The following is a 72,089-nucleotide window of genomic DNA, read 5'->3' as shown; positions in this document are numbered from 1 at the left end:
ACTTTAGCAAAATGTTTTCAAGGTTTATCTAGGTTGTAGTATGTATCAGTACTTAATTCTTTTTTATGGTCAAAATATTCCATTGTATGGATAGAACACATGTGTTTATCTGTTCATCAGCTGATGGACATTTGTGTTGTTCCCACTTGGGACTGTGATGAATGATGTTACTATGAACACTCATTTGAAAGTTTTTGTCTGAACACCTGTTTCCATTTCTTTTGGGAATTGAATTGCTGGGTCAATGCTAACTCTGTGTTTAATTTTTTGAGAAAGTGCCGAAATAAAGAGAATTTTCCTTTTCCTTAACTGTGTGTTCCAGAAGGAACAATAAAAGAGTTTTAAGAGAGTGAAAGGTAGGAGAAGGGGCAGAAGAAATGGTTAGCCATGCAAGGGATGAGAGGTGACCTTGGCATCTGGAGCTTCTTGGGCGGCTGACCTAAAAAGAGTATGAAGGAATTAGTGCCAGTGCTGGCCAGGCTGTGATTTGGGTGGTGTGAGTAGGTGAATAAAATGGGTGATGTTATGTGGTTCCCTTTTGATTCCTCCTGATGGGGGTGAGGAGATTGGGGAAGATGGGTTTAATTAGTCTCAGTGCAGGTGGGCTCACTCTTGATTGATGGTGATGCAAGTAGGACGTCTGGAGAGGAGTGCATGACTTCACTTTTGGTCTCCATTGGGGTTGGGGACAAGTTTACTGACATGATACTGACTGCTGCTCGGTCAGTGGGTGTGCACTTCTCTTGAGCAGTGAAAACCAGTTGTTATTCACAGCATGTGTACTTTGTCTTTCCCATTGAAAATGAGTAATGGGAATCTTGGTGGATGCTTGGTCTTAGCTCCAATGTGCTGGTTATTCTTGCCCTCCTTTTATAGTTAAATAAGTGAGTTACAAAATGACTTTTTAACAATCTGGTAATTTTCAAGGTATCCATGGTACAGAAAATGCTATTGTATTTTGCATGGAGGAGTCACAAGGGACAGGGAAAGACTTAGGAAGGCTTGCATCTTGGTGCAGCTTCTTTCTTCCCATGCTAGGGTGGGATGTTACAGGAATGCTGAACTGAGTTCATGGGCAAAGACGGTTCAATGTTCATGAACATTTTTTCCAGTGGAAACATAGATGGTGTGTACACATTTTCCTAGGAACTAAGAGAATATTTCCCCATAAAAAAAATGCTAGTTGCAAAGAAGAAATATGGTTTCCTGGCTTTTTCCTCTAATAGGTCCCTATCTAAGCATAGAGTATCACCCAGACCATGTATTCTGTAGGGAACAAGGGTTAGGGAAAACTCATGGGAAAATATATTGCTTCTGCTCCTGCTCTGTGTTTTCACCTCTATTCTGTTTTTTAAAACTCCTTTCTTAAATAAAGAATTGTTTATTACATGTGCTTGTATCACCTTTATCCCCATTCTGTAGCCACCTGAAATGCTGCATAGTGCCAAGGTGTTATTAACTTTTATTTCTTATAGTGTATTCAATAAGGCTTTCCTTATAGACAGATTCTACTGCATCCAATTATGAGCCATGCAAAATATTTCAGATATTAAAAACAAATTAGTAACTTCCTGTTTTATATTTGATTTTTATTTCTTAATGTAACAGTACTTTTCCAAAATATTTCTAAATACTGCTGTATTGAGTACAGGCTTCATGTACTAACAACTGCTGCTTCTTAATTGTCTTTGGACAAAACTACAAAATAGTTATCAAATGGACATTTATGTACTTAGATTTAATAAGAATTTTCTAAATTTGAGTGATTTATATATGATATCCCTCATGGCTTTTAGAAATAATAATTTTGTGACCAAAACACCTTTTATGGTTTTCACATTTATTCCTACATTCCTCTAAAATTGAGTTATATTGTTTATCTCAGTTTATGAAGGAAGGAAATGAGAGATTACATGATTAAATAATTCAGCCTAGTAATATAACTCCCAGGGGTGTAAATCTGCCTGGCAACATGGGATGTGACTCCAGGGGATGAGCCTGGACCTGGCATCATAGGATTGAGAAAGCCTTCTTGACCAAAAGGCGAAAGAGAAATGTAACAAAATAAAATTTCAGTGACTGAGAGTTTTCAAATAGGGTAAAGAGGTCATTCTGGAGGTAACTCTTATGCATTATATAGATATCCCTTTTTAGTTTTTAGTTTATTAGAATAGCTGTAAGGAAATATCTGAAACTGTTGAACTGCAATCCAGTATCCTTTATTCTTGAAGATGGTCATATAACTATATAGCTTATATGGTGTGATGTGTGACTGTGAAAACCTTGTGGCTCACACTCCCTTTACCCAGTGTATGGACAAATGAGTATAAAAATCGGGACAAAAGCAAATGAATAATAGAGAATGTGGAGAGGTATGGGATATTTTGGGTGTTCTTTTTTACTTTTATTTTTATTGTTATTTTTATTTTTTGGAGTAATGAAGATGTTCAAAAATTGATTGTGGTAATGAATGCACAACTATATGATGATGTGGTGAACAGTTGTACAGTTTGGATGGTTGTATGGTATGTGAATATATTTCAATAAAGTTGCATTAAAAAAATAACAAATTCACCCTAATATACATAACAAGGAAGTTGTAGAACAGAAATTTGAACCTAATGGTCAAATTCAGGAGCCTGAGATTTCACCAACACCATATGACTACTCCAGTCCCAATTAAAGATTATAAGTAGCTTGTAACCTATATTTTAACTTAACTCTGTTCATGTATATTCCTTACCATGGTAATGCTAATTAATAGTTATTGGGCACATTTTATATGTCAGGTCCCATGATAAATGGATTATCATATCTAAGTCTCCCTGAAGTCTCAGCACACTATAATGTGGGACTCACCCCCATTTTACAAGAAGCAAAAAAAATGTTATTGATCCAAAGTCACATTCTTATAAACTAGGATAAATGGGAGTCAAAGGCAGTCTTACTACAGAACCCTGCAATGCTAGTGAGAATTTAGTTCAAATGTTTGAGCAAATATTCAGGCTATAATAGGCAAATCTTGTTCAGGTATAATATATGAAATTTAATATCTCTGTAGACAATTATGTAATTCAGGCAAAACAGGTTAGAGCAACTGGATTGGTCAACTGTCAGTTTCTTAAATTTAAAAGAAATTTTTTAGTGTTTTTTTTAACAAAATTCTGAAGTTAAAGTAAAATACATAATTTTCACAAAAGCACTAGACCATTCTGTTTTCTCCATTAGTTTTATCCCCTGTGAACATTGTACTATCCATAACAATTTGATGAGGGTGATGAAGTGAACTAGTCCTCCAGATTTGGAAGGTTTGTGGAGTTATGCCTTTTGGAAGCATTTTTGTTCTAGGAATGTCAAAGTTGGCAATTTTTCGGTGGTAATTCATTTCTCTGTCTGTCCCATATATTTCGGATAGTTGTGAAGAATGGATTTCATACTATGCAAGTTGCCAGTCTGATTTTTCTAAGAAGTCATTTGTGTGTTAGGATTCCATGATACTAAGGTGGCATTGTCATATTCTTTCACAAATATTAAGGAAGTTTACGAGTGATAGACAACAAACAAACCCCTAGAATCTGGTGTTTCTGAGTCAGAGTAGGTTAAGCTAGACCTGGTGAAAAATACACCTTAGACACTTAGTGGCTTGATGCATAAAAGAATATTTCTTGTCCATGCAAAGTCCACAGCTTGGACATACTAAGGCAGCTTCCTTCCAGACACTGACTCAGGGATCCAGAATGACAGTGCACAGCTTCCAATGCAAGTGAGAACTGGAGGGATAAGCAGGGGCTTTTCACCACCATAGCCCGGAAGTGACATAGGCCACTTCTCCTCACAGTCCTTTAGTGATTACTAGCCCCAAGACCCCACCCAATACATGAAAGCAAGAAAGTAAGGAGTGAAAGAGGATTAGATATGGGTGAGCTCTAGGAATCTCTATCACAGCTGTCGAACATCCTTCATTTCAAAAATTTATCTTGCAATATTCCAGCCTTTTGGATACTGTAGATTGATACTGTGATTTATCTTCAAGATGAGTAATGTAGATTTGGGTAGTTTACTAATTTAGTTTGAACAACAAAAGTTGAAGCAGTTTAGGTATTAATTTGCCTGGATTTCTGCCTGTTAAGCTTAGAAAGTTTATTATAATAATGAAATCTAAAAAATTAAGGTTTCATAAAATTTGCAATCAAGCAATGGCTAGAAGAGGTATACATTGCCAGTTTTCTCTAAAATAGCATAATCTCTAACATCTGCAACATTTTAAGAGTTGTGAGTGCTTATGAATAAGCTGTGTCCTGGGTGAGTTATCTAACTTCCCCAAAATATATTTCTTTAATTTAGGTGGGATGGAGGGCAGGAGGAGAATAGTAACATTTCCCTTGTAGAGTTGTTATATTGAGAAAATCCCTAAAGAAATTAAATAGCACCTGATATTTAGAAAAAACTTAGTGAGGTTACCTATTGCTCTACTGGACTCTGAAAAAAAGATGATCATGTCTATGTCAGATTGGAGTAAGGCCTAGGTGTGTACATTTATCCATTATCTATGGATTTCCCACATACTAAAACACTGCTAAAGGCAAAAGAAATTGTTCCATAAGCAATTGTTAAACCACTATGGGAGCCGTTCAATGAAAGTATGCAGACACATCTTGTCCTAACAGCTTCTTCTTAATGTCTTTGATGATTTCTCTTGTTCCATGTTTTGCTCTTACTTCTTGGTGTGAGGTATGGTGTTCAGTTTGCCGAAGCTGCCATTATGCAAAATACCAGAAATGGATTGGCTTTTTTAAAAATTCAATTTTATTGAGATATATTCAGATACCACACAATCATCCATGGTGTACATTCAGTTGTTCACAGTACCATTAAATAGTTGTGCATTCATCATCACAATCAATTTTTGAACATTTTCATTACCATTCACAAAAAAGAATAATAGTAAAAGTTAAAGTAAAAAAGGACACACAAAACATCCCATATTCCCCATCCCACCCTATTATTAATTTATTGTCATCATTTTTCTATTCATCTGTCCATACACTGTATAATGTGAATGGGAACCACAAAGTTTTCACAATCACATGATCACACAGTACACACTATATAGTCATATAATGATCTTCAAGAATAAAAGGTTACTGGGTTGCAGTTCAACACTTACAGATGTTTCCTTCTAGCTATTCCAATACACTGAAAACAAAAAAGTGATATTGCTATAATGCATAAGAATAACCTCCAGACAGATCTCTCGACTATATTTGGAATTTCTCAGCCACTGAAACTTTATTTTGCTCCATTTCTCTTCCCCTTTTTGGTCCAAGAAGTCTTTCTCAATCCCATGATGCCAGGGCCATGCTCATCCCCATGAGTCATGTCCCACATTGCCAGGGAGATTTACACCCCTGGGAGTCACGTCCCATGCAGGGAGAAGGGCAGTAAGTTTACCTGCAGAGTTGGAGGAGAGAGAGGCCACATCTAAGCAACAAAAGAGGTTCTCTGGGGGTGACTCTTAGGCACAATTGTAAGTAGGCTTACTCTCTCCTTTGCAATAGCAAACTTCATAAGGGCAAGCCCCAAGATCGAGGGCTCAGCCTTCTAAATTGGTAGTCTCCAATGCTTGTGAGAATACCATTAATTCCCCAGGTGGGGAAATTTTATATTTCCACATTTTGCCACAATTCCTCAAGGGGACTTTTCAGGTACATTTTTATTTTGTGTCCCAATTATTCTGGGCTGTACTGGGGCTTCACACTAACCTGTACAAATCAGATTTCACTCCCTATTTAACATTCCATGTAATTATGTTGTTTAAATAAACTGACTGTACAACTTAAATTATTGAGTGTGTTACAAAAAATATAGATATTGAGCCTAATAAACATATCTTCCTTCAGTCTCACACAGAAGTTGAAGTTTTAAAAACACTGTCACTATTGTCCTTTACACATTAGTCTGATTTACCTTAGTTCTAACCAAGTCCATTTTGTTTTTATCTCTAATTGAAGTATGATCTCTCTTTTCAGAGTCCTTAACATTTGCTGTATGGGATAGTGCTGTCATTCATAGCTGCCTGAATCTGGCTGTGAGTCTCAGGTGTCACAAAGATACCCAAAGTTTCAGGGACTGACCAGGTTATACACAGAGTTCAGCATCTCAGAATTTAGAAATAAGTGTTACAACTCAGGAACAGATGTGACTGCTGTAAGAGCTTACAGTCTAGGAACCTTTACAATAAGCCAACCTCTGATCACTTATGCTCCCAGACTCAGTTCTCAGAGTTTGCACATTATATTTAGTTCATATTTTTAAGGCATTATAATGTTTTTCCTTTCCATTTCTGGTTTATTTCACTCAACTTACTGTCCTCAATGGCCATTCCCCTCACAACTTCACTCCTCTTGTCACAGTTCAATATTCCATTGTATGTTTACACCACAGTTAGCCATTATGTTCATCAGTCGATGTACCCTTAGGCCACTTCCATCCACTGAAAATCTTGAGTACTGACACCATAAACCCCAATGTGCAAATATCCATTTGTGTCCCTCTTTTCAGTTCTTCCAAGTGTATACCCAATAATCAAGTTGCAGGACCATATGGAAACCCCGTGCTTAGCTTCCTGTGGAACCACCACACTGCCCTCTAGATGGGCTCCATTATTCTACTTCCATGCCAGTGGTGATTAAGTACATCCCATTCTTCACATTTGCTACAGCACTTGTACCCCTATGTTTACTTTTTAGATGCTTTTCTTCATACACAATACATTCCGTCTTAAGTAAACAATCAGTGGTTCCCTATATAATCACATAGTTATGCATTCACCACTACTATCTATATAAGGGCATTTCCATTTCTTCCACAAAGAAAGTGGAAGAGGCTAAAAAAGTAAAGAAAAAAGAAAAAACAACTAGAAAGCAGAAGAAAAAATAAAATTAAAATAAAATACAGTAAAAAGTCAGACAACACCAGTGCCAAGAATTCCATACCCCTCGCTTACATCCCCATCTTATAGACATTTAGTTTTGATAGATTGCCTTTATTACAATTAATGGAAGCATATTACAATGTTACTGTTAAGTATAGACTCTAGTTTGCATTGATTGTATTTTTTCCCAACACCCCTCCCATTTTTAACACCTTGCAAAGTTGACATTAATGTGTTCTCCCTCATGAAAAACATGTTTGTATATTTAGTCACAATCATTGACCACTCTAGGTTTCACTAAGTTATACAACCCAGGCTTTATCTTCCAACTTTCCTTCTGGTGTCCTACATGTCCCTAACCTTCCTCTTTCAACTGTACTCACAGTCATCTTTGTTCAGTGTACTTAATTATTGTGCTACCATCACCCAATATTGTGCTCCAAACCTCTTTCTCCTGTCTTTTCCTATCTGTCTGTAGTGCTCCCTTTAGTATTTCCTGTGGAGCAGGTATCTTTTTCACAAACTCTCTTAGTGTCTGTTTGTCTGAGAATATTTTAAACTCTCCCCATATTTGAAGGACAGTTGTGCTGAATGTAGAATTCTTGGTTGGAAGTTTTTCTCTTTCAGTATCTTGAATATAGCTTACCACTGCCTTCTCACCTCAATGGTTTCTACTGAGAAATCCACACATAGTCTTATCAAGCTTCCCTTGTATGTGATGGATTTCTTTTACTCTTGCTGCTTTCAGAACTTTCTCTTTGTCTTTGGAATTGGATAATCTGATTATTAAGTATCTTGGCATAGGTCTATTCAGATCTATCCTATTTGGGGTATGCCGCACTTCTAGGATCTCCAATTTTGTGTCTTTCATGAGAGATGGGAAATTTTCAGTGACTATTTCCTCCATTATTGTTTCTACCCCTTTTCCCTTCTCTTCTCCTTCTGGGACACCCATGGCATATACAGTCATGTGCTTCATGTTGCTATTCAGTTCCCTGAGATGCTGCTCATATTTTTCCACCCATGTCCCCATCTGTTCTTTTGGGTGTAGGATTTCAGATGTCCTGTCCTCCAGTTCATGAATCTTTTCTTCTGCCCTTTCAAATCTGCTACTGTATGTCTCCATTGTGTTTTTCATCTCTTTTATTGTGCCTCTCATTCCCAAAATTTCTGCCAATTGTTTTTTCAAACTTTTGAGTACTTTCTTATGTTTACCCATTGTCCTCTTTATATCCTTCATCTCTTTTACCATATCTTCCCTCAACTCACTGATCTGATTTTTGAATTCATTTTGGAGATTTATTTGGAGACCTTTAATTAGTTGTTTTGATTCCTGTATCTCGGTTGAAATGTAAGTTTGTTCTTTTGACTGGGCCATATCTTTGTTTTTCCTAATGTGATTCATAAATTTTTTGTTGTCTAGGCATCTAGTTTCCTTGAATACCCCAATCAGATTTTCCCAGACCAGATGTCCCCAAGTCTTGGGAGAGGCTGTATTCAGTATCAGGTTTCCCCGAGGGTGTGATCAAGCAGATTGCCAGATTTTCCTGTGAGGCCTCTAAACTCTGCTTTTCCTATTCTGCCCAGTAGGTGGCACTTGTCAGCCCACAGCTCCCCACTGGTGTAAAGAGGTGTGGTCCCTTTAATTCTCAGCAGACCCTGTCCTGGCCAGGGGCCAAAGGTGTCAGAAGCCAAGCTTAAGTTATTTCTGCCCCCCCCAACCCTGGGGTCTGAAATCTCTGAGGGAGGGCAGCCACTTGAGCTGGGCCCCACTCTCCTTTTCTTAGGGAAGATATACCCTTTAGGGAGTTATCTTCAACACTTGAATTCCACCTTTGCCTCTCTGACTCTGTTAACTCCATCCTTGCCAGGGTCAGCATTGACAATTGAAAATATCTGAGGCTTTCTTAATGAGCTACTTAGAATGAGAGAAGAAAAGGAAAAAGAGAGAAAGCCCCCTCTCAGAGTCAGTCCCCAGACCCCCAGTGTCACTGGTCAACCAGTGTTGGTACCCAGTTCTCTGTGTCCCTTTTCCTAGGACACAGCTGTTTTCTAGTATTCTGAGCTCAGCTGTCTCCAAAAGTCTCTGTTTTAAATTATTTATGTATTTTTTTCCTATCAGCCCCATGTCCTCTGCAGGGAGGAACTTCAGCTTTCCTGCTTGCTCCAGGTTTATCTGTGCTTGTAGCTTGTATTCAGTAGTCCAAATTAAAACTGCAATTGGGGCTTGGTTAGGTTACTTTCCCTCACTACAGGTAACCTGCTTTTCTCCACAAGGAATGTTTCAGCTCAGCCTGCCATGCCAGTGGGGGAGGGGCACCAACTCCTCAGTTTGAGGAGCTTTACTTACAGTTCTATGCTATGATCTCAGCCATTCCACCCATTCCAGGCTGGTGTGCAATGTATGCTCAGTCATGAATGTCCCCCAGTAGTAGTTCCAGACCATTTGCTGGTTGTTCCTGGCAATTTACTAGTTGCTCTAGAGGACTAACTAAATTCCATACCTCTCTATACTGCCACCCTGCTCCACCTCTCTAGCAATGTATCTTTATTGTCTTGCTTCAGAGCTAAATTAGTTCTCCTGCTCCATCTCTTCATATAGTCTCTAGGGACTTCAATTGTCTAATAACCCATAAAACATCATGTTGACTCATGACACCAATGATATCATTATTCTACCTATGAATAGGGAGCACCAGATATCTTAGATGCCTTAAGTCAAGGATGTCAGATGATGAAAGATAAAATCCCTGAAGATTAAATACAGTACATTTCTGAAATTTCTAGAGAGTCAGTAGTCTGCGGCATGTATGGATTTCTAAAAAAGCAAGTTACTGAACACTGAGCTATAGAAAATGCAACCAGTTATAGAATAATGCAAAATTTGATGGACCTCTTTAGATTTTGAAAGAAACATAAACCATATTTGGATGTGGTGTTTTGACATTTTACTTAATAACACATAAGTCAGTTGTGAGTAGGGCCTAGAGCTAATGTGGCTCTGCAGCAGATTCAAGTGGTGGTGTGATTAGTTTTTCCACCCGAGCCTTGTAACTCAGTGGAACAAATAATGGTAACCAAAGTGCTGGTGGCAAATAAAACTACTCTAATGGAGTCTCTACAAGGCCCCAATAGGAGAACCATTGTAAACCATAAAGGTTTTGGAGAAAATCAGATTTTCTCTTCTGATAATTTTCTTCGTTGGAACAGTTCTCCACTTGCTATAACTGAAAGCATTAACAGAGGAAAGAGAGTAACAGTTTAAAATGGCCTAATTATAATAAACTAAGTTTTATCTGATCCAGCAAGCCATTAGATCAGCTAAGTGAAGCATTGGTGCATCATTAATTGGAAGGGCATATAAAATATCATGTCTGAACTGGTCTGAAGACAGAAATATGTTTGAGCCAGGGGTTCAAATTCATGTCTCCTCCTGTTGTATTGATGATTCGTTCTCAAACCACACCTATGCCCTCATGGGAATTTCCTTATGATCAAATGACAGAGGAAGAAACAAGTCCTCCTTACCAGTGGGCCTCCACAATATGCTGTCACCAGACTGAATAGATCAAATATACTAGTGCTGCAATACAGAGTCACTTAGGGCTGTCTCTGAAAGATAGTGTTGAAGGGACATCCTTCCATTAAGAAAAATTTTAGGCAATATATGTGCTTCCATTCTTAATGGAAAAAGTGATAACATGCTTCAGAGTTCTACATCAACTCATAGGCAATGGGAAATGGGCTTTCAGGTTGGTTAGAATGTGGAAGGAATAAGATATGAAGATTAATGACATGGAGATCTGGGAAGACGGATGTGAATGAACTGCTCAGAATGAGTACAGAATTTGAATGCCCACCAAAGCATTAAAAACGTCAGTGGAAAATATGTCTTGTCCTGTAGAGATGTCAGTCATTTCTTTCTCTACAACTATCCACAGTTTACTCAATGGGTCCATGTACAAAGGATTCTTAGCGGCTGGGATAGAGATGAGGAACAGTCAAAAATATCAATTATCAAGGCTTGTTTATATATTGTCACTGCTGAAATCTCAAATAGATGAATAAGGAGGTCCCTGATGGTTCCCATCACTAAGGGTACTAGCTAACAACCTAGGGGTGGGGTCATTATATTGGTTCATTCCTATTATGGAGAGGGAAATGATTTGTCTTTACCAGTACTCACACCTCTACTTGATATGTATTTATCTCTGTATAGATTAGAATCTGCTAGTTTCATCATCTATGGACTTCATCTCTTTTTCCATATCTTCCCTCAAATTGTTGATTTGATTTTTGAATTGATTTAGCATGTTTATTTGAACTTCTTTAATTAGTTGTTTCAACTCCTGAATTTCACTTGAGGTGATTGTTCCTTTGAGTGATATTTCCATGTTTCTTGGTGTGACTCATGATTTTTTTGCTGGCTAGGCATCTGATTTTCTTGATTAGTTTTTTCTGGAGGTCATTTTATCTCTTTTGCTTTCGGTTTTCTTATTGGTTGTCTTTGATCTCTCTCTCTTCTTTGTTTCTCTTGCTGGCCAGTTGTCAGATTGGCTCTCTCACCAACTTTCCCCCCAAATCAGGCACTCACAGTGTCCTGCCACAAAGATGGGAGGTAGGCACTGGACACCCCTGCCAGTTTGCTGTGTATGCTAAAACAAATCTGTTGGCTTACACTTGTGCTTTGTTTTTCACAGGCCAGCAAGACCTGGGTTTGTTTTTGAGCTCTGCTTTAATGGTTGGGTTGTCCATATTTCTCTGCCAAAACTGTGCTGGATTTCTGTGCGGAGCGTGTAGGCCAGCTCCTATGATCCTAAGAAAGGGTCTGGAGCATCTTTTAAAGTGTTTTAATTCCCTTGTACCTTCTGGACTGTCCAGCAGATGGCACTGTTCAGTAACTTAATTGAACTCAGAAGCTGCTTTGCCTCTGAGCACAGGCTGTGTCTACCCAGGGAGCTGAAACTGCAGGATTCCTATGCCCTCACTTTGCTGGCCAAAATCTGGCTTGTTATGAGGCTCCACTTGTGGCAGAGGACTCCTTCAGTTTACCCAGTTCTCTAGCCTACCCCAGGCAATGAAATGGCCACCTGCTGCTGCTTCCCTCAAGGATAGGGGAAGGGCATTTGGACCCAGGTCTGGAAACACAGTCTCTGTCCGTGTGTTCTAGTTTGCTAGTGCTGCCAGAACGCAAAACACTAGAGATGGATTGGCCTTTATAAACGGGGGTTTATTTGGTTACAGAGTTACAGTCTTAAGGCCATAAAGTGTCCAAGGCAACACATCAGCAATCGGGTACCTGCAGTGGAGGATGGCCAATGGTGTCCGGAAAACCTCTGTTAGCTGGGAAGTCACGTGGCTGGCGTCTGCTCCAAAGTTCTGCTTTCAAAATGGCTTTGTCCCAGGATGTTCCTCTCTAGGCTGCAGTTCCTCAAAAATGTCACTTAGTTGCTCTTGGAGTGTTTTTCCTCTCTTAGCTTCTCTGGAGCAAAAGTCTGCTTTCAACAGCTGTCCTCAAACTGTCTCTCATCTGTAGCTCCTATGCATTCTTCAAAGAGTCCCTCTTGGCTGTGACTCCTCTTCAAAAGTTCACTCTCAACAGCACTGTGTTCCTTCTGTTTGTCATCTCATTTATATGGCTCCACTGATCAAGGCCCACCCTGAATGGGTGGGGCCACGCCTCCATGGAAATATCTCATCAGAGTTATCACCTACAGTTGGGTGGGGCACATTTCCATGCACACAACCTAATCCAAACATTCCAACTTAATCCCCACTAATATGTCTGCCCCATAAGATTGCATCAAAGAATATGGGGACATAATACATTCAAACTGGCACACCATGCTTTCTCAGTCTCTTTGTCCCTCACTGACCTGGTCCTTAAAATGACCTCCCCTCTTCTCTGGTTCTTCAGACATGTCCTGAGGGTATGTCTCATTGCTATGAGAGATTTTATAGTTTGTGTCCCTGGTTGGAGGGGTCCCATCTGCTGATTCTGAGCCTTTCCCATACTCAGACTGAGTGAGGGGGAGGGGAGAGGACTGGCTGGTCTGGGGCAGAAGATTCCTATCTGATATTTCTTCTCTTTCTTCCATTTGGCAGTTGCAGTGTCTTTCTCAGTCTGTGTCTTCCTCCAGAGTTTCAAACAATTCAGAATTGTCTTTTTTTTTTTTTTATTGAATCTCTAGACAGAAGTTTTCAGTTGCTGTTTATGTTGCCATGTTGATCCACCTCCTTCATTTTTATTTTGGGTTCTCCTGCTTCAGCAACTAATTCTTATCCCCAAGGTTTCAATGTTACCACAGGCTCCTCATGGTTCTCCCTTTATCACCTCACCTGGACCTAATCACTCACACCAAGAGCATTAAAGGATTAAAGGAAAAAACTTAGTGGGCCCTATAACTTCCAAATTCCATTTCCTCTTCTCCTACGAACCTGGATGCCTAGTTCCATGTCTCCTACTCATTATCCTATGAGAAGTTATAGAAATATAGCAAATATAGTTATAGAAATATAGAAGTTATAGAAATATATATATATATATATATATATATATATATATATATATATATATATATATATATGGCTATATAGTAGCCAGTGTTGAAGATACAGTTCATGCAAATGACAGCTACAACTAATTGTTTCCCCAGCTTTCTGGCTTCTTCTCTCTGCCTTCACCCTGGGCCACTCCTATCCACAAGGAGAAAATTAGAAATAGCAAATCATGTTTCAGACATTAAGTTTGGAAAAAAGGTCTGAATGGTGTTAGATTACTGATTTATCTTTGCTCGTGAAAATGGGTAAATGATAAGAGAAGGTGTGTGTATATATTTTACAATAATATGGCAGTTTGTTCCTACTTATCTCATGAAGAATCATTTGCATACTGTTTTCTGCAATGAGATTTAAAATTTTATTTTGGTAATTTATATACCACTACTCTGTACCTATTAAGCAAACGTTCCCCACTACCCTCTCCCCTGTCTCCTGGTAACCTCTAATCTACTTTCTGTCCCTATGAATTTGCATATTATAGATACTTCATGTAAGTGGAATCATATATTTGTCCTTTTGTGCTGGCTTATTTCACTCAACCATAATGGTTTCAAGGTATATCCATGTTGTAGCACATATCAGAACTTCATTCCATTTAACAACTGAGTGATATTCTGTTATATGTATGTTTCACATATTGTTTTTTCATTCATCTGTTGATGGACATTTGAGTTGTTTCCACCTTTGGGCTGTTGTGAATAATGCTGCAATGAACATTGGTATATAAGTAAATGAGTTCCTGTTTTCAATTATTTTGGGTGTATACCTAGAAGTGGGATTGCTTGTTCATACAATAGTTCTGTGTTTAACTTTTTAAGGAACTGCAGGACTGTTTTCAACAGCAGGTGCACCATTTTACCTTCCCACCAACAATGTTCAAGGAGTCCAAATTTTTCTGCATGCTCACCAACATGTGTTTCTTTTTTTTTTCATTTAAAAAATAATAGCCATTCTAGTGAGTGTGAAGTGTTTTCACATTGTTTTGATTCCATAATGAAATTTTGATCCTAGTTTACCTTCCACAATCATTGATGGACTACAGTAAATATCAGTAGCCTACAACCAGTGTATTCAAAAGTTGCGAATGAAGGAGTTGTGGCTTAGTTTATTTTCAACAGCTTTTTGTTTTGGTTTGGTTTTCTTTTCCTTTTTCTTCTTTTTTTCCAACAACTTTTTTATTCTAAAAATAATAATGTTTTTAGCAATGCATTAGAGGAAAGAACATTTAAAAGGAATGTAAAGAAAATATTCCCCTTGAACTCAGAAACTGTGGGAAAGCCACTTCTAAATGCTTGGCACATTTCCTTTCAGTATGTTTTCTACATAAGGTTTTACACAGATAAAATCATGCCTAATATATAACATATACCCTTTTGTTTATGTAACTTTTTTTTTAATCTTCATTTTATTGAGATATATTCACATACCATGCAGTCATACAAAACAAATCATACATTTGATTGTTCACAGTACCATTGCATAGTTGTACATTCATCACCTAAATCAATCCCTGACACCTTCATTAGCACACACACAAAAATAATAAGAATAATAATTAAAGTGAAAAAGAGCAATTGAAGTAAAAAAGAACACTGGGTACCTTTGTATGTTTGTTTGTTTGTTTCCTTCCCCTATTTTTCTACTCATCCATCCATAAACTAGACAAAGTGGAGTGTGGTCCTTATGGTGTTCCCAATCCCATTGTCACCCCTCATAAGCTACATTTTTATACAATTGTCTTCGAGATTCATGGGTTCTGGGTTGTAGTTTGATAGTTTCAGGTATCCACCAGCTACCCCAATTCTTTAGAACCTAAAGAGGGTTGTCTAAATTGTGCGTAAGAGTGCCCACCAGAGTGACATCTCGGCTCCTTTTGGAATCTCTCTGCCACTGAAGCTTATTTCATTTCTTTTCACATCCCCCTTTTGGTCAAGAAGATGTTCTCCGTCCCACGATGCCAGGTCTACATTCCTCCCCGGGAGTCATATTCCACGTTGCCAGGGAGATTCACTCCCCTGGGTGTCTGATCCCACGTAGGGGGGAGGGCAGTGATTTCACCTTTCAAGTTGGCTTAGCTAGAGAGAGAGGGCCACATCTGAGCAACAAAGAGGCATTCGGGAGGAGGCTCTTAGGCACAATTATAGGGAGGCCTAGCCTCTCCTTTACAGCAACCGTCTTCCCAAGGGTAAAACCTACGGTAGAGGGCTCAACCCATCAAACCACCAGTCCCCTATGTCTGTGGTCATGTTAGCAACCACTGAGGTGGGGTAGGCCAATACCACTGCATTCTCCACAGGCTCCTCAAGGGGGCACTACATATTTTTTTCCTTTTTTTTTTTTTTAACCTTTCCTTCCTTTTTAAATCAACTGTATGGAAAAAAAAATTAAAAAAAAAAAAAAGAAAAAAGAAAAAAGAAAAACATACAATAAAAGAACATTTCAAAGAGACCGTAACAAGGGAGTAAGAAAAAGACAACTAACCTAAGACAACTGCTTTACTTCCAACCTGTTCCTAATTTACCCCAAGAAAGTTACATAATAGAGCAACATTTCTGTGCACTTGCTCCTACTATATCCATCAGAAATTAACAGACCATAGTCATTCCTGGGCATCCCCAGAACGTTAAATAGCATATCTGTTCTTCTTGGATTACTGTTCCCCCTTCCTTAACTGCTCTCTATTGCTAGTTCCCCTACATTCGACATTATAAACCATTCGTTTTACATTTTTTAAAGTTCACATTAGTGGTAGCATATAATATTTCTCTTTCTGTGCCTGGCTTATTTCGCTCAGCATTATGTCTTCAAGGTTCATCCATGTTGTCATATGTTTCACAAGGTCGTTCCTTCTTACTGCCGTGTAGTATTCCATCGTGTGTATATACCACATTTTATTTATCCACTCATCTGTTGAAGGACATTTAGGTTGTTTCCATCTCTTGGCAATTGTGAATAATGCTGCTATGAACATTGGCGTGCAGATATCTGTTCGTGTCACTGCTTTCCGATCTTCCGGGTATATACCGAGAAGTGCAATCGCTGGATCGAATGGTAACTCTATATCTAGTTTTCTAAGGAACTGCCAGACTGACTTCCAGAGTGGCTGAACCATTATACAGTCCCACCAACAATGAATAAGAGTTCCAATTTCTCCACATCCCCTCCAGCATTTGTAGTTTCCTGTTTGTTTAACGGCAGCCACTCTAATAGGTGTGAGATGGTATCTCATTGTGGTCTTAATTTGCATCTCTCTAATAGCTAGTGAAGCTAAACATTTTTTCATGTGTTTCTTGGCCATTTGTATTTAATCTTCAGAGAACTGTCTTTTCATATCCTTTGCCCATTTTATAATTGGGCTGTCTGTACTATTGTCATTGAGTTGTAGGATTTCTTTATATATGCAAGATATCAGTCTTTTGTCAGATACATGGTTTCCAAAAATTTTTTCCCATTGAGTTGCCTGCCTCTTTACCTTTTTGAGAAATTCCTTTGAGGTGCAGAAACTTCTAAGCTTGAGGAGTTCCCATTTATCTATTTTTTCTTTTGTTGCTTGTGCTTTGGGTGTAAAATCTAGGAAGTGGCCGCCTAATACAAGGTCTTGAAGATGTTTTCCTACATTATCTTCTAGGAGTTTTATGGTACTTTCTTTTATATTGAGATCTTTCATCCATTTTGAGTTAATTTTTGTGTAGGGGGTGAGGTAGGGGTCCTCTTTCATTCCTTTGGATATGGATATCCAACTCTCCCAGCCCCATTTGTTGAAAAGACCATTATGACTCAGTTCAGTGACTTTGGGGGCCTTATCAAAGATCAGTCGGCCATAGATCTGAGGGTCTGTCTCTGAATTCTCAATTCGATTCCATTGATCTATATGTCTATCTTTGTGCCAGTACCATGCTGTTTTGGCAACTGTGGCTTTATAATAAGCTTCAAAGTCAGGGAGTGTAAGTCCTCCCACTTCGTTTTTCTTTCTTAGAGTGTCTTTAGCAATTCGAGGCATCTTCCCTTTCCAAATAAATTTGATAAATAGCTTTTCCAAGTCTGCAAAGTAGGTTGTTGGAATTTTGATTGGGATTGCATTGAATCTGTAGATGAGTTTGGGTAGAATTGACATCTTAATGACATTTAGTCTTCCTATCCATGAACATGGAATATTTTTCCATCTTTTCAGGTCCCCTTCTATTTCTTTTAGTAGAGTTACATAGTTTTCTTTGTATAGGTCTTTTACATCTTTGGTTAAGTTTATTCCTAGATACTTGATTTTTTTATTTGCTATTGAAAACGGTATCTTTTTCTTGAGTGTCTCTTCAGTTTGTTCATTTCTAGCATATAGAAACATTACTGACTTATGTGCATTAACCTTGTATCCCGCTACTTTGCTAAATTTGTTTATTAGCTCTAGTAGCTATATCGTCGATTTCTCAGGGTTTTCCAGATATAAGATCATATCATCTGCAAACAATGACAGTTTTACTTCTTCTTTTCCAATTTGGATGCCTTTTATTTCTTTGTCTTGCCGGATTGCCCTGTCTAGCACTTCTAGTACAATGTTGAATAACAGTGGTGACAGCGGGCATCCTTGTCTTGTTCCTGATCTTAGAGGGAAGGCTTTCAGTCTCTCACCATTGAGTACTATGCTGGCTGTGGGTTTTTCATATATGCTCTTTATCATATTGAGGAAGTTTCCTTCAATTTCTACCCTTTGAAGTGTTTTTATCAAAAACGGATGTTGGATTTTGTCGAATGCTTTTTCAGCATCTATTGAGATGATCATTTGATTTTTCCCTTTTGAATTGTTAATGTGTTGTAATACATTGATTGATTTTCTTATGTTGAACCATCCTTGCATGCCTGGAATGAACCCCACTTGGTCATGGTGTATGATTTTTTTAATGTGTCTTTGGATTCGATTTGCAAATATTTTGTTGAGGATTTTTGCATCTATATTCATTAGGGAGATTGGACGGTAGTTTTCCTTTTTCGTAGCATCTTTGCCTGGTTTTGGTATTAGATTGATGTTAGCTTCATAAAATGAGTTAGGTAGTGTTCCATTTTCTTCAATGTTTTGAAAGAGTTTGAGTAAGATTGGTGTCAGTTCTTTCTGGAAAGTTTGGTAGAATTCCCCTGTGAAGCCATCCGGTCCTGGGCATTTATTTGTGGGAAGATTTTTGATGACTGATTGGATCTCTTTGCTTGTGATGGGTTCATTGAGGTCTTCTAATTCTTCTCTGGTCAGTCTAGGTTGTTCATATGTTTCCAGGAAATTGTCCATTTCCTCTACATTATCCAGTTTGTTGCCATACAGTTGTTCATAGTATCCTCTTATAATTTTTTTAATTTCTTCAGGATCTGCAGTTATGTCACCTTTTTCATTCATTATTTTGTTTATATGGGTTTTCTCTCTTTTTGATTTTGTCAGTCTAGCTAGGGGCTTGTCAATCTTGTTGATCTTCTCAAAGAACCAACTTTTGGTGATAGTTATTCTCTCTATTGTTTTTTTGTTCTCTATGTCATTTATTTGTGCTTTAATCTTTGTTTTTTCTTTTCTTGTACTTGGTTTAGGATTGGTTTGCTGTTCATTTTCAAGCTTCTTCAGTTGATCCATTAGTTCTTTGATTTTGGCTCTTTCTTCCTTTTGAATATATGCATTTAGTGCTATGAATTTCCCCCTCAGCACTGCTTTTGCTGCATCCCATAGGTTTTGGTATGTTGTGTTCTGATTTTCATTTGTCTCTACATATTTAGCAATTTCTCTTGCTATTTCTTCTTTAACCCACTGATTGTTTAGGAGTGTGTTGTTTAACCTCCAGGTATTTGTGAATTTTCTAAGTCTCTGATGGTTATTGACTTCTAATTGTATTCCATTGTGGTCAGAGAATGTGCTTTGAATAATTTCAATCTTTTTAAATTTATTGAGGCTTGTTTTATGTCCCAGCATATGATCTATTCTGGAGAAAGTTCCATGAGCACTAGAAAAGTATGTTTATCCTGGTGATTTGGGATGTAATGTTCTGTATATGTCTGTTAAATCTAATTCATTTATCAGACTGTTTAGGTTTTCAGTTTCCTTATTGGTCCTCTGTCTGGTTGATCTATCTATAGGAGAGAGTGATGTGTTGAAGTCTCCCACAATTATTGTGGAAACATCAATTGCTTCCTTTAGTTTTGCCAGTGTTTCTCTCATGTATTTTGTGGCACCTTGATTGGGTGCATAGACATTTGTGATTGTTATTTCTTCTTGTTGAATTGCCCCTTTTATTAGTATGTAGTGGCCTTCTTTGTCTCTCAAAACATCCCTGCATTTAAAGTCTATTTTATCTGAGATTAATATTGCTACACCTGCTTTCTTTTGGCTGTAGCTTGCATGAAATATTTTTTTCCATCCTTTCACTTTCAATTTCATTGTGTCCTTGTGTCTAAGATGAGTCTCTTGTATGCAACATATTGATGGTTCATTTTTTTTTTTATCCATTTTGCGAATCTATATCTTTTAATTGGGGAGTTTAATCCATTTACATTCAATGTTATAACCGTGAAAGCGTTTCTTGAATCAGCCATCTTATCCTTTGGTTTATGTTTGTCATATATATTTTTCCCCTCTGTCTATTAATATCCTTTATTGTACCCATACCGAGTCTCTTTAGTACTGAACCTTTCTCCAAGTCTCTCTGTCCTTTCTTTGTTTCTATGTCTGTAGGGCTCGCTTTAGTATCTCCAGTAGGGCAGGTCTCTTGTTAGCAAATTCTCTCAGCATTTGTTTGTCTGTGAAAAATTTAAGCTCTCCCTCAAATTTGAAGGAGAGCTGTGCTGGATAAAGTATTCTTGGTTGGAAATTTTTCTCACTCAGAATTTTAAATATATCGTGCCACTGCCTTCTTGCCTCCATGGTGGCTGCTGAGTAGTCACTACTTAGTCTTATGCTGTTTCCTTTGTATGTGGTGAATTGCTTTTCTCTTGCTGCTTTCAGAACTTGCTCCTTCTCTTCCGTGTTTGACAGTGTGATCAGAATATGTCTTGGAGTGGGTTTATTTGGATTTATTCTATTTGGAGTTCGCTGGGCATTTATGATTTGTGTATTTATGTTGTTTAGAAGATTTGGGAAGTTTTCCCCAACAACTTCTTTGAATACTCTTCCTAGACCTTTACCCTTTTCTTCCCCTTCTGGAACACCAATGAGTCTTATATTAGGACATTTTATATTATCTATCATATCCCTGAGTTCCGTTTCGATTTTTTCAATTTTTTTCCCCATTCTTTCTTTTATGCTTTCATTTTCCATTCTGTCATCTTCCAGGTCACTGATTCGTTGTTTAGCTTCCTCTAGTCTTGTGCTATGAGTATCCAGAATCTTTTTAATTTGTTCAACAGTTTCTTTAATTTCCATAAGATCGTCTATTTTTTTATTTAGTCTTGCAGTGTCTTCTTTATGCTCTTCTAGGGTCTTCTTGATATCCTTTGTATTCTGTAGTATGGTCTCATTGTTCATCTTTGGTTCTTTGAGTAGCTGCTCTAGGTGCTGTGTCTCTTCTGATCTTCTGATTTGGGTGCTTGGGCTTGGGTTATCCATATCGTCTGGTTTTTTCATATGCTTTATAATTTTCTGTTGTTTTTGGCCTCTTGGCATTTGCTGAACTTGATAGGGTTCTTTTAGGATGTGTAGACCAATTGAAGTCCTTATCTGTAGTTTATCAGATCTACAGCTTCGTGGAGTACACTTTCTCTAACTAACCAGCAGGTGGTGTCCATGAGCCACCTGTTCTCCACAAGCCAGTTCTCCCCTACTGTGCCTTTGTGGTGAGTGGGGAAGTGAGTCTTGTGGGGTCCAATTGGTGTACCAAGCTTGCGTGTGTAGTTGGTGTTGCCCGCCCTGTATATGGGGCGTGTTTCTGGGCAGTCAGGGAGGGGGGGTGGCTCTAACAATCAAATCTCCCTGGTGATCCTGGAGTTTTAAAGCTGCTGCAATAGTCTAATCCTTCAGTTCAGTCCTGCCACAGTTTGTCTCTGCCATTGACCCACAAGTCCTTGGTATTGGCGTATGGCTCCTGAGACTTGCAAGTGGGCCCCTCTTCTAGGCTGTGCACCCCCTGGTCCTCTGTTGAGGGATGACTGTGCTATGTCACAGGTGAGTGCCATCCCTGCAGGGCCGTTCTGGGCTCCTGGGCTGTGTAGGGAGGCTCCCAGTCTGCTGAAATGATGGCTGAATGGGGCTTTGTTAATTCACACTGCTCCACCTTCCCAGCTCTGGGACAATCAGCTGAGGTTGCAGGGAAGGCTAATGTCCACACCCAGTTTTGTGGAGTGTGCCTATTATTTGAAGCACTTCTGTCACACTGGGTTGTCTGGGGCAGCTCTGGGCTATGGGGCTGGCGATGGGCAGGAGTGTTTCCTGTCCACCAGGATGATGGCTGTGAGCAGACACCCCCCCTTTTCTTGGGAAGTTGTGGTGTTTAGTGAATTTTCTCAGCCACTGGATTATTGCCTTTTGTCTCAGAGCTCTCTTAGTTCTGCTCTTGTCTTGACCTGCCCAAATTGCAAGTCTTTGAAGCTTTCTGTATTGGGCTTCTTAGAGTAATTGTTTTAGAAAGAGAAAAAAGGATTAAAAAAAAAAAAAAGAAAAAGAAAAAAAAGGGCCTTCCTCACAGATCTAATGGGTTATTGAAATGCTAAGAGACAAAGCAATTAGGGCCATTAAGGAAAGGTCCACAGGGCAGAGAGATCAGCTTTTCTTCGGGATTTGCATATGAGCCTGAGGGCCTGAGCTCTGCCTTTCCCCTTTCTATATTCACCAGAACTCCAAAAATCCTCCGCTTTTATTTTGGAGTTTTTCGTGCTGTTTTTTTCTATGTCTGTCTCCTCTCTTCTGGGCTGGCTGCTCTCAGATGATCTGGTGTCTGGTCTCAGTCTATCTATGGTTGGAGTTTGGATCAGTAGAATGAGTTTCTGATAAGGGCTGCCACTGCAGTTCTCCCTTCTCCTTCCTGGAGCTGACAGCCCCTCCTCCCACGGGACTGAGCCTGGCAGGGAGGGGCGCGGGTCCCCTGGCCGCAAAAACTTACAGATTTCGCTGATCTCAGCAGTTCCACATTTTCATGAGTGTTGTATGAAGTATGCCCAAAGTCAGATTGCTCTTTGGTGTCCAGTCCACGCAGTTCCTGGCTTTCTACGTACTTTCCTGGAGGAGTAACTAAAACATACAGCTCACCAGTCCGCCATCTTGCCCCTGTTTATGTAACATTTTATCTTGATTGAAAAGTATTTTCCAGGGCAACATTATACTTTATACACATGTATTAGATATAGACATATAATAATTTTATCTAATGTTCAATCTTCATATAGACTTAATTTTTTCATGTGTATAACATTGCAATAAACATCTGATAATACATGGTAATATAAATTTCTAACCACCATGTCACTTTTTTGGTTTATATCACATTTATGGCCAGTTAAATTTCCTGAATTTTTTTACTTAAAATGTTGTCAAAGCAGGCCTACCCCATATAATGCTGACACAATTGATACTTTTGTTTCCAAATTAGGATTTTATCTTTGTCCTTATTCATTTCTACTGTTTGAACCTATCATTCTTCTGGATACTCCTGAAACTTGATTTTGTCTTTTAAAATTTTATTTATCTTTTTTAGTTTTATACTATATGCAGATTCAGTGCTCATGTCCTCTATGTTGTTATCCAAAAATATTTTATAGGAAAGAAAGAAGGACCAAGTACTTGTGTGGAATGCCCATAAGAATGGAAAATCAGCTGGCTGAACATAGGGTCAAGTCTAGGTTACTCCAGCTTTTACAAAGTAATATCAAAAGGGCCTTATACAATTCAAAATCCAATGAATGTATAGTTTTTCTGTATTGCCAATCTATGTAATATTGTAATCCTTCCCAGAGACAGAAATTCATCTTTCTCCTAATTCTGTCTCTACACCAGAGCACAAGGCTTTTACATTTAGTTAAGTGCTCAGAGAGCATTTATTGGATGAGTGCAAAAAGTGTATTAATTTGATTGCATTGAGTGGTTCTTGATGCTTTTTTATAGGGTTCACAAAATATCTGCATTTGCCAATATCCAGAATTCTAGGGGCTCTTCTTTTCTCCATAATTTGTTGGAAACTATAATTTAAAATTGTATTTACAAAATTTCTTCAGGAGGTAGTTGATTTGAGCTTAACTGACTGAACATATTAAAGTGGCCTGGTACTCGTGAATTTCAAATTCTTCTGAACTCCTTTAGCTCCAAGATGACAGAAGCAAAATACAACTTGGGAAGCCGTGTCCTCTGTGAACATCACAATAAATTCTTTATTCACTGTTCCTTGCTTTTTGTTTTTATGCTCTGGGAAGTTCTATAAAGTTTTATGGTTGTCCTAATTTGATTATCAAATTCAGCTTATCTTGAGCCTTAGCACTCCCAGAACTCTTCTTATATATATATATTTGCATATTATTCTTGATTGGGGGCACTTCATCTTATTTTTAAATGTGCTCCATTTAGAGGGCTGATGTAAAACTGCCACATACAGGTGCAGCTGGACTGGTTTGTTGCTGCTTCTGTTCCAACTGAAAACTGACCATGCTGTGCTGGTTAATATTTTGACTATAATCTTGTTTCTTTAAAATCCAGAGTTCATAAAACTGTTCCCTCAGTAGCCATATTACTCTCCATGGTGGGTGCCTTCTGGCTCAGTAGCTAGAGTTTCACATGTCTTTAAATTTGCTTTAAATAATATTTAGAAGTCTTTTCTCTGCAAAGCAAAGTGCTAGGAATCCTATAAGACCTCCTTCCTTTTTATTAATCCTTGAGAGTTAGTTCATATTTCTATCTATATCTTGATTTTCAAAAGTCTAGAGTTTAGATTTCATGCTTGATAGGCCAACATTTTTTTTAATATTATGAAAGTAAAATAATATAATATAATTGCTTCTTCTGTATGTTTCTTTTTGCTGTCCTTCACTAAAAAATTTCCATTTTAGTTAAGAATATATAGAGGGGGCAGTTAATTATCACTTTTGCTTCTCTAAACTTCTAAGACACTTTGTTAATTAACAGTCAAATGTTCTCTATTATAATTAATTATGTGAATATTTATGCAATATCTATACTAAATTTCAGACATAATACTAGAATTCTTTGCTTAAGAAAATCAATGAGAAACCATTACTACATTTGTAATCCTGCTGTTTATTATTTATTTTGTGGCTTTTCTAATCAGATAAATAAGACTTTGGCATATTTTTTCTCCTGCTTCCTATTTTATTTCTTTATTCATTTTGAATTCAGTAGGCACAATTGATAAACCCATCTCACAAAATACAGTGAAATATAAAACAACCACTTGGAATTAAGATTTTGTGGTCATTATTTTTGAAGCATTAGTGATTCTCAACTACTGGATGTCCATCAAAATCTTTTGAGAATTTATTTGTTTCCTTGATTGTTTTAAAATTATAGATGTAGGGCTTCTACTTCTGACATACTTTAATTAGAATATCAAAGGGGGATGTTCAGCAATCAGTGACATTTTAAAAGCTCCACTGTCAATTGTGAGAAGCAGCCAGGGTTGAGAACCACTACAAATACACAATGTGAGATGTTTCCAACCTATGGATTACTAGATCTCCTTCCCTGTTACTGTCATCTAGGAATTGTTAGGCAAGTTCTTAATGCTGTATCTCCTCTCTGTTGTCTGACAGAGTATCTAGTTTTAGCATTTTATTTGGTATGTTTGCTCTTGATCTCTAAGATTTCTCACTGCTGGGCATGCAAGCTTTTGAATTACCTTTAAGAATTTCAATAGTCTTGTGTTACTGTTGATGGTATCTGTACATACCAACTATCTCCATGAATTTTTAACCAAAGTAAAGTAATAGACTAGGCTAATTTTCAGGCTAAATATCTATCTTATATGGTGATTCATATCATATTCTTTATTTTTTGATAGCTGAATATTATATCTATTAAATATAATAAGAATGAAAAAACATCATGTTAACTCTTTCAAAGTGGTTAAGATTCTCATAAATAATGAAATATCTACTCCATATTGTGATGAAAAATAGCACATCTATTTAGAACATGGACTACAAATTACAAATGCTTCATCATTTCCCAAGTACAGTATTCTGAACATGTAAGATATGGGTGAGAACCAATTGCTTCTTTTTCTTTAATTTGCTTTCATATTTATTATTAGATTTGAAAACTGGAGGTTTTAGAACAATGCCTTATTCACAGGGTAGGAGATGTTGATCTGAAGGGTAGAGTCTGAAATTAGGTTCTGCTATTTAATTATATGAATTAAATGTTCAAAGCTCCATCTTTATCAACAGTAAAACAACAACAAAAACAGCAACACTAATGCCAATCTCACTGTTCTTAAGAAATTTCAATGAAATAGTTTAAGTTAAATTATTATTATTATTTGGAAATGTCAGGCAATGTTTTTTATTAATCTACTCCACTATTTAGTAGAGTACTTATCAATATCACTTTGATTTTCAATGAATAAATTCTTATAACCTACTAAGGAGGCTAGAGTAGGTAAGAGGTCTACTAAATTATTTCATATTAATTAATATTTAATATTTCACAGTATGGATGACTCACAACTTCCAAAACTTGCATTGTTTCATGAAATGACCTTTACTAGTCATTGAGTAAATACTTGAAGTATGCTTGGGTTGCAAGGAGTAAAATGGGTAACATTCATCTGGCATGACATATCTTATGGAATCTCATTTAGCTTTCATTCAGTGAAGAATGCAACTTCAATTGAGCTCTGAATTGGAGATTCAGAGAACTAGTGTTTATTATCAGCTCCATCACTGATATACAGTGGGACATTAGGAAAAAATTACTTTTCTGCTCTGAACATCAGAATTCCCTTCTTTAAAATAAAAATAAATTTGGTAGCTTGGAAAATGATGCATTTGGCACATATAGATCTGCTCAATATTCTAAAGCACTTGATTTAATGAAATTCATGCTGTGTTCATAATGCATGTATGTAGTGCAGTGATGTATGTAGTGATAATAATCATAAAGTAATAATGATAATGGATAAACAACTACATAGGAAATGATATCAGTCAGTGCAGTCACATTTATGTAGCATGCTGTGTTGGGTTATGAATGTAGTAGAGCAAAAATCTGTCCCCTTCAGGAACATGGCCAGCCATCCAAATTTGCCCTCTCCAACATTTGATTCAAACTTGTATCAGTATCCAAAAAGACTGGCTTCAATGCTCAGTTAGAACTTGGTGCTTAGGGGGTGGCATCATTCAGTGTTTGCATAGTTGCATGAGAACTGGTATATGTTAGTATACATGGGAGGCATGAGAACCAAACTCAGGGTAAAGTACTCAAATCTCCCCTGAAATTTCCAGAGAGAAAAGCAAGCACAGTCTTCCATTTTCTTTGGTGCTCAGAGAGAACTGAGGAACCAGACATTTCTAAGTTAGAATTTTAATTTTTTTTCACTTGCTAGTACACTAGCAAGTCAGAGTACACTGACCACTTCTGCAATTTGGTGGCACTACTTCAATTTATGCTAAGGCATCCGCTACTCTTAACTTCTTAGTTTTGATAGTTTAATATAATTAAATAAGATGTGAAATTAAGAGAAGCTCTGTGAACAGTCTTCAGGAACACTACTATTTAAGCAACTTTTTTGTATATCAAAAATTACCTCAAAATAAAAAATTAAATAGTGGACTTCTAGAAAAAAAAAAGGAATAAACATATAAATATTTGCAATGTTGAGGTAAGCAAAGATTTCTTAAACTACACATAAAAAATCATAAACCATAAAAGAGATAATATACATTAAATTTAACTTCATCATAATAAAATCCTTTTTTATCTTCAAAAGACTTGGTTAAGAAAGCAAGAAGGCATGCCAAACACTGGGAATAAATATTTGCAATGTATGTATCTGCCAAAGGACTTGTATCCAGAACCCATAAAGATTCTTACAACTCAGCAATAAGAAGAGAAACAATTCTATAAAATTGATGAAGAGATTTTCACAGATACACCATAAAAAAAAAATGAAGGAACAGCCATAAGCACATAAAAATATGCTTAGCACCATTAGTCCTCAGAAAAATGCAAATAGAAATGAGGTAAATCTATATACTCTTTAGAATGGATGAAATTGCAAAGACTAGCAATACCAAGTATTGGTGAGGATGTGGAAAAACTCCCATCCACTGCTGGTGGGAATGCCAAATTGTATAAAAATATTAGTATAAACAATTTGGAACTTTCTTAAAATCTTAAATATACAACTAACATAAAACCCAGCCATTTCACTCAAGTATTTATCTAAGAGATATGAAAACAATGACTTATACACACTCGTCCATAGCAGCTCTATTTATAATAGCCTCAAACTGGAAATAACCCAAATGTTCATCAGTAGATGCATGGAAAAAAAAATAAAAGCAGCAAATATGAAGAAACTACTGATGCACACAATCACATGGATAAATCCCAAAAATCATTTTTCTAAGTGAGCAAAGCCAGACCCCAAAGACTACATACTAATAATTCCATTTACATAAATACAAACTCCCTTACACTGACAGAAAACAGGTCAATGGTTGGCTGGGTTGAAGGTAGATGGAGGTATTGGCTACAAAAGGGTGCCTGGGAGTGACGGAAACTCATCTAATTGTATGCATTAAAAGGATGCAGTTTATTGTTTAGTAAAATATACTTCAATAAATTTTATAAAACAAAGTGAAATATAATATAATTTAAATTTTGGAGGAGTCTGAGAAATCATTTAGTGGCAGAAAGGGGAAACCGAGCCTACAATGCTTACATTATTTACACAATTTTCCACCACTAATCAGGAGGGGAAAATAGGCTAGAATCTAGTCCTTTTGCTTCCTAGTCTGCTTCCCAATGTTGTATTAATCATGCACATAAATGTGTATTTGCATATATGTAGGCATATATATATTATGTAGATATGTCTGAATATTAGAATATTTAGAGTACTATAAGGTATTACAAAGCCTTTCTCGCCTCTTGTTTAAATTCTGAAACTTATTCTCAAATAAGGACTGACTAAATTGTCTACTTTGTTTTTCCTGCTAGAAGGGGCGAGGGAAGGCCACTGAGTTCTCAGAACATAGTGGTTTGTCTGGCTTTTCTAGAAATTATAGGAATTCCTATTGGAATACATTTCCAATGCCTGGAAATGTTTTCAATAAGCCATGAGGAGTTTTGGCTTAACCTCCTGTTCAGTTCATGCCTTTTGGGCTTCACGGAACACTCAATCTACAACATGTGCTAGAAACCTGGACCAGGCTAAGATTGAAAACTTCTGCTGTCTGTGAACTGCCACTTTGTTTTTTCTTTCATTCAGTGATCCATTGCCACCTGCTTGGGAAAGTCAACCTCAGAGCGGCAGCAAAGATACAAGGTAAAGTTTTAATTTGACCCTTCCTAGATATTAGAGCTGGCCCTCAATGCCTTACTCTTATCCAGCATATCCAAGCTTATCTGGGAATCATCATCTTAACATTTGCAACACTCTGCTCAAAAGGAGAATTTGAATATCATTTTACATGGCACAATCCAGCATTTACCATTTAATTCAGTTTCAACACGTGATGGGAACTGTGGAAAATACTGAGAGTATGTTAGGCACCTGTGGGGCTTAGAGCCTTGTAGGGGAGACAGATGCACTTGCTGACCATTTCCACTGCATACATGAAATATATGTTGAGTGTTCTGTGTTCTTGCAAGATATTCTTTTCTCCATATTAGACTGAATATATACAACAGAGGGATTTTAGCAATAAGAGGGTCATAATATCTAAATTTTATTTAAAAAAACAGAAAAGGGAAAAATGCAAGTATCAACCTTTTTGGTCACATTTCTTTATTTGTGAAGTGAAATTTTGATGACCTAATCCAATTGTAGTACCCTCTCAACCTTTGATAGTGATAGCAGTCAGCCCTGTGTTGATGGATGATGGAATGAGTCACTGCTGAAGTCCAATTTTTTGAAATTAGTCTGTGTTTATAAACCTTAGACCTGCCATCCTTCTTTTAGGACTCCGAGAACCTAAAAAGGAGAGTTGTTTCCCTGAACATTTCATTCTGTCTTCTTTCATGTTGCTGTGTCTGTTGCAGATTTTTGGCTCATCCTGCTAGGTCTTTTACAAAGATACAGATGTTTCTTTAAAATGGCAAAAAGATCAGAGACTTTTTCTGCCTGATGTACTTGAATGGGTCTGAGTTCTGTTAAATCTGATTTAAATATATTAAAACCAGAAACTAGTGCTTTGCAATGGTTGCTGGTGAAGTATGGAGCTTCATGGGTCAAAATTGCAGTGTGCGCGCACACACACAGACACACACACATACAAAATGCCCAATTTGATTATCTTTTTTCTTTTTAATTTTGTTTTGAAATATTAATATGTTCTGTGATTAGTTCACCCAAGACTATGGACTATTGCTTGCTCCTTTTTTATTCTAATGATGACCAAAGAGAGTATTTACCAAATGTAACAATAGCTCAAAACAAAATTTAATTTAGCAAGTGTTAAATGAGAATTTGCTCTGTGCAAGGCACTGAACAGAGACTGAGGAAACAAATAAAAGGACTAGCCAGGCCTGACCCATGCTGAGACACGTGCTGAAAGGGAGTATGAAACACTCATGGAACTACAATACAAATCAGTTCCACAAAAATTATACAAAAGGTTTATGGAAATTGAAGAGGTAGAGCTCAAATCCAGTTGATTTAGGTAAATTCTATCTTTGGTGTGCTTGACCTTTAATGGTCTCCTTTCCCTGACATCCCTAAGTCCCAGGTTTGGTGTCAAGTGATATTAAGAACCAGAGTAAAAATTTAAATGATAATTAAGGTGTTTGCAGATATGGCCACTCTCAAGTGTAGTTACATTTTTAAAGAATGCTTTTGAAGACAAAACCTATAAAAGTCCATCTGAATGAAACTGTAATGGTGTAGTAATAGGTGGAAGGGTTGATGTATTTGGTGTAGGTCTGTTCGTGGTTTGCTAATGCAGCCAGGATGCAAAACACCAGAAACGGATTGGCTTTTGTATAAGGGAGTTTATTTGGTTACACAGTTATAGTCTTAAGGCCATAAAATGTCCAAGTTAATGCATCAACAATCGGGTACCTTCACTGGAGAATGGCCAATGGTGTCCGAAAACCTCTGTTAGCTGGGAAGGCATGTGGCTGACATCTGCTCCAAGTTCTGGTTTCAAATGGCTTTCTCCCAGGACTTTCCTCTCTAGGCCACAGCTCCTCTTCAGAATGTCACTTTCAGTTGCTCTTAGGGCGTTTGTCCTCTCTTAACTTCTCCAGAGCAAGAGTCTGCTTTCAACCGCCGTCTTCAAACTGTCTCACAATTGCAGCTCCTCTCTCAGCTCCTGGGTGTTCTTCAGAGTGTCCCTCTTGGCTGTAGCAGGCTTGCTCCTTCTGTCTGAGCTTATACAGTGCTCCAGGAAACTAATCAAGGCCCACCCTGAATGGATGGGGCCACACCTCCATGGAAATTATCCAATCAGAGTTGTCACTCACAGTTGGGTGGGGAACATTGCCATGGAAACAACCTAATCCAAATGTTCCAACTTAATCAAAGAATATGGCTTTTCTGGGGGACATAATACATTCAAACTGGCACAAGGTCCTTGACTGTCTTTCCAGTGTCCCTTCAAGTAAATAATTATATTTATGGTAATAGTACGTCTCTGAGTTAGTTGAGCTCTCTGAAAATATTCTATAGTTCTCTGTTTTAAAAGCTTTAGATAATTACTTGCTACCTGTGATTTGATCCTTTCTCTCTGAAATTTGTGTATTTCTGTTGTTGTTGCATTGTAATTTTCCTACAATTAGGAAACACTGAATTTTTATTTTAAGTGTAAAAAGAAGAAACAAAAAGGGGTCCAATAAAATAGGTAATTCTTCTACACCGAGTTATAATGCAGGCTAGCCTGAGATCATCTGGTAAACAGACTGAATAGAATCATCCCAATACAAAGGCAAAGGAAACTTTGAATAAAATATCTGGTATCCTGAAAAACGCACATAACTAAAAAAAAATAAATAAATAAATAAAAAGAACTGGATTCGGATTCTCTCAGTGCATACTTTTCTCCTACAACCTAAAATTATCTTTGGCACCATGAAACTTCATGAGTTTGTCCTAGAATTCTATGATTGGTTTATTTCACTTTCTTTCTTGACAAAATTTACATATTTTGCCACTGAATACAAGCAAAACCCTATATTTGGGTGAAAAATATATTATCATTCAGATGATTCAACATATTTACCGTGTAAATTCTGTGTTTCAGGCAATGTGCTATATGCTGAAGACATAGAGGAATGAATGAATAATCAGGCTCTCAAATATATTACACTCTAGGGATTTAGAAAAACTTTTAGCATGCACATATACCAAAAGAAAAAAGAAAAACTCAAAGCATTTGCAGGGGATGCGTAGAGAGGTAGAGGTTAATTTTCACTTTAAATATTCTTTTCGACCTCTTTGAATATTGAGGCAAAAGCATTACTTTGAGTGAAGGTGATTTTTTAATTAAAAAATTGAGTTTGCAGTTTAGTATTTTTAGGATGAGCAAAGACTTATTAAAATTGTAAGAAGTAACTCAGGTGCACCCATAACATGACATAAAAATGATAATTTGTAAATCTTGACTAAGAATGATGTCTGATGAAGGTACACAGGGAGAGTTTAGCATTCATTATCTGATAAAATAGTTATTAAAATATGAAACATATAATTCAGGCTAATTCATATTTATTTCATATGGAACTCCTTTCCAATAAAAAGAATGTCATTCTACCATGGTTTACTTTAGCATGGACTCCTAAAATCTATAATTAGCATGGAATTATTATGTTCCACTCCAACCAAGTGAGTTTATTGAAGGACCAAAACAACCACATTTCATTATAAGAAAAAGACTGTCACAGACCTTGGAAATAAATTAATCAACAGTAAGAGAAGGCTCAGGAATAATACATGCACCTTTTGTGGGGGACAATGGAAAGGACAGCTGGCTTAAGAGAAAGGTTTGTACTGGATGATATTGAAGAGAAGGTCCTTCTCGGTACCACTCCTGCCATTGGCCACCCACACATAAATTTTAAGAAGTTTTCCATTTCACTGAAATATGACTATGTTGTTCCACTCTGTGGTATCTGCCTTGAACCCCAAAGGTCCCTAAGCAGGCAGCTTCCAGGTGTCCCCCACTTTGTTAACCCATTGCCCAGAGGGTGTTGTTAAGTGTTTGTAGTCTGGTGGTGATAAGATAACGTTTATAACCCAAAAGTCTAGAAATCACTTATTTTCTCTTATTATGTCTTATGAAAATAAGAAAACTATTACACATTTGAATAAAACACTTTTATGATCACCTTTGCCTGTATTAGGACATTATTCAGTTTCAGAAGCCCTCCTCCCGAGTGCAAGTCTGAGGACAGAATGCTGGGATTGAATCCTGCCTTTGACACTAGCTGTATAAACTTGAGTAGGTTGCTTAATCACCTTTACTTCTCAGTTGCTTCATGAGTAAAATGGGAATAATTGTACCTAATTTATGTGGTTATTCTGATGATTGAATGAGACTAAAAATAACCTTAGAATAACACTATATTCTTAACACACTTTTATAACATTCTCCCTATTGTCATGCTCAAAATTCGCCACTTCCCAGCCTATTTATATTTTATATCTGGTCAAAGGAGGAAAAGCCTGAGCTCCCCTTACATCTCTTTGATCTTTTCTTATTTTTTTCTTATTCAATAATATCTTAATTGATACAGTGCTTTGACTTTGGAGCAAACCTATACTATTCAATTTGCTGCTTATATTAATTACATATGCAACATTTGCATCATCATGACATTCCCTAGAAAATTCTATTGTCCGTACCCATAAATTTTGGCAAATGAGTAAGCTAGTAAAACCACAATGTTTCGAGATGAGAACTTTTGGGACAGTGATTTGACATTTGAAACAAATTCATTTTATTCTTTTTGTTTACCTAAACTGCAAAAGCAGCACTTATATTTCACAGATATTTTCCAGGAAACTGTATTGTTTAAACATTTAAAGTTTACTCAATATGTGGACTGAAACAATAATGTTTTGAGTTAAGCATATCTGAGTCAGACTGAATGAATTTTATTTTAAACTGAAATGACAACAGTTTTTAATAATAATAATAATAATAACCTAAGTTTTGCTTTTCTGAGTAACTGCTGGAAGTAGTTATACCTTGATATTGGATTAGAGAAATTATATGGCCAGAAGCAAATTCAGAGTTGACGAGAATAAACATTCCCTGTCTCAGGATTGAAGAAAACATCCAATGGTAGCATAGGGGCAAATGTCCCAGGAGAAAGCACAAATGTTTCTTAGGAGCCTGTGTGTATCAGGTGACGTAATTCAGATAAAATGCAGAAGAAGGAATAGAAGTTCAATATAAAAATGATTGTAATTTTTGTAATGAGAAAAGATTTAGTTTACTTTGTTTCCTTACAACGAGAAAGTCACTTATGACTGTAAAGACATTTTTAAGTTCATATTTTTATGATGTTTATAAAATAAATGTTAATGATATGTATTGGAAACAATGAACAGAGATTTTCTAAGAAAAATGAGGCTTGTTGGATTCTTAAACTCTTTTTACTCTCTCAATTTACCTGCTGCAACCAAGTATTCATTGCTGTCCATTGAAAGGGGGTAGGTAATGAACATCATTGTAGAGTAATCCTGTCTTGATATTTATGATATCAGAAAATGCTACATAGAAGAGAGTTTACAACCATTCTGAGGTTTTGCATCCTTCCTGAGTTTGTTTTTATAGATTGGATCTCAAAATGCCAGATTAAGATGGGGCATATAGATGATGCAGCAAAACAAGCATTTTTGTTATTGCTATCTTTACCTTCATAATAATATTGTTAGTGATGTCTTGTAGAAGTCTGAGATTATTCAGGAAGTAATTCAGAATCTGGGAACAATACGATTTGCTTCTTTGCTGTTAATTGAAGAACTCTGTGCTGGTTTGGATGTATTATATCCCCCCAAACACCATGTTCTTTAATGAAATTTTGTGGGGGCTGATGTATTAGTGTTGATTAGGTTGGAATCTTTGCATTAGGCTGTTTCCATGGAGATGTGACCCACTATGTACCCAACTGTGGGTAATACCTTTGATTAGATTATTTCCATGGAGGTGCAGCCCCACCCATTCTGGGTGGGTCTTAAATCTCTGGAGTCCTATAAGAGCACACAGGCAGAAAAGGAGTTCGCTGCTGCAGCCAAGAGAGACATTTTGGAGATGGCCATTGAAAACAGACTTTTGCTGACACTTTGCTCCAGAGACAAAACACCCCAAGAGCAACATTTTGAATGCATAGGAGCTGAGAGAGGAGCTGGAACACAACCTGGGATCAGCAGACACCAGCCATGTGCCTTCCCACTAACAGAGGTTTTCCAGATGCCATTGGCCTTCCTTCGGTGAACGTATACTTGTGTTGATTCCTTAATTTGGACATTTTCATGGCCTTCAGACTGTAAATTTGTAACCAAATAAACCCCCTTTATAAAAGCCAATCCATTTGTGGTATTTGCATAATGGCAGCATCAGCAAAGCAGAACAAGCTCTAACTCAGCCAACAGTGGTGATGCTGAATGGCACGTGCAGAAAAATAGTCAAGGGAAGAATACTTGATAAAGCGATGAATACATGTGCTCAAAAACAAAAAAGCTTAAAATTAGTGTTGGAATATGATTGACTTATTTTACATTGGCTTGAACTCACAATAATACAATACAAAGTTAATATAACTGCTTAATCAATTTCCACTCATTTTATTATTACATATAAAATTATATTTCAAAACGTTAAGCTTCAGACTCACTATTGCATATTCTTTCTCAATGCTGAGTCTTTTACCATTTAGGTTTTGTGAGATAATTGCTAATAGTTCCAATAATTATCGATTACCCATAAAATGTTTGACTACATAGTTATTGGCTACTCCTTTCTCAAACTTCTTTTGAATTACACTAAATGTGGGATATCTGAGAATATAAAATATTCAGGGTAAATAGATCTCATCAAAGATTTCATAGAATTATTAGTTACAAATATTAGAGTCATCTCTAAGAAAGAATCTCTGGGAGTTATTAAGAGAAGAATATAAACATAAATATCAATATTCAATTCTATTTGTGACCCGTCATATTTAAAGTTTAATGGACGGTATCTATTTCTAGTCTAAATATAAAATTCTAAGGATTCCGGGTTGGCTGGCATTTTCTCTGTGAAGATTCCAGATAAGAAACATTTACCTGTGTCCTGGGAATATACATAATATCTGAAGTCGTAATTTCTGCCCTTGTAAAATTTTCTATATCACATTACAGCTTTGCAACATTAGAGTGATTGACCTTGGGACCAGTTGCTTTGTGACAAAAGAAGGGATGGCCAAGAAATTAAAGAGGAGTACAGGATATTCATTTCATATGTGAACTCTAAGTTAGTTGTTTGAATATTTATGGTGTATTCAAAGCTTTCCCTTTACCCTTATCTTATTCTTTCTTTCCAAATGTAAGACTAGATGCTTATACAGCTGACAGAGTTAACTTGAGATGTTACAACTGCAAGATCTTCTTAGTGTATTTTTCTTTCCATTTTCATAAAGCAGGGAGAGGTGTGAAAGTAGAAGGGGAGGAAGGAAGAAATGTAGGAGGTAATATGAGACAACACAGGTCATAGAGGTGACAAGAAGGAACACACTGGGAGGCTCTCATGATATGTTCATGAAATCTGGGACCTTCATCTCCATTTGTTTTAGGGCATGGGGAAAGTGAGGAACAATTCCAATCACCTGGTTCTTAAATGTTCACAACTTATGGAATATTTACCTATGGACAGAGTAAATGACCTAGCATTTTATCTCACTTTTAAACACTTGTTTTGACTTTCTGAGCAACTGGGACTTATTGTCCCATTGATCATCATAGTCATATGGGGAGTGTATTAGATTTCTATGGCTTCTGTAACAAATTACCACAAGCTTGGTGGCTTGAAACAATGCAAATTTATTCTCTTACAGTTCTGAAAGTAAAAATTCTAAAATCAAGAAGTTAGCAGTGCTACATTCCTTCTGGAGCCTTCAGGAGAAAATCTGTTTCCTTCTATTTTCTAGCTTCTGGAGTCCACCTGTATTCCTAGCCTCATATGGCCTCTTACTTGCATCACTTCAACATCTTGCTTCTATGGTCCCATATCCTGCTACTCTGATTTTCCTGCCTTCCTCTTAAAGAACTCTTGTGATTACATTGTCCCCACTCAGATAATCCAACATAATCACCCCATCTCAAATGTTTAACATAATCATGTGTGCGAGTCACTTTTACCATGTAATGTAACATTCAGAGGTTACAGAGATTAGAATATCTTTAGGGCTGTATTATTCAGTTGGCCACGGGAATTAAGAGGGCCTAGATTATTATCCTATTTGATATATAAAGAAGCTGAATAATGGAGGTTACAGTGGCTTTTATAAAGTTGCACTCCTAGTCAGTGGAAGAGACAGGGCTAGAATCCAGAGTTCTGGACATCTAGATCATGGGGGTCCTCTCTGCTCTCTGATCCAAATGATGTTCTAGACTTGGACTGAGTCAAGTAGACCCTTCCACTCTGATTGCATTTCTACCCAGGATAGACCAGGCACTCTGTGACAATATCTAAAACCCAGTGCTTCATAGCTGTCTCTCAGTCATGTTATTTGATTTGGGCTCTGTGGTGATTCAAAGCTATATGTCTTCCCCAAAAACATGTTCTTAAATTTAATCCATTCCTGTAGGTCTAACCCACTGTAAGTAGGACCTTTTGATGAGGCTACTTCAGTTAAAATATGACCCACCTCATTTGGGGTGGGTCTTAATCCTCTTCTGGAGTCTTTTATTAGGGGATAAAAGACAGAGAAAAGACACTGAAGCTCAGAGAGAAAATTCAGAGAAGCTCAGAGAGAAGGACATACAAAAGTGAAAACAGACAGAAGCTAAAAGAGAGAAACATGCAGAAGCTCAGAGGGGAAGCAACTGAAGCCAGAGGCTGGAAGCAATGAAACCTGGGAGAGAAGGGAGAGACCAGCAGATGTACCATGTGCCTTCTCGTGTGACAGAGGAGCTGAGACTGCTGGCAGCCTGTCTTCAGAATCCAGGTATTGTCCTGTTGATGCACTGATTGGGGCATTTTCATGGTCTCAGAATTGTAAACTTGTAAGTTAATAAATGCCCATTGTAAAAGCCAACCCATTTCTGGTATACTGCATTTCATCAGCTTTAGCAAACTAAAATAGCAATGAAACCCAGAAGGGAGAGACCAACAGACACTGCCATGTGCCTTGCTATTTGGCAGAGGAATCAGGGATCACAGGCAGCCAGCCAGTCTTTGGGAAGAAAGCATTGCCCTAATGATGCCTTAATTTGGACATTTTCTCAGCCTCAAAACTGTAAGCTAATAAATTTCCATTGTTTAAGCAAAACTATTTCATGGTATGTGCCTTAAGCAGCATAAGAAATTAAAACAGGCAACTTCACCACTGAGAACGTTACAAAATTACAATAAATTGCATGCCTTGGATAAGAGTTGTGAGGGTCACTAAATGACATAGCCGTTTCTCATTGCTGACACACTGTTAACAAGTATCTGTGCAACCAGGTAACTTTTGTTTTTTGTTTTTTTTTGGGGTGGTGACCTGTAGAGAGTCTGCTAGAGCAATCATGGACAAAAGATGTGGCACACCAGTTACTAAGATGAATGCAAAGGTAATCCAAGGATCCTTATTATCTGAATATTCACTATGTATTTACAATTTCCAACTAGAAAATTACAATTAGGCAAACATCAGCATAATAGAAAAATATGTACAAATGAACTAACCCTGTATAAAATTAATTCCCTAATTGAGTACTAGTTCATGCCTCTGCCTACTTGTGATCTTACTGATTTATGGATGTTGTAAACACCAAAAAATTCAATGCACACACAAGGAAAATCAATTACTCATGAAAATGTCGATTTTTGCAATATTGAATTGGAGAGTTGATTAAATCATAGGCAAAACCACAAACAAATTAGGACTGGCATAGTGAGACAGAATGCTTAACAATTGAATAAGAAAAAATAACAAGGGTGATGACAACAAAGATGTGATGAGAAGAAAGATACTCCTTAAGGGAATGATTTGATTATCAAATGAGTATGAGAGGCTCTTGGGGAAATTGATGGAGATCTCAATTATTTTTTGTATTCTTTATGATCCTTATATTAGGGTTCTCTATGGAAACAGAACCAACAGGAGATATTTGTAACTATTATAAGCTGTTATAGAGTCTCAAGGCACTGTGGTGATGCCCATTTCCAAACTCCATAGGGCAGGCTGCAACCTGGAACTCCCATGGTTTTCGATGGATTCCCCAGGAAAGGCTGGCTGCTGAAGTAGAGATGAAAGTTCTCTTCTGACTGTTGAGGTCATCTCTTCTCCTTTTAAAGCCTTCAACTGATTGGATCAAATGTCTCTTATTGCTGAAGACATTCTATTTAGTTGATTTAGATGTAATCAGCCATAGATACAATCAGCTTACTGATGATTTCAGACCACAAAATGTTCTCACGACAACAGTTAACAGTGCTTCCTTGACCAGACAACTGGGCACCATTACTTAGCCAAGTTGACACATGAACCCAACCATCACAGTCCTGTTGTAAAGATAGAATATTAAGGATACCATCATTCAGAGCTTTCATGCAACAGGTGATAGATTCTTTTTTTTTCCATTTAAAGAATTAATGTAGAATTTTGATTGTATTCTGAATGCTAATAAATAAAAAATAAAACAAATATCAAAATTTAATTTCATTTTTAAGATAAAATGTTATATTTTTAAAAAATTATGAAATTCTTCCTCTGTCTTAAAGAAATTTACTATAAATAGTTTTTTTCCACTACCAGTGACCCTCAGATATTAAGAACTTTCTGTATTTCCAGGTCTATAGCACATCTTTAGTGGGCAAGAAAATATTTGAGGTTTTCTAGTCCCAACCATCAGCATATGGTTGTAAAAGACAACTTCAGGCTACCAGTTTGTTGGCAGTTTGTAGAAAGCTTTGAAATGGTAAACAGGAAAGAACCACTAAACCTCCTGGGAAGACAGTTTTCTAAAAGGCTTTCTTGAGTCTTATTGGAAAAAGAGTCCTTCTCTCAGAAAGGAGAAAAATACTCCTTTTTAGAGGGATGAAAGGAGCCAGAAAAAAACCCCAAGAGATCTCTGAGGTGAGGTGGTGAGTGTGTGGCCACTTCCGACTAGCAGTCATCGTAGCCATCTTCATCAGTGTGATCAGAGAGAATATGAATCAGTGAGGTCCTGCAGTTTGGGTGGGAATCCCCTAGTGGCCCAGAGAATCAGAGAAGAGGAGCACAATGCTGATTCTCAAGATTGCATTTAGACAAAAGCCATCAGTGAAGCTAAGTAGATAGTTAACAAGAACACCTTTTATTGTATGAGACATGGACTATTAAATGTTCATGTACCAATGTTGTTTAGTATATCTGTAGGCAGTTAACCCAGAGTATTTTTTGATTCATTGCAACTACTCTCTTATATCATTCACTGAGTTCCAAGTTAAGGGCAGTTTTAGATATTATAAAACAAAAATAGCTGGATTTGGGGTGAGCACAGTTGCTTTTATAGGTTTCTATAGTAGAGTCCTATCTGGAAAATTAAAATAAAAATACAAAGAATGATACAGTGACAGGGATGGTTTGAAGAATTGGTGCCTGAACAATAATGACCTCCATTTCAAGTCCTTTTATAAAACTTTCAAAACCATTCTGTTAGCATTTATCTCAATGTCTCTCTCTCACTCTTTTTCACACAGACACACAAACATACAACAGCAACACACATGCACACACAAGCATATGTCCTGTTTCTTTATTTGGCTTTCTGCTTTCCTTGCTAAATTGTGGAGTTCTGAAAGGCAGGGACTGTGTACTATTAGTGACTTAATTCCTGTTCTATTAATTAAAAAAAATGGATTAAATGCATCTGCGAATTTGGTTAATATAATGTCACAGTTCCAAAACTGGCTTTATTTTTCTTTTTCAAAATTATAATCCAAATTATAAAGCAACAGATTATGATACCTTGGAATATAGATCTAATTCTAATAATTTAGCAAGGTTTACCTCGCAGAGAGAAGGAAATCAAGTAAGATGATGTTTTATTTTAATTTCCAGATTTGTGATTCCTTCTAATTGATTAAATGAAGATTACATGATGGGACAAACAAATAATATCTGAGAGCCTAGAGTCCATGCTGCTGTAAAATCCTCAGTAATAATAGGAGCTACAATTTACTACAATTTCTTGAGTGTCTACTCTCTATTGGTCTTTTTGCTGGACATTTTATATTTAGTCTTTATACCAAATATGCAAGATACTTGCAGTCCCCTCTTTTGCAGATGAAGAAATTGAATTTTCCCTGCATTGCAGGGAAAAAAGCCTGTAAGGCACAGATTCAGAATTTAAAATCAGAGCAGTCAAGACTCTGAAGCATTCTGGTATGTCCTGGGTTTTTATATTCTTGGAAAAGATATGCTCAGTTTGGGAAATGGGAGTTTGAGTCAAAAGGGACCATTCATTGGCTGCTAGTAGCAAATTTCTGATTTATACATACAGTCTTTTTTCAGTGGCCACTTCACCTTCGGAATTCTGAGGACGGCAGCATCTGTAGACTCCATTGACCACAAAGTATTACTGACTCAGCTGTGTAGCGATGTAGTAGGTTTTCACTTTCACGAAAAGTACAGAAAGTCTTTAGGCACAGATGACCAAATCATCCCTCCCCTTCAATTGGGCTTTTTACATGTGGTGCTCTGGCAGCCTGTCTGCCTCTCTGTTCAAAGTAGTACTACACTATGTTTAGCTTGAATCTGGCAGAAAATAAAAAGCCAAAGAATCCTGGCAAATACAGACTACTGTGTTTGCATTAGATCTAACCATTATTTGAATCTATATAAATAGACTTTTCTTTGTTGGGTACAGCTTGAACTTATATGCTATGGTGATTGTCTCTTATTCATGTAACTACAGCTGGTCTGTCGTGGGTCCTTTGTAGCTATAGCACCCAACTGTTGCCTGGTGTTATATGCTTGATACTGATTACTTCCTCCTCTCTGATTTTATTAAAGAATGATTTGGGGAGAGAAATCAAGGGACTGATAAAATATCAGTACCTCATAAACATAATGTATTTGTCTACATTACATAACACTACTTCCAAAAATATAAGCTTATAGATGGAGATGGCTTATCATCAATGTTTATATCCATCCCATCAGGGGGGTGGTAGCTAAAAAATTAACATAAAATGGCACAAAAATTAACATTTGTGTGTCATCTGTACACTGTGTGCTGTATTTACGAGCACTTTCTCCATTGGCATCACCCTCCGAACACTGCATCTGTTTCCTTCTCTACAGGTCCTTTGTTAGTCCAGACACAGAAGAAGGCAGGTTGCAGAAAAGACACACATAGGTTAATAAAAGCATGAGTTTGGCATGCCTGGATACTTGGCATTTTGGTAGAGATTTAACAATAATTAGTTGTATGTGATCTGGAATGAGTTACTTAATATCTCTGAGCCTTAATGTTCTCATCTAAAAATGGGCTCACATAACTGACTGATGAGGTTACTTTCAGTTCTGACATTCAGTATTTTTACCAATAAATGGCAAGGAAACACCAATGATTTCTCATTAAAACTGAGAGGCTTAGGAAGAGGTTTGCAGGCCTGCATTTGGTGTTGAGACAGAATTGAGAGAGCAAATCAGGGATCTCCTGAAACTGGGTTCCATGGAGCTCCATTCCTCTGTGCCCTATATCTGTCTTGAAATCCCTGTCATCACTGTCTCCTTCTTTTTCCTTTCCTTGGCTTCATATCCAATCTGCTGCTGAGAATTGCCCTGTTTAACTCTTCATCCCCTAAGTCCTCTGCCAGAGGCAGGTATTTTTAACCACTCACACCAACTGTGGTGATAACAGTCCAACGGGTCTCTCCATTTCAGTATCTCACAACTTTAATGTATTTTACACCTTTCTTCCAGATTGAGTTCTTGAAGCAAACTCTGTTTATGTCACTGACCCATAACAAAAGCAAACCAAATAAAAATACCAAGAATAAAGTCCTACTGAAAACAGTGTTAAGACAAACTCCATTGACCTTTATGATTGGTGGAAATCTTACTTTCCAAAATAATTTCCATTAACTCTCATAGCTTATGTTCCCTTAAACTGCCTCCTTGATGATGTACCTTGATATAAATGGCATTTCTGTTCTTTCTGAGCAAGTTTCCAGAAATGTCATTTCATCTACTCCCCAAATCTCTGTGCACCAAATCATATCTATCCTGCAAAGTTTAACTCAAATATCACCACTTCCTCAGAGCTCTTCATAATATTCCATTCTGAAAATACACCTTCATTTAATATTCCATAGAATATCCAAACTCATATCTCTATATCCATCTTTTGTGACTTGCCAAATTATTTATTATACTATATTTACTATATTCAGACTAAATTTGTGTATGATTCCTTTTCCTAATTTCATGAAGCCTTACAAATTTTAATTGCTCAATAAATATTTGATAATAGTCAATTTATCTTCAGCTCTTATACCATATTATGATTCTAAATGGGAAAGAATGGAAGTAGGAGCAGAAGTTGGAGGGGGTGAATTAGAGTCCTTGGAGAGGGGTGCAAAATTATATTTTAAACTCCCATTGTTTGATTTATCTTTTGGGCATAAAATTCAACTAATTTGGAAATTTCAATTAACTCTAAAAGTGATTGATATTTTTAACATTTTTCAAATAATCATAAATTTAAAATGTTAGAATTGCTGTATTTGTTTATTGTTATTGGATTTTGCTGATAATTCTGAATTTGATTTTTATTGGTTTTGGGTTACATTTTGGTTTAGCAAAATCAACCAAGCATGTGTTGACCACAAATGATACTTTCCATAAGAAGCCTCTCCTGACCTCAAGCTAGATATGTTCTCACTCTGCTTTGGATTCCTTTGTCTTTCTCTAATTATATCTAATACATTCTGCTAAGATTGCAAAACATTGTGTTCTTGTCCTGTCCTCCCTATTACATTTCATCCTTATTCATCATTTTTTCATCAACAAACTTAAAATTCTTGTGTGTACAGAGTAAGTCCTTATTAAATAGTTGCTGGATTGAATTTAATTTCTTGAAAGGAAACTTGTTTTCCTATTTTCATAAGGCTTTAGTATTCTGAATAGTTGCTAGAATTTAAGAACCTCCCTTTGTTGATCAAATGATCACTTTGTCACTATTTATTTTATTTCATAGCTTAATGGTTTTTCTCTTATTCTTCAAAATAACGTCTGTTTCATATCACGTGGCATATGTATCAAGTTGCCCACTTTTGTTTGTTTTTGACATGGAAAAACAATGATTTTGATTTTTCAGTCCATTTAGCCAATATATAAAAGATCACAGCCAAGTTCATCCGCTACACTTGTGGTCGATATTGATGTTCTTTTGGTAGCAAACAATGTATTTGCACTATATCTGGTGAGAGTTTCAAGAAAAAAATATAGAAAGTACACAGATTTTTAAATAGTTAATTTGGGTTTTAAAATTTATCATCATGTTCCTTGTTCTGTAAGACATTTTGTTATCACCGTTTGGTAGGAACGATTCCAATTTATGTGGGTTGAGACTAAGTGAGTACATCAGATCATGTTTGTTTGAGCACTTCAGTAACTACATTTCCTCAAAGGGTGATTCATTTTTTCCTAGAACAATTTATTTTACTTCTTTGCAATTAAAATGTGCTTTTCATGAGAACAATGAAAATGTGTACTAAGGGGAAAAATCATAAATTGTGTTTGGGGATTGAATTTGGAATTTAAAGCTTTATATTGCAATTCCATTTTCATTGAAATCTTTGAGCCCTTACATGATCTTACCACAGGAAAGAGCTCTATCTTCAAACTGAGGAATTAGTGTGGTGTTTTGCCTTTTTTCCCAGGGAGTGGAACTAATGGAGCATAAAGGAGAGTGAGATTTAAAACTTGCCTGTAAATTATTAATTTTTTATTGTTACTTTTCCAAAGAAAAACTGAAGAATACATAATCTCACTGGTAATGCTCTCAAAATGTGTGTCTAAAATATAATATTTCTGTCCCATCATATCCCCCAGCAGAAACTGACACTCTTAATTCATTCCCCAGTTATTTGGTGAAATTGCCAAGGGCTGCTCACACTGCAATCTCTGAACTGTGGTCACTATGCAATATTTAAACTTACTTACGCCTCCTCTTTGAGTCCCTGCCTGTAAATTGATTTAGAAGTCTTCCTTCTGTCATTGTGCTGATGTCTATCATGAGAACAGTGGTGTTCCAGCCAAAGTCATACTCTCCATATGCTTTCAACACCATAGATCCTTCAGAATCCAGACCGGCAGGAAGGAGTACCTCATTTGTCACCTAGTCTGTGAAGCAGCTATTGTTTCATGCCCAGAGATTTGTGAAAAATCTCTAGAGTACATTTGTATCAGTTTCTGGCTCCTAGTCTTCTTCCAGAATTCCAAAGTCTCTTGTGGAAACATTTCTTTCACTTTTTGCATTTGTCTGTATTTATTTTGTACCCATGTGTGCACACGTGTGTACATGCAGAATCTTTGTTGTCATCATGGTAGATTGAATTATTGGCCTCTGTGTTTCCACCATCCCTCTTCCTTGCCCTTCATCATATGACTTTGCACTCTCTCCTACTAATAGCACAGCATGTTTCCTGGCCCTTTGAATTGGACTTAGTCATGTGAACTGATGTTTGTTGTGATCACTTCCTTGACTTTCTTTATAATTTTACCACCTAAGTCTACCTCCGTAAACAATATAGTTTATTTTTGCCTGCTTTAATTTTGTTTATACAAAAATAATATATACTGTGTATTCTTTTCTGTTAGGCTTCTCTCACTGAATATTATATTTGTCAAATTCATCCATTTTTTCCCTTGTAACTGTTGTTCTTTAACTTTTATTGTTATTAAGTTTTCTATTGACTACACAATCAATATAAATTTATTTATTAATTTTTATCAATTCCTTATCCTGCGTAACAAACAACAACAAAAATTCTTAGCGGCATGCAACAATAAGCATTTATTTTTATAGATACGTTGGTCAGCTGAGGTTCAGCAGCTTTAGATTAGGCTCAGCTACATGGTTCTGCTTCTTATTACATATTTCTGGGTTGGTTGGGGGGAGGGTTCTGCTGTTATTCTCTTTGGACCAGTGGCCTAGCCTAGGCATGTGTTTCTCATAGCAACGGCAGAAATCCAAGTCATGCAAAAACTGTGTGAGGCTTCTACCCATTCCATTGCCAAAGTAAGCCACGTGCTCAAACCTAAAGTCTAAGCTCGGAAAATACAGTTTGCCAACTGGATTTCCTTTTTTGCAAAGTACCTGTTCAACTCTTTTTCCTACTTTTATATTGTCTCTTTTTCTTCCTGAATTTAAAATGTCTTGAAATTTGTGCCTTTTTATTCACTGTGTGAGTTGCCTTTTGTCTCTCCTGTTTTGAGAAACAGAATTTTTTAATTTTAATGTAATCAAATATGCTTATCTGTTTCTTTCTGGTTAGTATTTTCTGTGTGCTTTAGGGACAAAAATCATTCCTTAGACTAAGGTTATGAAGTTATTCTCTTATATGAAAATTTATATTTATTTGCTTTTAATACTTAGGCCTATAACCTAAATAAGACATATTTGCGTGTCATGTCATATGATATATCATATGATATATGGTAGAAGTCAAGTTTTATTCATTTTTCATATGGGTGGTGATTACATATCCCAACCCTGTTTATTAAAAATGTATTTCTTCATTGCTCTTCAATGCATTCCTCAATTCCATATATATGTATATGTATGTCTATGTCTGGGCTCTTTTCCATTTAATTGATCTTTTTTCTATTGCTGTGCCAATATCACACCGTCATAAGTATTGTAGCTTAATATGCCTTGATATCTGAGAACAATTCTCCCATCTTAAAATTTTTCTTCAATACTGTCTTGGATATATTTGTCCTGTTCATTTCCATTTATGTTTTTTCATTAGCATGTCATTTTAAACATGCCATCCACATGCTCACAAACCTGTTGGAATTTTAAATGGGATTGCTTTGAGTTTATAAATTAACTTTGGGAGAAATACTGCATCTTCAGTCTTTATTATCTCAGTAATAATTCATGATTTTCTTTAGTGCTTAACATATTTATTAGATTTACTCCTTGGTATTTGGTTTTTATGATGTTGCTAGTGATAATTTTCATTTCATATTCTATGTCACTAATTATATAGTGGTGCAATTACTTTTCTATATTGAAGGTATCAGTCAAGATCTATTCAGAAATCAGAACCACTTAGTGTATTGAAAACAGAATAAATTTAATATATGATATATTGCACATGAATAGCAAAGAAGCCAACCAACTCAGATATCATCCTGAGAGGTAAAGGTCAAATGAAGGAGGTGATATTATTAGAGTTAAGCTGCTTAGGACAACCACAGAAGCTGGGAGGAGCTGGGATCACATAGGGAGGGACTGTTCAGCATGAGCAAAAGCCACATAGAATATTCAGCTGCTAACACAGAGACTCTGCCTAAAGTGGGGATGAGGTAGGAGAAAATAGCCTGTCTGTTTTCCTCCCTCTTTCACCCTAAACTTTGCAAGTTTCTCTGCTGGCAAAACTTACCCAGAAGCTAAAGGACATTAGGTATTTGGAAATGCAGCTATATCAAATATAGATCTGGGCAGAGAAGGGAAAGGAAAGAAGATAAACAAATGATTGCCACAGTTTGCATCTTTTATTGCTAGGCATCTATTCTTACTCTTTTTCCTCTGGTAATGCTTTCAGCAATAGCAAGTGAGGAACTGCTTCACCAAAGAAAATTATCATTGGAAGAGAAAATCATATTTTCTCCAAAACCTTTGTGGTTTACAATGGTTCTCCTATTGAGGCCATATAGAGACTCCATTAGAGTAGTTTTATTTGCCACAGGCACTTGGGTTGCCACTATGTGTTCTACTGAGTTACAAGGTTTTGGTAGAAAAACTAATCACACCACTACTGAATCTGCTGCAGAGCCACATTTGCTCTAGGCCCTACTCAAAACTGATTTATGTGTTATTAAGTAAAATGTCAAAATACCACATCCAAATATGGTTTATGTTTCTTTCAAAATCTAAAGAGGTCCCTCAAATGTTGCATTTTTCTATAACTGGTTGCATTTTGTATAACTCAGCGTTCAGTAACTCACATTTTTTAGAAATCCATACATGCCCCAGACCTTTGAATCTCTAGAAATTTTAGAGATGTACTGTATTTAATCTTCAGAAATTTTATCTTTCACTATCAGACATACTTGACATAATGCATCTAAGATATCTGGTACTCCCTATTCGTGGGTAGAATCATGATATCATTGGTGTCATGAGTCAACATGATGTTTTATGGGATATTAGACAATTGAAGTCTCTGGAGACTATATGAAGACATGGAGCAGGAGAACTAATTCAACTCTGAAGAGAGACAATACAGACACATTGCTAGAGAGGTGGGGCAGAGACTTTTGGAGACAGCTAAGCTCAGAATACTGGAAAATGGCTGTGTCCCAGAAAAAAGGGGCACAGAGAACCGGGTACCAACACCGGTCAACTGTGATACTGGGGTCTGGGGAATGGCTGTGAAAAAGGGCAGTCCTTCCTTTTCCTTTTTATTTTTTCATTCTAAGTAGCTCATTAGAGAAAGCCTCAGACATTTTCAGCTGTCAGCATTGACCCAGGCAAGGGTGGAGTTCACAGTCAGAGAGACAAAGAAGGAATTCAAATGTCGAAGATAACTCCCTAAAGGGTCTGTCTTCCCTAAGAAAAGGGTTGTGGGGCCCAGCTCATGTGGCTGCCCTCCTTCAGAGAATTCAGACCCCAGGGCCTTGGGGTGGGGGGAGGGATGGGGAAGGGATAGAAACATCATAAGCTTGGTTTCTAACACCCTTGGCCCCTGGCCAGGACAGGGTCTACTGAGAATTAAAGGGACCACACCTCTTTACACCAGTGGGGAGCTGTGTGCTGACAAGCACCACCTGCTGGGCAGCATAGGAAAAGCACAGAATCTAGAGGCCTCACAGGAAAGTCTCACAATCTGCTGGGTCTCACCCTTAGGGAAACCTGATACTGAATACAGCCTCCTCCTGAGACCTGGGCCCATCTGGTCTGGGAAAATCTGATTGGGGTATTCAAGGAAACCAGATGCCTAGACAACAAAAATTATGAATCACATTATGAAAAATGAAGCTATGGCCCAAAGGAACAAACTTACACTTCAACTGAGATACAAGAATTTAAACAACTAATTATTAATCAAACAAATCTTCTAAATCAATTCAAAAATCAAATCAATGAGTTGAGGGAAGAAATGGCAAAAGAAATGAAGGATATAAAGACATTGGGTGAACATAAAGAAGCATTTGAAAGTTTGAAGAAACAATTGGCAGAACTTATGGAAATGAAAGGCATAATACAGGAGATGAAAAACACAATGGAGACATACAACAGCAGATTTGAAGAGGCAGAAGAAAAGATTCATGAACTGGAGGCAGGACATCTGACATCCTACACACAAAAGAACAGATGGGGAAAAGAATGGAAAAATATGAGCAGGGTCTTAGGGAACTGAATGATAACATGAAGCATGCAAATATACATGTTATAGGTTTCCCAGAAGAAGTAAAGGGGAAGTAATAAACTTCCCCACCTGAGGAATTCCTGATATTCTCGCAAGCATTGGGGACTACCATTGTAATAGACCAAGCCTTCAATCTTGGGGCTTGCCCTTATGAAACTTGTTACTGCAAAGGAGAGGTTGGTTCTACTTATAATTGTGCCTAAGAGTCACCCCCAGAGAACCTCTTTTGTTGCTCAAATATGGCCTCATTCTCTAAGCCAACTCTTCATGTAAACTCACTGCCCTCACCACTATGTGGGACATAACTCCCAGGATATAAATCTCCCTGACAACAGGGGACATGACTCCTGGGGATGAGCCTAGTCCCACCATCATTGGATTGAGAAAGACTGCTTGACCAAAAGGGGGAAGAGAAATGAAACAAAATAAATTTTCAGTGGCTGAGAGATTTCAAATGGAGTTGAGAGGTCATTCTGGAGGTTATTCTTATGGATTATATAGCTATCCCCTTGTTGTTTTTAGTGTATTGTAATAGCTAGAAGGAAATACCTGAAACTGTTGAACTGCAACCAGTAGCCTTGATTCTTGAAGACTGCTATATAACTATGTAGCTTACATGGTGTGACCATGTGATCATGAAAACCTTGTGGCTCACACTCCCTTTATCCAGGGTATGGACAGATGAGTAGAAAAATGGGGACAAAAATTAGATGAATAATAGGGATGGGATGTTTTGGATGTTCTTTTTTACTTTAATTTTAATTTTAATTTTTTTTTTTTGGCATAACTAAAATGTTCTAAAATTGATTGTGGTGATGAATGTACAACTGTATGATGCTACTATGAAAAACTGATTATATGCTTTGGATGATTGTATGGTATGTGAATATATCTCAATAAAAAAATGGAAAAAAAAGAAATAAAATTTTACTGCCAACTTAAAAAAAAAAAAAAGGAAATGAAGGTGGTGGATCAAAGACCAACCTCATCTAAATCATGGTTTTGGCTTAGCTCAGTACAGTGAGGTGCTGATTTAATAATATGCCCAAGACTGTATACCTATGTATTTGTAAGAAATTGTCAACATATAAACAAACCTTGAAGATTACTTCCAGTTCTCAGAACAAGTAAAAGTGTTTATTCACTGGTAGCAAAATAGTTTCAGAGCAGAGAAACATTTCGAAGGACTGGTAGGTGAGCTTAAACGACAAAGAAATTGTATTTTTTATGCTTGTGTACATATAGATACTGACAAAAAATTATAAATCATATTCATCAAATTATGTAAAATGCAGAGGAATTTCAGTTGATTAGTTGCTGTGGATATTTCTAAGAATCACACAAATTTAAAATTAATATGAAAGATAATGGGAGGAACTTTTCGTTTTATGGGGTTGGGAAGTTATGAAGTATGAAATAAATCCAGCCAACTGGCAACTTTTGTGTGGCAGTTCAATTTTTGAATTATCAACATACAACTTAAAATTTATTTCCAGAAATATAAAAATAAACTCCAAAACTTTAGAAAGTATGCCATCAAATAAGGTAGACATTAGTAACCGGAGGAAAGAAATAATCATTTAAAACAGTTACATTTAAAAGTTCATAGCTTATTTTATTATATGCTGAAAATTAATTTCAGAATCATTAAAAATATGCAGAACATTTTATCGTATATATCCCTTAAGTATTTTCTATGTTTATTAGAAATGGCTGCTGGTTTTCAATAAAAGTAACAATATATACTTTCATATACAGACCCAATATCTTTCTTTCCATTTGTCCAGTTCTACAAATATTAGAAAAATTATATTTTTTAGAGAGAAGAATTAAAAAATAAACATGGCATATAATGTAAGTTAATTTATTTCTTTTTTTTCCCTATAGAGTCTATGTCAGTCCAGTTTATAAGAATTTTTGAAAATATATCTGTATATTTCTTGCCTGCTCCCCAGAATTTTTAACCAAAATTTAGCTCTTCATTGCAAACATTGAACTCACAAAACTGACAACATTGATGGGAGATTGGGCTAAAGGATCTGAAAGTGCTTCAAATCCTCGAATGCCGTGATCCCCTCTTAGGTTCCACTTACAGAGCTAGATTCACAGCTAGTTAGTATTCCTTGGAATTACTACAGAAAGACAGATCCTAAAAAAGATAAAATAAATAAATTAACATCTTTCTGATCTTATATGCTATCATTTCATCTAAGTCACTTTTTGGCTCACCACTCAAAAGACTTAATCATTCATAGTTACATAGTGTCAGTGGTAATCACATGAATTCCAAAGCTAAACTTTCCAGGTCATTTCCCCACTCTGCCAAATGTTAGCTGTTTGTTGCATGCTTCTCTGACACAATTCTCTTAATTTTAAGTTGGGGATGATAACATTACCTACTTCATAGGTTTCTTGTAGAATTAAGTGAATTACATGTTTGAGCAGAGCCTGACCCATCATGGATGCTATAGGTATGTTTGCTATTATTACTATTTTAATCTCTAATTAACATATCTGAAGATAGGAAAATTGGGAAGTAGAATTAGAATGAATGTATAACTTATAGCCCTCTTCTTTCTCTGTGTCTCCTATCAAATAGATATAACAGTACTACTGTGACAGGAAAAAAATGTTAAATTCAAATTGATTTCATCTTTTTCTTTTGGCATTTTTATGAATCATTCTGCTCATTTTGGTGGAAAGGGAATATTTATCCAGGATGAGGTGAAAATAATTTCCCTCCCTTCCAGGAAGAAAAGACTAGATAATTATGGTTTATGAAGACTGATTCCTACCTGTCTTCAAGGAAAGGAAAATTAATTTTCTTTAGATAATGATGTGGGGTCCAGTATAATGGGTCACTGAAGTTCAACCTGATAGATCATCAAATGCTGCTATAAGAGTAAATAAAAGAAAATGAGGTTTGTTATGCATGGTAAAATGGCTAGGGGCTGGGAGGGTAGAAAGCCTTGGGTGGACAAGAGAAGTAGGAGGAACCTTGGAGAATATCCCTAGCGTCTCTTTGGAAAGCACCAAATTAGTGAGCAGAAGGAACATTACAAGGATATTAGTTCTCTATCTAGGAGCCATGTGGGATGAGTCTCTATGACGGCTAATCAGTCTTTACATGAATAATATAGGGACATTTAGTGGTTGCCTCTAAACTTTAGAGTGTGAAAGTACCCAGTACCCTATTCTATTAAAGGAAGACTGATTTTCCTTAGAGACAGGGTTTATTTCTCTCCACAGTAGAAGAGCCATGCTGTTCAGGTGGGTCTGGATAGGCTGAAGCCTGTCACTTCATCTCAGCCCATGGCCATGGTATTTAATTTAAGGTTGACACTGCCACATTACTCAATTTAGACCAGTGAGACCACTGAGAAGTAGCCTCTTTTTCTCACTGGGTGAAATTATGAGAGAATATGAGGTGCAGGCCTGCTGCTGTTGGAAAAGAAGATCCAGAGACCACCATGTGTAGCTGATCAAGGATGCTAGTGACATGGAAGGCAGAGCAAAGAGACAGAAAAAAAAAAAAAAAAAAAGATGCACAGTGACTTTTATTCATTGAACCAAGCCACATCTGCATCCTTTACCAGTACTGCCAAGCTATAAAAGTAAAGAAATTATTTTGTGGTTATTGATTATGCTATTTTGCTTTGAGTTTTATGTTATTTTCTATTAAAATAGTTCCAATCAATACAAATAGCAATTTCACATTCATATCTTGGGATTGCACCACTTGATTAACGAGTTTTCAAGCATATAGGAACTTTGCTGTTTCTGAACCACACATCCTGTTAACTGACCATTCTAGTGAGGTGTGTTACAAATTTTCAATCTAACTTTATCTGGAAGGCTCACAAGAATTCATATGAAGAAGGATAGAACATACTAGAGTAACCAACACTGAGATAGGAGAATTGGAAAACATCTATTCTGTCATCTGGAGCAACCTCGTTTTACCCTAATATTTATAGCAAGCACATGATATTGCTCTACATTTGTTTAAAGATAGCATCCTACAAATAAGGAATATATATGTATGTATGTGTGTGTGTATGTATATGTGTGTGTGTGTGTGTGTGTGTGTGTGTGTGTATATATATATATATATATATATATGTAACACTCAACTATTCTATTTTGCCAAAATAAAAGCACATAAATGGTGTGTGCTTCAATGTCCATCTACACAGTGTAGTCAGATATGGCCAAATGATCCTTTCTCCTGCATTACTTGGAATACGAATCACTTTTTGATTCCCAGAATGATAGGAAAAGCTGAGGTCAGTAGCAAAATTCCCATCTGTTTGGCCATGTGAGGTCTGTTAGCTCACAAGATAACCTCTCCCAGAGGACTCATCTTCATGTCCTAACATATGAATTTGAAATACATTGCTTAACATTTTAAATAATTCTTTAAAATTCCAAACACCGAAAATAGTTTCCAATATATGCCATCGTAGCTAGAATAAGAGATTCAATGGCTCCAAATGTTCTTTCCCCCTAACAATTTCCTTTTTAACAATCTGGTATGTTGACAAGAATATATTGGACTACCTCATGGCATCCAGAACAATCTTTGCATAACCATGACAGAAAACAAATTCTGAGTCTTCTTAAAAGTTTTAGAACTTTTAAAAGATTTTAAAAGCTAAGAGCAGAAAATTAGAATCAACACACATTTTACATTCTCTAATACCACTCTCTTTCAGCCACAGTACTTTCTACAGTTTTAATTTTTTGCTGTGTGTGTGTTTGTGGTGGTAGTGATGGTGGTGGTGGTGTTTTTGTTGATTCATTGCTCTTTCTTCTTCTAGTCCGTAAACTACTAAAGGGTAGTGACAAAATCTGTTAGGCTGACAAATGGGAAGCTCTCAATAGATATTTACTAAATGTGTAGATGAATACATTAATGAATTAATAGATGTGAGATCTGCCAACTGAAGAACCATCTATAAATGGGCATGGGAATTGTGCCAAAAAAAGCAAGCCTACATATCTTGAGAGGATTCCTTGGACTTGCAACTTTCAATGTATCTCCAGGAATGTCCCAAGCAAACTGGCATAAGTTCGTCATCAACTGGCTGTTAGATGTTGCACAGAACTTCAGTAACGATTTTTCTATAACTGAAACTTGGGATAGTCAGTAAATTCTCATGTAAATCCATGAATTTGTAAGATTTTGCTTGCCTACCAAAAAATGATTTTTTTTTCTTGGAACATTACCTCTCTTAAAATACAGGGATGATTTTTGTTTCCTTGAAACAGTTTTCTAAAGCACATAGTTTGGGAGCTTTAGTTGGATTGCACTAAAATGAAGATCTCTTATTTAGTAGAAAGCTTTACATTAAGATTAAAAATCATTCAAAGAATGAGTGTGCTCCATGATACATCTGCAGTGTGATTAAAAATCCTCTATGTCCCATAAAGGTATTTAATATATAGCCACACATTCCATTTCCTCACCTAAACGTCAGCAACATTTTAGTCATTGAGTGAAAACACAGACAGGAGATTTGCTTCTTTTGAAACAATGAATCACAAGAATGCCACCATATGGTCAACTTTGCTCACTTAAATTCTGATGACAAGGACATGGTGATTTGAATGTGGCTTGAAATAGAAGATCTGTTGGAAGGATGTTGTTTTACCATAATGAAAAGTAAATCTCTCAGATTTCCAAATTAAAGTGAGTCAGTGCTTTATATAATAATGCACTTTGTTGTTCATTTCCTTTATTTTTGGTTCTTAGGAGGATTCTGATCCCATAAGTCTAAGGAATTAGAATCTAGAAATGCACAAAACCACAGTACTAGAGACAAAAAGGAAAACCTTTTCCAATACCTGTGGCCAATTCATTGCCAAGAGAAGGAGTAGGAAAAAGAACCTAGATATCTTTGTAAACAAATTCTCACAGTCACAATGAGGTCAACGAACTTTCTTTTTTTTTTTTTAATAATTCAATTTTATTGAGATATATTCACATACCATACAGTCATACAAAGTGTATAATCAGTTGTTCACAGTACCAGCATATAGTTGTACGTCATCACCAAAATTAATTTTTGAACATTTTCATTACCACACATACAAAAGTAATAAGAATAAACATTAAAGTGAAAAAGAACAATTAAAGTAAAAAAGAACACTGGGTGCTTTTTTTTTTTTTTTTTTTTGCCCTTGTTTTTCTACTCATCCATCCATACACTGGACAAAGGGGAGTGTGATCCACGTGGCTTTCCCAATCACATTGTCACCCCCATAAGCTACATATTTATACAATCACAATGACCTTTCTTAAAAGAAAGACCACTATATCATCAGTAGCTTATGACTCCGTTAATTTTCTTCAGAAGGTAAAACAATGAATTGCTTATACCAGGAGCCTTTTTTTTCCCTGTTAATTCCAGGAATTCTATTTTTCTATGATTTTGTATGTGTGTGTGTGACAGTGACAGTTCAGGGAAACTACCCGGAGGAAATAAATTTAGAAAATGGTCATAACTGAGATTTATTATATTGGGAGTTGAGAGAAAAACAGCAATCAGACTAAGCATACGTAACACTTAGAAGATGTTTTGGTGAGTAAGAGTACAGCTAAATGGTGAATTTGCTTTAGCTGACAAAATGTTAGGAAAGGAAATATTATGTTAAAAGTCACAACTCAAATTAGGAGTTTGTTTAAAAATAAAAAGTATTTGTTCATTAACTCATTCAAAAAATATTTGCTGACCATCTTCTATGTTTCCAGGCATTGAAATAGGTGTTATATGAACAGGCATATTCCCCATTTTCATGGAGCTTAGAGTCACATGATAAGACATTCATTAAATAATAAAATGCAAATAAAACATATATATGTGTTTATATATCTTCTATTAAGGAAAACAAGATTGAATTAGAGAGATTTATTTTAGTTTGGTGTAAGAAGGAAAGTTCTCTGAGGAAGTAATATTTAACAAATCAACTTACACATGTATAATCCTTGCAACACAATAGAAAAGTACTTTTTGTTCTTTTAATATATGGGGCAAGTGGGTTTGTCAGCAGAACAGCCCTCCTCTATGCCATTTCTCAGAACACACACCCGAAGAGGCTCTGCGATCTTTAATAAGTGACTTCTAAGATCACCCTGGAGGTTGTCTCTATTCTAGCTGGCCAGAATGGAGAAAAACCAGGGGCTGAGTGCCAGGGACATTTAATGGGCCAGGTTTGGAAGTGAACCAGGATTCTTCTAATCACATTACATTGCATAGACTGGTGTCACAGGATCCCAACTAGATGCAAGAGGGCCTAGGGCATTTTGTTTCATGCTTCCTTTGAAAAACACCATACTGTGGAAAAGGATGCATGTTCTTTGGTGGACAGTTAGCCATATATTCCACAGTCTGTCTCTTGGCACCAAATATTACTCCTCACTCTCTCCCTGTTCTGGTTTGCTAGAGCTGCCATTATGCAAAATACCAGAAATGGATTGGTTTTTATAAAGGAGATTTATTAGGCTACAAATTTACAGTTCTAAGGCCATAAATGTGTTGAAACTAAGGCATCAACAAGAGGATACCTTCATTGAAGAATGGCCAATGGCGTCCGAAACACCTTTATCAGCTGGGAAGGCATGTGGCTGGCATCTGCTGTTCCTTTGCTCCTAGGTTGTGTTTCAAAATGGCTTTCTCCAAAATGTGTCTGGGCTGCTCTCTCTCAGTTCCTGTGTGTCCTTGCTTCTTTCTCCCAGGGTGTTTCTCTCTCAGCATCTGGAGGTCCTTTCTTAGCTTCTCCAAGGCAAACTCTGGGCTTCATCTCTTAGCTTAGCATCTCCAAACATCCTTCTATCTGCATCTCCAAGCATCTCTAAGCATCTCTGTCGGCTCTGGCTCCTGTCTCTCTTCCTGAGCCTCTTAAAGGACTCCAGTGATCTAATTAAAGACCCACCGTTATTGGGTGGGGCCACACCTACATGGATATGCTCTAATCAAAATGTCTCACCTGCAGTTGGGTGAGTCACATCTCCATGGAAACAACCTAATCAAAAAGTCACACCCTAATCAAAAAGATTAATCAGTCTGCCCCCACAAGATTGCATTAAAGAACATGGCTTTTCTTGGGGACATAATAGATCCAAACTGGCACACTCCCCAAGGCGGCAACTCCAAGTTCAATCTAGTCATTGCATCCAGTACAAAATCCAGGATATCTAGGAGATGCACTCTCTTCTGCAACAGATCTGGAAATGGTTCCTTATGATCTAATGACCTATGTCCTCAAGCGCCAATTACTTGCATTCTCTGTGCCCACTCACTCATTTTACAAAGATGAAGCAGGATAGCAATAAAAATTTACATTCAAAATGTTGAAGAATACAAGGTATTCAGCATTTCTTCATCCACAGCAATCATGGCACTCTAATAAGTGGTCATTGAGGGGCTGTTGCCCTAGTGGTGGGGGAAGGTCCTTGATTTGACTCAGATTCTGTTATCTGGAAGAAACTCTGTTGTTTATCCATTATCCTCCACAGTCACATCTACGGGAGGGTGTTGAAAATTATGATCTCCTTGAGAGCTGCACGAATTTCACAGCTCCATATTTGTTACATATACAAATTTAGTAGCTGGGGGTTTGTTATAAAGCTTGAATAGCCAAAGGCTTATTTATACCAGGTTCACATTTCTTTGGAAATGCAATTTTCTCAAAACCAGTAGGCTTCTGATTTACTTGCCTCCAGTCAATACCAGGTGCCAAGGAACCACACCTTAAGTTTTCTCCAAGACATAATTCTCAAGCCTAATTTATTATGTTGCCTCCCCACCCCTATGCCTCATTCCATGGAAGCTATCTTGAGGCCATGTGAAGCAATAGACTTGGGTAGAAAAGAAGAATTTTTAATCTAAACCTTTCAGAGCTGAGTTTCCTCTATTTAATGAGAACCCTTGATGAATTTTTATTACTTATGTCCTTCAATCTTGTTTCCTATTGCTTCAGTTTCTGGACTGTCTTTTCCCTTTTGCTTCTGCTCATGAATCACCCAATACTTGTCTGAGCTCAACATTTTTATATACTTGTTGGGTCCCACTGAATTCACAGCAGGACTTGCCCCAAAAGAAGAAATAGGGAAGACTCAGCTGGGATTGCTCCAAACTGTCCTACGAAAGGGGTGGTTGAATTCTGAAGAAAGAGGCACTAAACACCAGGGTGGTCAATCCAGAAACATTTATTAGGGAAACTTACAGAGAGTTGCCACTACCTCAAGACAGACAGTGAGTCAGCAAGACATACTTGAGTATGTCTGCACCTCTGGTGACTGTTCTACAGTCTATATATGGTTGAGGAACAAAGGTGGGCTAAGTGCCATGGGCTTTGGGTGTAAGTATTGGGGAAATATTTAGGTATATGCCCTTTCCTCAAAACAAGATGTGCTGATGGTGGTCTGCACTCAAGTTACAGTAGCCAAAGCCCAGCATGCTTCCAGGGTGTTATAAGAAGGGATGTCTGAGGAGAAGGGCAGGGGCAAGGTCAATACTCAGCCAGGTAGGAGATACTATAAATATCACACAGTACTATCTCCCTAAATGCAGTAAGTAACAGACAAAGCCCCTACTAATAATCAGCTCTCCAAACTTTTATAGAACTACAAACTTTGTGGGCACTTGCCCTGACTTTCAAGTTGTTGAGGCAATACTTTTCTGAGTTAGTAAGGCTAGACTAACTGCCATAAAAATTAGACCCCAAATGTATATTGATTTAACACATATGAGATTATTTCTGTTCATGTAAATGTCTTGTTTAAGTGAACAGGTTAGCAGGGCCACCCTTGTCCACACAGTCGTTCAGGAACCCATTCTGATGGAGTCTCTGATATCTTCAACATGCTTCTGTTATTCTCTTCTTATTCCCTTGGCCAGAACTAGTCACATAGCTCTCCCTGGGAGATGCAAGGGAGACAGGAAATGCATGACTTGCCTTGGATGACTCTATGCTCTGGAAGGGGGAACATGTTTTTGTTAGTGAATAGTTTTCCAAATCTGCTACAAGTTGTGACTTGAAAAATAAGAAGATATTTGAGGGAGGCTGAGTGGGGTTGGCTTGCCTCTGAAGGGACATTTCAGGCAAAATAAATGGATATGAGAAATCTTGAAGAGAAAAATTTTGTGTTGTAGTTGTTATTGGCGGTGGTGGTGGTGGTTTTTCCTAAAAATCTCAGAGGAGGCCATTGTGGCTACGGTATAGTGAGAAAAGTAGAAGTAGGGTGATGCTAGAGAGATAGGCAGGGAGCAAAACAAGCACAAGAGTTAGGGAATTTGAACTGCATTCTAAATGCAATAGTTTGGAATTTCAGTTAAAAAAAGAATTTATTAGCTAAATTAAAGATCATAGAGTTAAAAAATTCTCTGTTTGCTGTGTAGAGACTGAGGAATAAATAAAAGTATATAGGAGTAGCAATAGTAGCAATCTTGTAAGACACTAAGGAAGAGAGGCAAGAGAAAAGTAGAGGAGAGCCCCACCCAATCTGTTCCATTGAACCATTAATTAGGCCCAACATGGATCAATTGGATAGTCTCTGTGAGAGTCAAGAAGCTTTTATTTTACTGGTACCTGAAAATCCAGCCACCTAAATGGAAAATACCCACCTAAATGGAAAACGAGGAAGCAAGGATCTTGTTTGGGCAAAAAAATATAATTTGTATGTTTTCTTACACTTTCCATGTATATCCAATTTATTCCTTCCCATTGGTTACCCTTATTTCTTCATAGTAAAGCCCTGCTCCCTTAATCATTTAAACCTTTTCTGAAGAAAGATACAGGTATATTGTGCCTAATTAGTGCTTCCTTATACAATGATTAGGAATCTCATGAATAGTGTTGGTAAGAGAATATTTTCCTATTTCTGCATGGTTAGGGTTCTCAGAGAAAAGGAAACTGGAACCTGGATTAAAGGATAGACCTTGGAAGTTAAAAGATGACTGAGTAGATAATTAAATATCCCCTAGAGATATAAAGATTATATCTCCTTGGTACTAGTTTATATTTCAAAGGATGAAATCCAAAGTGAATGATCCTTTTAACATTCCAAAGGATTTTTAACTATTAGGAAACAAGGGTTTCTCTTCCTCTCTCAGAGGGAGGGAGAGGGCAGTGTGTAGTCTATATAAACTTCCAGATTAGTGGTTTGGGGATTCCTCTTCTATAGTGCAAAAGTAAAAAATCAAAAAAACGTTTTGTACTTCAGGGTCCATGTGGCTCTCATGTCACTATGAAGGGAGAAGAATGGACCATGGGGAAACAATAGTTATTGCTATCAGTGGTAATAATCTGTCCCTGATACAGAACCCTTGTGTTTGCTCTTGGGATAATATAAATAAATATAGATATTAAAAAGGCATGAGATTGATTCAAGCAATCCTTTAAAGGATATGTATAAAAATGGATGGGAAATTATCTAAGCAGGAATAAATGCACAAAAGTAGCATGTGCCATTAAGAATAGCATCTATAAGACTAAAGCTCAGAACAAATTGAGACATGTGGAAAAGAGTAACAATACAAAGGGATTTTGTAGCTGTTCCCCACACAAAAAGATGAACAGTAGAAAAGAAGAGGCTGAAATCTTAGGACTGGAAAGAAAGAAAATAGTTTAATAAGGAAAATAACTTCTTTTTTCACTAAAACAAATCATAGTAAACCAAATTCAGTAGGATAATAAATCAGGCCAACTATGAAAAAAGGTTAGTAATTCACTCTCTAAGGTTTTTCCTTGGTTCAGTAGAGCCGAACCTCTATTGACCACATTTAAAATTTACATTGGGACTAGATTCTGTTCTAGAGTGTAAATTTTAAGTTGAACTTAAATTCAGTTCCTGGACATCTGGCTCGGTTGGTTTTATACCTCTACCTGTGGAACTTCTCACTATTTTGTCACATAGATGAATTGCTTCTTTGGACTGTCTACAGGTATAATGGAATTTATTTGGGCAAGGCATTTTTGACAGTTCTTTACCATACACTTGTAGAATTTTAGCAATGGGCTAGAATTATAGAGTTATAAAGTAGATTTGTACCAGGTTCTAAAACCTAAAACCATTCACTGCACTGATTAATAGTATCTTGTGGCTCAGGAGAGTGATCTTGCTTCACATTTTAATCAATGACTTGGCTGAAAACATAAAAAAATGCATGTCTACATTATACTGCTGAAAGGTGTATGTGACCATTTGGACAACAAAATTATGATTTCAAAATTGTCTCAGCTTGGTAAGCCAAGAGCTGCAAGATTAAAGTAATTGGTAAGTTCTCTCTTGGATTCAGAGAACTAGTTACCTTAATACAAAATAGAGGAACCTTAAATTAATAGTAGTTAATTTGAACCTATTTTGGGGATTAGAATCCAATATTTTATATTAAAGCTAGACTCTCAGCTAAAACACTGTGCTATTTAGGTTTTGGTCCTCACACTATCACTCGATAGCTGAGAGAGGTGGAGGAAGCCATGGGTTGTCTAAGTCTGTGACTTTCTCTTTCTATGCATGGGATCAAATTCAGGAGATCATAGTCTCACTATGTTTTGTTATTGTCATTATAGCTTTGCAACATTGTATATGGTTCTAAAAGGTTCACTTTGGGGCAAACAAGAGAGTATCCTGAGAATAGCAGCTAGATTGTGGTAGAATCCAAAAAGTTAAGTTCCGGGATCCATTTGAGAACTGAGGATTTTGGGGCCAGAATATAGAACACTGGGCAAGCAATATAATAAATATAAAGCAATACCATGTGACTTTAAAAGGACATATATGTGGGATAACTTATAAATAAGAAATGCAAGACTAAATAGTGTATATTAATTGAACATTTAGGAGAAATGACATAACTTAGGAAATAGTTATAAGGAAAAACATTTCAAGTCCACTGTTTTAATTGTAACGTTGTTTGAATGAATTTTTAAAATTGGAAGTGCTGTCTTATGGGCAATGAATTTTGTATGGAAAATGCTAGGATAAGCAAGTAGATGTTAGCAACACAGAGACATATGTTGGAATAATAAAAGAAAACCTTTTCAACTCTAAAAAGAAATCCCTTAGAAAATAGAGAGTGCCGAGTTCCTGGCAGTGCTCCTGCTAAAAAGCTGGAAAACCATCTAACTGGATGTGATTCTTGTAAGATAACCTCCAAGACCTTCTCCAAATATAATTCATCATTCTATTAAGTAATACAAGCCCATGTGGAGAAAAGTCAGGAATAGAGCAATATCCAAATATTATGAAAATATCTAGTAAAATTTACAAAGGATAATGTCAGAATAGAATCTGGAAAACATGTCCCTGGGAAGATTATCAGGAATGCAGGAATCAGTGAATACTAAAGGAATTTTACAAGAAAATCATTGGACCTTGAAAAATAAAAACTACTTGAAGAATAAAATTCCGACTTCAGAGCTTTCCCAGCATAACTATAGGTCAAAACTTCCAAATCACCAATATATTTGAAATTTTAATACATTTATATGTCATTGTGACTATCACATAATACACAAATGAAATGGATTTTGCATATCAGTCCATATACACATGTATTTATCCATTTAGAAATAACCTAAAGAGGAATTTCCCAGGTGCAGAGAGCTTTTTAGTATCATTTCAACCATTGACTACAATCTAGGAGTTAAATAAAATATCTGCTTAAAGAGTTAGTCCTGTTCATTTTCTTTTAAATGGATTCAAGGGGTAAGATACGATCTAAAGAGACCATTTGGAAGGCTCCTGTATCCCAACATAGGGATGATTGTCTTTTCTATTAGCATGATGATCCTGGGGATGAAGATAAGTACAAACTCAAGACATACATTTTAAAGCAGAATCCAAAAAATTTTGTTACAAATTGGCTGTGGGGAAGGAGCAGAAAGAGAAATCAAAGATGATTCTCAGGGTGTTTGCTTAGACAATTGGGTAGACGGTGGTCCTATTGAAACACCAAACAAATGAGCATATTTTGTGATAAGCTGATAAGTTTAGTTTTGAAAATACTGAGTTTGAGGCAGCTGCAAACTGTTGAAGTAGAGACGTTAAGCAAGAAATTGGATACACAGGTCTAAGGCTCAAGAGAGATTTGGACTAGAAGTATGGATCTGGTGATCCACCAGCAAGTGGGCGATTACTGAAGCCATAGGATTATGGAAAACACCCAGACCTGTGTGAACACTGAGAAGAGAAGGCCTAGATCAGATCCCTGCCAAATTCCAACACTTTAAACAATGAACATAGGAAATGTTGCCTAGAAAAGAGGCCAAGAATAAGCAACCAAGAATTACCAGAGATTACAAGGATAGTGTGTTTTCAGAAGAAGATTGTAATTGACTATTTTAAGCTGAAAGTCTCCAAGTGGGAAAGAGTGATGACGGGGTTAATGATGATTACTTCTTTCACCTAGTCTGATGTTCTTTACAACACACTGCTTCTATATGATATTTGAATTGGGATTTCATTACTATACTCTTAGCTCTACCTTGAAAACTATAAGCTGTTTTGTGTAAATGTTCTTATGTTTACCTCTTGCATTACTTACCATAGCATCTTATAAAATGTGTCAATTAAATGATTGGTATAAACTAGTAGTCTCTTGTGAGGAATAAAGTCAAAGTGTTTAAGAGGAGATAAGTCAAATATTAAAAGTAAAGTTATGGAGGTTCCATGGCAGGTATAGCACAGTTTGTAAAAAAGCACTGACAGTTGATAGCCTGGCACAATCTTTCAGAATCCCTACAAAACTAAAGTATAAGCAACGACTTTCAGTTTCTGAGGAGACAATTTCCTTTTTGATTAGCTCTCTAATTTCCTACTTCCTCCATTCCCTTTCAGCAATCACTTGGCTCAGAAAGGGTAAGTGGGAGCTGAATGTACTGATTGAGGAAAAGAATAAAGTAAAGACTTCTAATGTGGATGGAGATGAAGGCTAGAGATATCAAGGACACAGAGTCAGTGTAGCAGATAATAATAGAAAGCCACAAGTAAAACCTGGGCCAGGAAATGACTTTATGTGCTACAGCACTCAAACAGTCATTTTCTTATTAAGAAACATGCTCTTTACTAACCACAGGAAAAGCTCCTTGCAACTTTTGCCTGCTGGAATGTAGGATACACATTTCACTGGTCTCTGTTCTCAAAATCTGTGGCTTGAAACTTGGATAGCAGAAAGGTCATTAGATTTAGCTGGCCTGAAATAGTACTCTATGAACCAATTTCAATTGTCAAGTACAAGCATTGGATTGGGATCTAAAAACCTGTAGTTCACTGGAATGCATTAATTGAAGTCCTTAAAAATGATTACTTAATTTGCAGGATTTAGGGAAAGGTGTAGTCTCCATGAGAATAAGGTGGTATTTTAAGAGAAAGGCATTATTTTGAGCCTGATGTTAGATTTTTTTTTTAATTTCATATTTATATAATTTTATAAATTTGAAATATTTATCAGTAACTATCCCTCATCTCTCACATCCATGCAGGCATGAGCTTTTAATTTCTGTACCATCAAGCAAAATTTTCAGAAAAGGAATTTCCTTATTTCTGATGGTACTAGTATATTCCAGGATATTTATAGCCATAACCACTCCACTTTATCTGACAACTGATGATATTAGGAATTGTTTTAAAATTCTAGATCAAATTGTTTATTTAATTTTATTTGTTTGATGGTTTGTTTTCAGGTTATTTGTTTTTCTCCTTGGCTTGGGGACACCTAAAGACATTTGTTCTCAAGCCTAGATGCCTTGAGGAGTCTAGAAATTCTGATGCCTGAGACCCTCCCACAGAGATTCTGATTATGATGGATTAGAACAATGGTATTTTTAAATTCTCCAGGTGTTTCTAACTGCAACTGAGGTTAAGAACCACTGCCTTTGGCCATTATGCAAAGCCAGACCTCTTTGGTCCCATGACAACTTCTACTTGAACTTTGATCTTAGATTTAGAGATCCTGCATCTGAGCTAGTAGGCTCAGCTGCCTACTAGCTGGATGGGGCCTTGTTCATTTCTAAAGCTCAGTTTAGCTTGATGTGAAACATGGAAAGTATTAATAGCCATCTCATGAAACTGTTGGGAAGATTAGATTCTGCAATGTAAAATTGTTAACTAAGGGCTCAGCAAAAAGTAAGTCCTGAATATATGTTAGCTGTTACTCCATGACAGCTGCTGCTGTCACACTTTTCTGAATTTTAACCGTACTGTTCAGACAATTCTAAGAGACAGCTGCGGTTGGAGGCTGCTTGCACACTGCTCCCCACAGAGTGAGGCCAGACTCCTTCCTAAGCCTCCCGACATGGCCTTACTTCTCACCGGTACGTGTGATTAAAAAATCTTTCCCATATGCTCTCTTAGGCTTATGTTTGGTTACTAAAAATGCAAGACGTGTAAAAATGTACAAGTCGCTTTCTACTTTACACTTGCTTAAAAACTTCACCATACAATGTATTTTCAGCATATTGGTCCATATTTGAATGAAGACTCCATGAAGTCAGAGTCCAAGTACTATTGCTCTTTGTGTTTATATAACATGCAACCTAATTCCTGATACAGAGTAAACCCTCAGGAAAATGGTGTTGGCAAATGAATTAATTAGTAATTATGAATCTACCTACCAATGCAGATTATATTTTGCTTTGCTGATTTTAGACTCAGGAAAAGCACTCCAGAATAAAAAGTTTTGATAGATGCCTATGACACTGTATTGTGATACTTTGTTTCTCATCAGCTGAAAGCTCAATGATGGCAAGAACTCTGGTTCTCTCTCTTCCCTAAGAGAATTTCTCTCATACAGTAGTTTCTCAATAAATACTGAGAGCTGGGAAGCATTGAGTTATGAATAAATGCTTGGGAACTAAGCCCTTTCTCCTCTACCAAATCTCTTCTGAGAGTTACAGTCATGAGGATATTTTCCACTCTCAGGGCAGTTCCATTCTGCATCTCACAAGTCAGTGTATTGGTACATGCTGCTTTGTTCTCGTTTCAGGATTGTGTGTGCATGCGTTTATGTGTATGCATATGCTTTCTGTTCAAAATTAGGTATCTTCCACAAGGAAAGAGGTCAAAGCTTGTCCTCCTTAATATTCTCCATGCTACTTAGCAAAAGTCTGGACATTTGCTGAATGATGACTAATAAATTTTTACTGATTGCTTTATTCTCAAGCAGCTTCAGTTTTGTGCTATGAGAATCCTCTTCCTTAGGGAAATTCTGTAGCAGATTAAATGCTCATCTATGTGGACCAGTTTGGGTGATGAGGGTTGCATGGAGGAGAGGGAATGCATGACCAGAACCCAGGCCTGTCCAGCTCTGTGTCTCAGAGACCTCAGCAAGGGAATAAAGAGGGTCTTAATGAATTCTGCAGATGACACTAAAATGGGAAATGTTGCAGTAATAAAATGAGCCCTAGAAAGGAAAAGAAAATAAGGTTCAACTTGGAAAAAAGAACTAATGCATCGAGGGGAAAATAATTCAAAACACAGATTCAGCAGGAGGGACAAACTTGGAAAGCAGTGCATATAGCAAGCTATCCTCCCACAGTCCAAAGTCCAGGTTGACATTTTGCTGCACTCGCTCCTGAATTCCCCTGAATTCCTGAAAGAGTGATGCTTTCCTATGGTTCTGATCAAATCTGAGGCTGAATTTTTCATATCCCAAGTTCAACCTTTTCAATTAAATAGGCAGATGTAACTAGGAAAGTTCAAGTATAAATAATGAAATTGACAAAGGAAGAATCTAAGTATTTAGATTGGTATAATGATAGCTTCTCTGAGCAGAATAAGAACAGATTATTAGAACAGAAACAATGCAGTAAAATGTACTCTACAAAATAAATGATTAATATTAATACTCCACCACACCTTTAAACACATCTATTTAATGGAGCACAGGGGTTCTTATTTGGGAATGAGATGACTTTAGTGTAATCTGCAGTGGTTGAGAATATATTACCATTTCAATTTCTGCAAGATCTCCACCCGAATATCTTTTTGCTTGCTCTTACGTGTTCTCCTTCTCTTAAATGTCAGAGATCCACAGTACATTCTCTTCTGCTACCAAGGCAGAGTGAAAGAACTCATATTCCTACAACTCTGGGATATATTGGTTTTCTTAATAATTAAAACATTCTGGAGTATAAAATTGTTTTAACTTAACACCACAAATAATCCTCAAAAGTTGATTAGGGCTTCAGTCTATTTGACTCATATTCTTTTCGTCAGTTCAGCTTATCTTTATTAAAGCCTCCTACTTTAGATCCCATCAATATCAATAGAAGAATCTCTATCCCAGATAGATTTGGAATCTCTCACAAGTTCAGATTAGCATGAAAACCAGACAAAAAGAAAAACAGACTAAATGTACTAAGATTTTCATCATCAGATCTCTTGCCTGATTCTCATTGCTCCAACCTGATTTCTTTTAGGCCAAGGGTATAAAAGTCAAATTGTTTTCAAGATTTCTAGGAAAAATTTGAATGTTCTCATTACTTTAATATGCAAGAACACTGGTATTTTTTTTAACATGCGAGTACATTTCAGACAGAGTGATATTTTACATACATACACACACACACACACACACACACACACACATACACTCCTTAGGATGAGAAAACAGAGCTGAAAGTCTGAGGAGAACAAGGTGGCTAGAGAACTCTGTAGTTCTGAAGAGGGTCTATCTTGAGTATTCAGCTTAGTCCGGATTAGCAAATCTGCAGGAGGACTCTCCCTAATGTCACACAGCTATATTTTCTTGGCATCCCAATGGAGGTTTTTCAAAAAATTATTTCATTTGATTATATAAATATAAGGCATGAAGACTGACTCCATATTTGTGGTTGGTAAAAATTAAAAATAAAAACAACCATCTCTATTCTTGGTGTTTAATGTACAGTTTTATTTACAGATACATGAAATGACCATAACCAAGTTTATTCATTACAACATTGTAATGGCAAAATTTGGAAAGAATCCAAATGTCTATCATTTGAGGATTAGATAAACAATTTGTGGGACATCTGTGCAGCAAACAAACAACAAAAAAGACAGCTAAACAAAGTAATTTCAGCATTCTCTTTGTATTGCTAAATGGTGAAAAACAACATGTATAATAGGCTGCCTTTTTTGTAAAATGAGAAATAATCTAAATATATACTTATATTTGCATGAATATGTATAAAGATACTCAAAGTATATAAAAGGAATAGTGTTTACCTTAGGTAGGATGGAAGAAGGGACTGGTTGGCTGGAGAACAAGAATGGAAGTGAGATTTTTCACTGCATACTTTTGGGCTATTAAATTATGGTCTTGTATTGCCTATTCAAAATTAAATGAGTTTGAAATTTAAAAGGATACTAAAACTATCATCTTGGGAAAGAGAGATCAAGGCAATTCAGAAATTAATTTGCCATGATAAAAATAAGAATGAGGAAGACGGTGTTGGGGTTTGAATTACATATCCCACAGGAGACATGTTCAAGTCTTAATCCACTTTCCTGTATGTGTGAATCCATTTGTAAATAGAAACTTTGAAAATGTTATTATTGGTTAAGGTGTGGACTCATTTGTGAATAAGATCTTTTATTTTTATTTATTTAGTTAGTCTTTTGAATAAGATCTTTGATGATCCTATTTAGATAAGCTCAAATTGAATCATGGATGAGCTTAATCTATATAACTGAAGACCTTATAAGAAGAGGAAATCTAGACAGAGGCACAGATGACTGACCAGGAGAAGTAAAAGCTCAAAGTCATCAGAAATCAGAGAGCAGACATGAGGAAGGAGAGATCACCATGTGATGGAGGATTGCTGGAATGCTAAAGATTCCCAGAGAAAGCAAGCCCTGCCAATGCGTTGATGTTGAGCTTCTAGTCTCTAAAACCATGAGATAAATTCCTGTTATTTAAGCCAGCCAGTGTGTGGTATTTGTCAAGGCAGCCCTGGAAAACTAAGACAGATTTTTGGAACCTGAAATTGGGCTCCTGCTATTACAAATATCTAAAAATATGGAAGTTCCTCTGGAAATGGGTAATGGGTAGGGGCTGGAAGAATTTTGAGGCCCTTGGTAGAAAAAGCCTAGATTGCTGTGAAGAGAGCAGTGAGAGAGTTTCTACCATCTTACAGAATACATATATTGTCAAGAGCAGAATGTTGGTTGAGTATTGATCTTAAAGACACTACTGGTGAGGCCTTAGAAGGAAATGATGAGTATGTTATTGGAAACTTTAGGCAAAGTGATCCTTGCTATAATGTGAAAAAGAACTTGGCAGAATTGTGTTCTGATGCTGGATGGATGACAGAACTTGTAAGTAAGGAGCTTGGATATTTAGCTGAGATTTCCAAGCAAAATGTGAAAGGCACAGCCTCGTTTCTCCATGCTGCTTATAGTAAAATGAAAGAGAAAAGAGATAGGTTGAAGACTGGACTGTTAAGCACAAAAGAATATGATTTGGAATGTATGATTTGGAAAATTCTCAGCCTATCCAGATATTATACTCTGAGACTGAGCCCAGAAGTGGCTGTACTGGGGCCCTCACTGAGCTCCTTGTTGGTTTGCCCCCAGAGAACAGGACCTACATGAGGGTGTGGCTGAACAGAAATTTCCTAAAGAGATTAGACATATGACACGTGGATCCAGTCAACCATTTCAGAGGAAGTCAGGAATGGAAATGCAGTTATACAGGAAGGATCTATAGAAGATTCTTTTCTCTGATGGTTTGAACCACCTTTAATTACACAAGAAACCAATAAGGTTATTGAAAATTTTGTATGAGGAGACACAGTGCTGCCTGGGACTGAAAAGGACAGAGAGGATGAAATGAAGGAAAAATGGCTGCAAGAGCAGAGCCATGGAAGCAGGGGTCTGGGAAGAAGAGATTTCCTTGGACTAAGAGAGAGGGGCATCTGCCTGAGGCTTAGATAAGAAAGGTCATTTGCCCAGGAAAGGCAAAGGAAAGAACAGACTCACCTTGGCGTTTGGAGGGGGTGGGGCCCTGGCCACCACCTTGATGCTTGGGGAGGGGAGGGCATATGTCCCAGGGTTCAAGGAGAGTTTGGCTGCTACCCAGCCCATGGTGGAGTTGACACTCCAGCAGGCCAAGAGGATAAAGTATCAATCCACACATGACTGTCAGATCTTAGAATCTATTGAAGTTTGGTCTGCTGGCTTTCAAAGGTGCTTGGGACCTGTGATCCTAGATTTACTTCCAATTTCTCCTTTCTGGAATGGGAATGCCTATCTTATGCCTATTCTACCATTGTATTTTAGAAGGAATTAACTTGTTTTCTAGGTTTCTCAGGTCCAAGGACAGAGGAATTTTGCTACAGGACCTGTCACACCCATAATTGATTGTGATGAGACTTTGTACTTAAGGCTGTTGCTGGAATGACTGAGGCTTTTGGAATGTTTGGATAGGATGAATTTATTTTGCATGTGGGAAGAGCATGTCTTTTAAGAGTCCCAAGGTAGACCATTGGAGATTAAATCATGCCATCCACCAAGCATATTTTCAAGTCCTAATCTGCTTTCTTGTATGTGCAAACCCATTTGTAAAAGGACATTTGAAGATATTATTAATTAAGGTGTGGATCCATTCATTCATATATTTGAAGATTCTGTTTAGATGAGGCCAAACTAAAACGGGGTGGGCCTTAATCCTTATGGTAGAAGTTCTTATAAAGAAAGCAAATCTAGACAAAGACACCGCAGATGACAGATAGGAGAAGGGGAATCCAGAAGAAGAATTCATGTGACACAGGCAGAGATGCAAGACAAGGAACCTGAAGGATTTTGGCAAACCAACACCAGAATGCTACAGACTCTGGGAAAAAGTATGGTCTTTTGTGACCTCTGGATTTCTAGCCTCCAAAAACATGTGACAAAAATTTCCCATTGTGGTACTTGACATAACAGCCCTGGCAAACTAAAATACAGGGTCATTTATTCAAGAAAAGTGTAAACATTTATAAAACTACCAAAAAATTTGTGAAGCAAAAACAGACAACTGAAAAGAAAATTAGTGTCATCCACAATGATATGAATGAGGGAAATTTCAATTACCCTCTCACAATAATTGATAAAACAAGTAGAGAGAAAATCAGTGATGTTATACTGGATTTAACAGTATTGTCAACAAACTTCACTGAATTGATGTTTATAGAACACTCTTCCAATAGCAGAAAAATTAACATTCTTTTCAAATACAAAGTGAACATTTACCTGATAGTCTATATTGTGGAGCACAGAACTACTCTCAATATGTTTAAGGATTCAAGTCATAAAAAGGTTGTTCTATTACCATAATGGAATTAAACTATATTTCTTAAAAAGAGAAAGATCTCTGGAAAATCCCCAAATAATCAGAAACTATATAACACATTTTGAAATAATCCATGGGTCTAAGAAAAAGTCAAAAGTAATATTAAAATTTTTTGAAATAAATTAAAATAGAAACACAGCATGTCAGTTTTTGTGGTACTGCTAAAATATTTATGGGAAAATTTATGACATTATATATTTTTGTTAGAAAATAAGAACTATCTGAAATAAACAACCTTAGATTCCATTTTAAGAAATTAGAAAAATAAAAATAAATTAGACCAAAAAAAAGTAGAAGAAAGGGAATAATAAAGTCTGAGGGGACATAAATTAAATTAAACATCTCAGAAAAAATACGGAAAATAA

The sequence above is a fragment of the Choloepus didactylus genome, chromosome 7 (assembly GCF_015220235.1).
Source record: "Choloepus didactylus isolate mChoDid1 chromosome 7, mChoDid1.pri, whole genome shotgun sequence".
NCBI classification, from domain to species: Eukaryota; Metazoa; Chordata; class Mammalia; order Pilosa; family Megalonychidae; genus Choloepus; species Choloepus didactylus.
This window is presented reverse-complemented; position numbering follows the sequence as displayed.